Source organism: Vigna unguiculata, chromosome 1 (genome assembly GCF_037176805.1).
Source record: "Vigna unguiculata cultivar grain cowpea cultivar isolate G323 ecotype 2 chromosome 1, ASM3717680v1, whole genome shotgun sequence".
Lineage (NCBI taxonomy): Eukaryota > Viridiplantae > Streptophyta > Magnoliopsida > Fabales > Fabaceae > Vigna > Vigna unguiculata.
Window position 1 is genome coordinate 2,242,420 of NC_140792.1, and position 53,431 is coordinate 2,295,850.

Consider the following 53,431-nt stretch of genomic DNA (forward strand, 5'->3'; position numbering starts at 1 on the left):
TAAAAGGGTTTGGAAAAAAAAAGATATGGAGGGAAATAAAATTTTCTTGGGGTTCATCATAAAACCCCTAGTACTTATCAGAGGTTTAAGAAACATCCCCTGTGTGTATAAATTGCCGGAGGTTTTATAACCTCCTTTAATAAATCTCCATTAATTTTTTTTTGTAGTGATAAAAATAAAATTTTAACATATATCTTGTATCTTTTGAACTTTAATATATGTTGGATGGTGATAAAGAAAATCATGACAATTACACTAAATTTTTATATTGTAGTAAATAAAATTTATATATAGAATTACACTAACAAAATTACAATATGATTGATAATAAGTTAGAAAATAAAAAAATAATTATATAAAATATATCAAAAATAATATTTTACATGATGAAAGTAAACAACAAATAAAAATATTAAAAAATTAACAAATGTGTAACTTAGGAACAATTTGTGAGACTATTGAATGAAATCACACAAAGAGAAAATAAATGTATACTTAAGGATATGATAAGATGAAAAATATTTTAGAGATATAAGAAAACTTTTCAAATATTAACATATATATATATATATATATATATATATATATATATCAATGGTTGAGAAATATTGAAAATTGTTTTAGCGAAACAAAAAAGTCATTCAAATGGAATGAAAATTAATAATAACAAGTAAAAAATAAATTTTTTATATATTACTTAGTAAATGAAATGTTTATGCTATTAAACACTTAAATTGAGAGTTTTAAACTCTCGTGTGAAAGAAAAATATACAATAAATAACAATATTAAAAAATAATAAAAATATTCATATTTAAGACATAAATATTTAATCGACATACATCATTTGAACATAATTATATAAATGTTATGATCAAATGAAAAAACATAATGAAGATACGAATCAATTTCATGACAAACCAAATAATTAGAAGAAATAAATAATAAAAATAATATATATATATATATATATATATATATTACTTAATTAACTGTGATATTTTAATAATTTAAACAGAAAAAAATATAAAAAGAAAATAATATTATGATGAGTGTGGAGACTAAGACAAAATAAATATAAACATTTCATTCTCAACTAAAATAAATAGTCAGAAATTCCTGATATTTATATAGGTCGATATAAAATTTCTTGTCGATACAGAATTTCCTGTTAAAACCGAAACAAATTCGTACAGGATAATTTTATTTGTTATCTCAAAAAATGTTTAGTCCTACAATTAATTTAAATCAATTATTACAGATAATATATTTTGTCATAAAAGTATTGAATGTATAATTTTATTTATTTATTTTTAACTTTTATTGAATTGTCACTTTTGACTTTGGAAGTTTCTAGCAGCACCCATGTCTCTTTTGGACGGTGAATAGGGTCGGAATATGACCAACTTGAGGCGGGCCAACGAAAAAACGACACGTGTTCCATGTGCTTGCTTCCATCAGACTTAGGTCTTATAAAAACTCTACTATGTTATTTCTTGCTCCGTTCAAAGCACGCCGTGTTTCCCTCTCTCATCCTTTCGCATTCTCAATACCCTTTTGATTTGTGAAAGGTAAAATCTTCTCTTTTCCTTCCTCTATACTTTCTTTCGATCGGAAGTGTTTTTGGTTGTTCTTTTCTCGACGTGTTCTTCAGATCTTTTGCTGCATGCTGCATCTGCTGTCTTGTATTCATTTTTTCCCCATGATCTTTCATTTTTCAATTTTTCAACTTTGTACAGTTGGGTGTTTTTTTTTTTTTCTTCTGATGTTCTGTTGTTCGATCTGATCAGTTATTTCTTGTGTTTCGGCCATTGTTGTTTTCTTCATAAAATTGAAGCAGTGAGAGAGAGATCTGTGTTGGTTTGTTTTCACGTGACCTGATCACGAAGGCGCTTGATCTGTAAGCTGGCGCTGTTTGAGTAGGGTTTTAGATTTGTGATTAAGGTTTTAGTACACAGGTCTTTTCTTTTTCCTGTTTGATTGATGGGTCTTTTTTCTTTTCTTTAATGGTGCATGCGAGTTTATTGAATTTAGGACGACTTTTTATGTTTTATGGTCGGATATAAATCTGACGTATTGCATGGATCTACCTTGAACCCGTGATTTTTTCTTTCTTTTTTTCTTTTATCTGTCTTAGTGTCCTTTCTGGTTTTGGAAGTAGAATGTGGATCTGTTCTCAAAGGATATAGCTTTTTGAGATCTATGCCATCTGTACTCCCACAAAGGCAATTTTCTTCTTTTATTTTTTATTTTTTACTGGTTATGATTTTACTAATTTTAAAACATATCATGAATATACTGAAAAATTGTATTCCAAGTCAATTGCAGCGCATGTTTTACTTGACCTTTCCGCCTGAGAACCTCAGTCTGTAAAAATTATTTTTGCATGGCTAATCATTATTAACTAAATATACCGATCATCCCTATGTTTATTCTGATTATCACTGTGGTTGCGTTTTGCATGTCATGTTGGGGATGGACTTCGTCTACTATAGGTAGACTCAGTTGTTCGTTTTTTGATGAACATTTGGGTTTCCTGGTGTCTTCGGTTCTAAACTTTCCGTGTATACTTTTTGACCATCAAACATTCATTAAGTGATTTTTGATTAAATGTGGATTTTCATTAGTTAATGGTAGTGCTTATGGTCAATGCTTTTTCTTTATACCGTCATGTTCAGAGTGCTAAATTTACTAACTTCATTTAACATTGGACACTTATTTTCAGGAAAGCCACCATGGTTGATCAGGTCCAACACCCTTCAATCATGGACAAGGTTGCTGGTCAGCTCCATCTACGTTCGGGTTTTTCATCTGGTATTAAGAGTTATGATGGAGCCTTCCACCACCCTGCCATGTACCAAAGACCCTCTTTTGGGAACTACTCAAATGCTGCATTGCAGTATCCTGTGATGTCCTCATGCAAAACTACTATGGATTTGTCTGCTGCTGCAACAACAACTTCCCCTGTTTTTGCCGCAGCCCCAGCAGAGAAAGGCCATTTTCTTATTGACTTTCTCATGGGAGGTGTTTCTGCAGCTGTCTCAAAAACTGCTGCTGCTCCCATTGAGCGTGTTAAGCTTTTGATCCAGAACCAGGATGAGATGATCAAAACTGGAAGGCTTTCTGAGCCCTACAAGGGTATTGGTGATTGTTTTAAAAGAACAATGGCGGATGAGGGTGCTATTTCTCTATGGAGAGGAAACACTGCAAATGTCATCCGTTATTTCCCCACCCAGGTTAGTTATTTCGTAATTTTCGTTTGGACAAAATAGACACTGTCCTATAGAGATTTGATTGGTGTTGTTCTTCAATCAGCTTAGATCTTTACCATAGAAATTTATGTTGACATTTAACCTTGGATAAGTTTCAATTACGATTGAATAGCTTCAAAGTTGTTATATAATATTGTATGTGATACTGAATTCTCTGTTTGAATTCTATCAGGCTTTGAACTTTGCATTCAAGGACTATTTCAAGAGGCTATTCAACTTCAAGAAGGACAGAGATGGCTACTGGAAGTGGTTTGCTGGCAACTTGGCCTCTGGAGGTGCTGCTGGTGCATCATCCCTCTTTTTCGTTTACTCCCTTGACTATGCCCGTACCCGTCTTGCCAATGATGCTAAGGCTGCAAAGAAGGGAGGAGAGAGACAATTCAAGGGTCTTGTTGATGTCTACAGGAAGACATTGGCATCTGATGGTATTGCCGGTCTCTACCGTGGTTTTAACCTCTCATGTGTTGGAATCATCGTGTATCGTGGTCTGTATTTTGGATTGTACGATTCCGTGAAACCAGTTGTCCTCACTGGATCATTGCAGGTTGGTGTTCTGTCCTTATTACTGCTATTTGTCATATATGGTGTTGTGTTGCGTCGTAGTTACTTAGTGGTGATATGTGTTGTGTTGTGTCGTTAACCATGTTACCTGACATAACTGGATTGGGTGGGTTGTTTCATTTTAAGAGTAAATAAATACTTAACTTTGTTTCGTAATTATTTTTAACATAATTCACTCTGTGTACAATAAAGTTACCAAATAATCCTAGTTATTAAAGTGAAATGCTTTAGTCAGTCTATTTTTTAATTCAATGACTAGAAGGTCCTGTATTTTGAGTAAATATATTTTCTATGAACACCATCAAGTAACTTTAAAATGTCAAAATTCAGAATGAGATCTAATTTTAAGGATGAAAAACAAATATTACCATTTACATTTCAAATAATCAAGTTGTTCATGATCTACTTAATAATGTTCTTTGAAACTTTATTGTAGTGAAGTCTAATTCAATTTCCCTTGTATGGATTTCAGGATAGCTTTTTCGCCAGCTTTGCCCTTGGATGGCTCATCACCAATGGTGCAGGTCTTGCATCATACCCAATTGACACTGTGAGAAGAAGAATGATGATGACCTCTGGTGAAGCAGTGAAGTACAAGAATTCCTTGGATGCATTCCAACAAATCATCAAGAATGAGGGTGCCAAGTCCCTGTTCAAGGGTGCTGGTGCCAACATCCTCCGGGCTGTTGCAGGTGCTGGTGTGCTTGCTGGGTATGACAAGTTGCAGGTTCTTGTCTTCGGCAAGAAGTATGGTTCTGGTGGTGCCTAAGAGTTCCTCGGTGGTGCTCAAAGAGTCTTTTTCTTTTTTAGATGGCGATGAAAAATCTTTCGGTTCTGAGAGTTTAGACTAATTGCAGCCACAAATTTTGTTTAATAAATTTACTAGATGATGGGACATTGTCCCAGAAACCCTTTTTATATTTCATGGTGGAGATTTTACTTCAGAAAAAGAGTATGATTTATTTGAGTGGCGGGGAAAGAGGCTGTCACTTGGAATTCCATTTTCTTTATATGATTTTAAAATTTGTGATACATGTTCAAGGTTCTTTTTCAGAATAAAGTGCAGATGAAAGTTCTGCTTTCATGATTATTGATATTGGTGAAAAGTAAGCTCTTAGTTATACCAGTATTATTTGGATTCTGCATTTTACTTTTGCTTTTGCTATTTTATATTGTCATTTTAGTTACAAAAGTGTGGCAATTCATTACTAAATAAGTAGCATATTGCATCTTTCTTTGGGCAGGCGAATAAAGTAACTATTGGTATAATTGGTAACTTGAAAATTTTCTCAGAACAAACTGTTGAATATATTCTTGTGGGGTATGACTAAGGTGTATAATTGGTCCTTTTTGTTTGGTTCATTCATGTTTAGAAAATTGTAAGTAGAGTAGGCAAAATTAACCATGGTACTTTCTTAGTACCAAATCACGTGGTATCTCTTTAATCATTCTCTTTCCACAGTGCCAAATTTAATGTGATGAAACATTAGCATAGTACATTACAGACAATTAGCCTGCAAATTATCTGTTATACCATATTATATATATATATATATATATATATATATATATATATATATTGTCTATCTCTGTATATATATAAAATGAAATATAATCGGACCAAATAGGCTAAAAAAATATTATTTGATATTATTTTAAAAAATTGTATGCATTGTAACATCTATGGACAAAGATTATACTTGAAGATATCTCTTTTGTTATAACTAGTATACTGACCCGTGCATACGCACGAGACAAGTTATATTGTTATAAACGTTGTTATTAAAGTAATGAAATAGTAAATCTAAGTGATGCAATAATAATTTCTGTTTTAAATATAATAAACAGAATTGATATCACAATATAATATAGTTAATTGAGCGAACATTTTTTTATCTTTTTTATTTTAAATTTTTTTAGAATAATAATATAATTGCTATTATATTTATTTAACCATTAAAAATACTAATAATAATATTAATATAAATTATAAATTATAAAAATTTAAAAGATTAAAACTCTATTTAACAAAAGTATTTAGTATAATAAAATTTTCTATAATTAAGAAAAGCACACTTATAATAATAACACCATTATGAATAATAATAATAATAATAATAATAATAATAATAATAATAATAATAATAATAATAATAATAATAATAATAATAATAATAATAATAATAATAATAATAATAATGATACCAATAATAATAATAATTATTATTATGCTATAAATATTAATATTAATGCTAACACTAAGGCTAATGTCAACTATAATAATTTATAATTATATATAAAGATATACATTAACAACAAAACAAATAAAAATGACAAGTAATTGAAATAAGATCCCGTAGTAAATTAATTTAAGATGTGTGTCTAACTATAATAATAATAATAATAATAATAATAATAATAATAATAATAATAATAATAATAATAGTAATAATAATAACAATAACAATAATACCATTATAATAATATCTTATAGTGATAAAAATAATAATAATACAATAACTACATATATAAAGATATATACATTTGTTGTGTCCTCTTTTGTTTATATAATTTTATCCTCTTAATTATTATTTGTTAAATTAAAATAATTATTCATAATAAAAATTATTTGTCTATTTTATCATTTTATTAATTTTAGTAACTATTTTTATAATTCAAATAATTACACAAATATAAAAATAAAATGAACAACAAAACAAATAAAAAGTGCAAGTAATTGAGATATGATCACGTAGTAAATAAATGTAAAATGTGTATTTAACTATAATAATAATAATAACAATAATAATAATAGATAATAATAATAATACTAAAATAATATCGCGTAGTGAAAAAATAATAATAATACAACTACATATATGAAGAGATAAATAAATAAACAACAAAACAAATAAAAGAGTCAAATAACTAAAAGATGATTCATAGATAGTAAGTAAAAGTAAAATGTGTATGTAAACATAATAATAAAAACAATAATTAATAATAATAATAACTATTATAATAATTATAGTTCTAATTAATAATAATAATCTATAACAATATATAAAGAGATTATCTCTTTTGTGTCCACATTTCAAATACCAATTTTACCCTTTAAAATATAATTATTTATAAAAATTTTGAAAATTGACTCTTACTTTTACAAACTTTTTCATAAAATTGTTTATCCCTGCTCTTTTCTTTTTCTCTGTTTATCAATCGTTATTCTTTTATTTTTTATGATATATTTCTCTTTATTTTTAATAAATATAATTTTATTTTATATATTATAACTTAATAACATTACATTATTATCACTTACTATAATATCACGTATATTTAAAAAATGCGTATACACATGCGCAATAGTAATAATAATAATAATAATAGTAATATAATAATAAAAAAGTTGTAGTTAATAATAATAATAATAATAATAATACTTATAGTTAGTAGTAATACTAATCATAATAATTATAGTTAATAATAATAACAATAATAATTATTATTATAATTAGAGCTGATAATAATAATAATAATAACTATAATTAGAGTTATAATTGATAATAATAACAATAAAATAATAAATATCATGAAAATTAGGTTATATTGTTGTAAATGTTATTATCACAATTAAATGAATTTGTAAATTCAGTTTTAAATATAATAAATAAAATTAATATCACAATTTACAAAATAATTATAATTGTATATGACTCGTGCGTGTATCCACATTTTTTTATTTATTTCAAATACGTTTAGAATAATAATATAATTATAATTATATTTATTTAACCATTAAAATAATAATAATATTAATATAAATTATAAAAATTTTAAAAGATTAAAAATCTATTTAACAAAAGTATTTAGTATAATAACATTTTTTATAATTAAAAAAACACTTATACTAATAACATCACTATGAATAGTAATAATATTAATAATAAAAATAATAATGATACTAATAATAACAAACAAATGATAATGATAATAATAATAATAATAATAATAATAATAATAATAATAATAATAATAATGTTTATCTTATAAATATTAATGTCAATGTAAATACCAAGGCTAATGTTGACATACTAATAATCTATAATTACATATAAAGATATATACAACAACAACAAAACAACTAAGAAGAACAACTAATTGAGATATGATCTCGTAGTAAATAAAATTAAGATGTGTGTCTAACTATAATAATAATAATAATAATAATACCATTATAATAATAATATCTTGTAGTGATAATAACAATAATAATCATTATAATAATATCCCGTAGTGATAATAATAGTAATAATAGTAATAATAATACACTAACTAAATAGGTAAAGAGATACACATTTTTTATGTCCTTTTTTTGTTTTTACTTTTTTATCCTCTTAATTATTTATTAAATTTAAATAATTATTCATAATAAAAAATTATTTGTCAGTTTTATTATTCTACTAATTTTAGTAACTATTTGTTTTCAATTCAAAAAATACCAAGACATAGCGATAAAATGAATAACAAAACAAATATAAAGAGCAAGTAATTGTAATATGATCCCATAGTAAATAAAAATAAAATATGTGTCTAACTATAATAATAATAATAATAATACCACTATAATAATATCGCGTAATGATAAAAAAAAAATATTAATACTACTACTACTACTAATAATAACAATAATAATAATATTAATACAACTACATATATAAAGAGATAAACATCTTTGGTGTCCTTTTTATTTTATCAATTTTATCCTCTTAATTATTATATCCCAAGGGAAGGACTCTAACAGCTGTCGAATGAGACTTTCTTTTTAGTACCGGAGAATCAAGGAACGTAGGAAGTGAGATTTCAAACCTACCTCGCTACGCTTTCTTGCTGCTTTTGAATATTTTAAATTTAAATAATTATTTATAATAAAAAAATTATTTTTCAGTTTTATTTTTTTACTAATTTTAGTAACTATTTTTTTTTTAAATTGAAATAATTGTTCAAATGGAAAGATAAATGAACAACAAAACAAATAAAAATGATAAGTAATTGAAACATGATTCCTACATAGTAAGTAAAAGTAAAATGTCTAGGGATGTCAAAAAAATATGTACCCGCAGGTATCCGCAACCGTAAGAAACGAATATTAAAAATGGATACCCACGGGTACGGATATTTTTGATACTTGCATGTTAACCGGGCGGGTACGAGTATCATAGTATCCGTACCCGTGGATACCCGTACCTACTAAACTTTAATTCATAAAAATACCCATATATATATATATATATATATATATATATATATATATATATATATATATATTAGTAAAAAACATTGTGACCTAATTTTTTATAAGTTGCACATCTTGTCTTTTCTTCTATCTTCATTTTTCCAACTTCAAGTATTGGTACATTGTCTTCTTCTAGGTACACCCCTTGACATTATTCTCTTTCCTTTCTTTGAAATTGGGCATATACATCAAACCTTATATAGACAGTGTATGGTATGTTTGTTGTCAAATGATGGAATCAAAATAAGAATACTTAACACGTGGCAATTGAATTTTATTATTTGGGAGAAAGTGAGTTGATTGATCAAAGCACTAATTAAAGAATTTTCATTGTGTTGAAGGTCACTTTATATTTATTTTTATAATTATTTGGACTTGTATGAACTTGAGTTTATTTGAATTTTATATTTAAAATTTATGACAGTGATGTATTTTATTTTATTTCAATTTATGATTAAATATTTTTTTCTTAAATAATTTTATAAATATCCGCGGATATCCGTGGTTACCCGCGGATATCCGTGGTTACCCGCGGATATGAAAAAAAATAAGTGGGTACCTGACAGATATGGATACGGATACACGACAGATATTTATCCAGCATGTAGGGTATGGGGGAACTACTACCCGTACCCTACCCGACCTGTTGACATCCCTAAAAATGTGTATCTAACAACAATAATAAAAATAATAATAATAATAACTATTATAATAATTATAGTTCTTAATAATAATAATAGTAATATAATAATATTAGTACTATAATAATAGAAATAATTATAATTAATAATAATGATAATAATATTTATAGTTATTAGTAATAATGATTATTAATTATAGTTGATAATAATAACCCGTGATGGATCTTGACCAATAATTTTGGAGGAGTCAAAATAATTTATAGTAAAAGATTTTGAACTCATCAATAATTTATTCGGAATAAAAATCTTCAGTTATTCATTTTTGAATGTAAATAACCATATTGCATTCAAGAAATTCATCTTTCATCTTATTCCGAATTTTGTTTTGATAATCTTCGTTGTAGAAAATGAAACATTAAGAGTTAAATAAAATGAATTAGAAAATCAATCAAGTAAAATATCTTTAATTTGTTTGTTTTTGTCAAAGATTGACATAATTCAATAATGGTTGACAAATCCTTCAAATTTGAATGAGTATGAACATCAACAATGAAATATTAGAGTGAAATTTTAAACTAATCATATATTTATCAATATACCTTCTTTTTAAGTTTAAGACAAAAAAAAATAATTTATCATAATCTAATAAAAATTGAGATGTAATTACTAACAAAAATATATAATAGTAATAATATTATATATTACAAGTAAGAGTAATAACTTTACTACTAATAATGTTAATAATACTAATAGTAATAATATATAATAGTAACATATAATAATAATAACTATTATTATTATTATTATACTAATATTTGTTATAATTTTACTACTATCACTATAAATAATATTTATAATAATATATTATTAATAATTTGAAATATTAATACTTATAAAAATAATACAAATAATAATATATTTATAATTAATATTATAGTTGAAATCATATAGTAAAAAACGTTGAACTCATCAATAATTTATTCGGAATAAAAATCTCCAATTATTCCTTTTTGAATGTAAATAACCATATTGCGTTCAAGAAATTCATCTTTCATCTTATTCCGATTTTTGTTTTGATAATCTTCTTTGTAGAAAATGAAACATAAAAGTTAAATAAAATAAATCAGACAATTAATCAAGTAAAACATCTTTAATTTGTTTGTTTTTGTCAAAGATTGACATAATTCAATAATGACGGACAAATCCTTCAAATTTGAATGAGTATGAACAGCAACAATGAAATATTAGAGTGAAATTTTAAACTAATCATATATTTATCAATATACCTTTTTTTTTAAGTTTAAGACAAAAAAATAATTTATCATAATCTAATAAAAATTGAGATGTAATTACTAACAAAAATATATAATAGTAATAATATTATATATTACAAATAACAATAATAACTTTACTACTAATAATGTTAATAATACTAATAGTAATAATATATAATAGTAACATATAATAATAATAACTATTATTATTATTATTATTATTATAATACTAATAATTGTTATAATTTTACTACTATCACTATAAATAATATTTATAATAATATATTATTAATAATTTGAAATATTAATACTTATAAAAATAATACAAATAATAATATATTTATAATTAATATTATAGTTGAAATCATATAGTAAAAAACTTTGAACTCATCAATAATTTATTCGGAATAAAAATCTCCAATTATTCCTTTTTGAATGTAAATAACCATATTGCGTTCAAGAAATTCATCTTTCATCTTATTCCGATTTTTGTTTTGATAATCTTCGTTGTAGAAAATGAAACATAAAAGTTAAATAAAATAAATCAGACAATTAATCAAGTAAAACATCTTTAATTTGTTTGTTTTTGTCAAAGATTGACATAATTTAATAATGACCGACAAATCCTTCAAATTTGAATGAGTATGAACATCAACAATGAAATATTAGAGTGAAATTTTAAACTAATCATATATTTATCAATATACCTTTTTTTTTAAGTTTAAGACAAAAAAATAATTTATCATAATCTAATAAAAATTGAGATGTAATTACTAACAAAAATATATAATAGTAATAATATTATATATTACAAATAACAGTAATAACTTTACTACTAATAATGTTAATAATAATAATAGTAATAATATATAATAGTAACATATAATAATAATAATAATAATAATAATTATTATTATTATTATTATAATACTAATATTTGTTATAATTTTACTACTATCACTATAAATAATATTTATAATAATATATTATTAATAATTTGAAATATTAATACTTATAAAAATAATACAAATAATAATATATTTATAATTAATATTATAGTTGAAATCATATAGTAAAAAACGTTGAACTCATCAATAATTTATTCGGAATAAAAATCTCCAATTATTCCTTTTTGAATGTAAATAACCATATTGCGTTCAAGAAATTCATCTTTCATTTTATTCCGATTTTTGTTTTGATAATCTTCATTGTAGAAAATGAAACATAAGAGTTAAATAAAATAAATTAGACAATTAATCAAATAAAACATCTTTAATTTGTTTGTTTTTGTCAAAGATTGACATAATTCAATAAAGGTCGACAAATCCTTCAAATTTGAATGGGTATGAATATCAACAATGAAATGTTGGAGTAAAATTTTAAACTAATCATATATTTATCAATATACGTATTTTTTTTTTAAGTTTAAGACAAAAAAAATAATTTATCATAATCTAATAAAAATTGAGATGTAATTACTAACAAAAATATATAATAATAATATTATATATTACCAATAAGAATAACAACTTTACTACTAATAATATAATGTTAATAATACTAATAGGAATAATATATAATAGTAACATATAATAATAATACTAAAATTTTTTATAATTTTACTACTATCACTATAAATAATATTATTAATAATTAGAAATATTAATACTTATAAAAGTAATACAAATAATAATATTATTTATAATTAATATTATAAATGAAATCATAAATAAATGAAAAAAATAAAAACAAATTGACTTTTGTAGGATTTGAACCCGGATCCTTTTGTATCAGAGTTTTAAAATGACGAAAAAACTAATTTTTATGACACGTGTCAATAAAAGAAAATAAATATTATAGTAATTTTGGTAGTATTTTTTTTTTCAATATGTAATAGATTATCTGGTAGCAACTGTCTTTTGAAGACTTGTAAAAGATCCTGCAAGCATGAAAAACATAACTGAGCTAACTATCTGTTTGCTTTCATATTTTTATATTCAATTTTTTAGATATTTTGAGTTATATAAGATCTTTCTAGTTATGTATTGGGAGAGGCTACAAATCTGAAGAGCTCACAGTGTAAAATAATATTTGAGATAAATGATCTGAAAATTAAGTAAACAAATACTTTAGCTTTTAGTCCAAAGTAATTTTCAACAATATTTGCTGTAAAATTATTTTCAGTGGAAGTTTAAGTTCTTCAACAATCCAAGTTAATTTTGTGTTGAAATAAATTAATGTAAGAATTGTTTGTCATTTTCTTTCTTCTGTTACTCTCTCCATTTAAAATTATGTTTAAAAGAATAAAAAAAATTTAAGTGTAAACAATTTTCAAAACTTAATTCAGTATCATTTTTTTAAGCTAACACATTGGATATGATATTTATCTTTGGTTTATATGTTTTTTTTATATATAAATAAGGAAAACAATTTTTTTTCTTTATTTTTTATTATGATGTTGTAGTGAAGTATCTTTCAATAATTACTCTGTACCTAACAAATTAATTGACTGTTTTCAATAAAATTCTTCTTTTCTAATGTATTTTCTTTATGAAAATCCAATTGAAACTTTACCTAAAAAAAGTAAAACTTAGTTTCATCCTAACTCGACCTGATATTGCCTTTTCAATATAGATAATTAACTCACCAAATAAAAATCATATTGAAATTGAAACAAAAACATTTTAAAATATTTTATGAGTTTTCTTATAGTGGGTATATTAATTATCTTGTGACAAATGATTTTGATAACATAATGAGAATATCTTTCTACTAGGATTCTTTTCTGTCTTGTGATCTTATAAAAAAATCATCAATTATTTGTGACAATCATTCTTAAACTTATCAAACCTTATTTGTGACACCTTCATGTTTTTAAGGTTTTTCTTTTAGTTTTATTTTCAATTCCAAAGCTTTAAATTGATTCAATTCCTAATCCTTACCTTCCAAAATTTGTGTTTCAATTTTATATGGAATCATATTAAAGTGAGTGAACAAAAGTGACTTGGATCAACCAGATCACAAGTTTAGAAAAATATTATTCTTTTTGTTAAATATACAATTTTCAAACAATGTTTCTAAGTATCTTTATCATCTTCATTTCAAACTAGGAAACTCCATTGAATCTAAGAAGAAACAAATCACACATTGAAGCCGAACCAGTTTGGAATAGTTAATGCTTTACATAGCTAGCTGCCACTTTAATGATCCACAATTTCTGCTTTTGCTTAACTTTGACCAGCTTTTCAAGCTCTCACCTAAATTTGTGTTTCCAAATACTATTTTCTCAGCAAAAGCAAGAACAATTCCTTGCTTGCAACCAAGGTCTTCTCTGGTTCCTGGATCTTGTAACATTGAGTCAGACATTCTGATATTCAATGTTTGAGATTGTCTGTAATAATGGAAAACTATTTGTTTTAAATATGTCTTTGATAAGATAATATTTTATTATTATTATTTCTCACTCTTCTTTCTCTTTTCTTTTTCTGCGTTTTCTTAACCCTCCAATTCAGTTCTCTTCTGGCTTCTCTAATTCTGTTCCAAGGTCAGTTCTTGCACCCAAACATCTCTTTGCCTCTCAATAATCTCGCCCAAACGCGATTCTAGCTATCGCCATTATCCTTTCTTCTCTCCCTTTATTGAAAGGTTGTGTAAATTTGTGGTGAGAGGTTGTTATTGGTGATGTGTGATTAAGGTGTGTTTGTCAGAGTGAGGTGGTGATTGCATTGAATCTTCAAAATGAATGATGGTAGGCAAATGGGGGTGCAGTATGTAGATACTGGGTTTCCCTATACTGTTTCTGAAAGCTTCATGGATTTCTTCCAATGCCTCACCACGCACTTGCCTGTCAATTATGCTCACGCTGGCTCAGTGCTCGATCAGGTTTTGTTTTCACTGCTTCTGAATTTTTGTTGTTGAACATAACTTTTCTAGAGAAGAATTCATGATATTAGTCTGGTTTGGAGGTTTTAGGTGCATAATATTCAATGAATTGGGAATTGTTTTTGCAAGGATTCATTCATTTTTTTTCTTGTCCCGTATCGCACACTGGTTTTGTTGGGTTGGGAATAACATCTCCCTCTACTAATGATATGTTTGAAACATAGAACATTGAATCAACACTTGAAAATAAGTTAGACCTAAACTCAACTTTTGATATTATTTAAGCTGATACTACTTGTGGCTGTTGGAGTTATTGAGTTGCGTGCTGTGGATTATTATCATAGCAGTGAAAGATGTTCGTTCTTGTAAACTTTACGCTTGGAGTGTGTTGCAGATCACCCACAGATAAATAATATTAACAAAATAAGACTGAGTTTGATTTAAATCCCAATCCTGATACTAATGTAACCATAAGAATGAAACAAAAAGAGTATATTTCTAATGGGGCTATATAGATCAAGTAGTAGTACAATGTTACAGTGAAAGTGTCACAAGAACGCCTCCCTTTAATCCATTTGTACCTTCAATGTGAAATTGGTCTTTTTCTTTTTGACATTAGTCTTATTTGTTAGTATATTGAACCTCTCCTATTTGAATTGTCATCTTTTCCTATTTGGTTAAGGGTCTTATCAATGTACTATAAATAATTGATCAAGAAAATTCTTATTGAAATTGACATTGTAAATATGTTGAAAATTATAATTAAAAACGCATTAATGACATGTTTTTAGGAGAATTTTCTATTTTAAATTCTGGGCTGTACTGGTTAGCATGTGTCTTTACACAATTTTGTATGCCTTTTATCAATTAAACACCGATAATAACATGTCTGGTCCTATAATGTCTGTCCAGGAAAGTATCTACTGGACAATGAACATGAACCCTTACAAGTTTGGATTGTCTGGCCCTGTAACTACATGCTATTATGGTTCTTACGAGATAAATGATCATTTTCCAAGAATGGAGATGGATAGGGGAAAGTGGGAATACCCTTCAACAATAGTCGTGGATGAACCAACTCCAATTGAATCTCCATCTGGAAGAGATGGAGTCACAAGCATGCAGACAATCCCGGAAGAATGTTAGTTGAAACTGTATTTTCTTTTGTAGCCTACGGTAACATACAATTGCAGTTTTTTGTTTTTGGGATCGAAGACACATTTACAACTATTTAATAGTGTCATGTCGGTATCAAATTGTTGCCTGTGTTGTGAAAAGTGTTGGAAAAGCATAGACAAGAGCTCTTTATTTTCTTTGAATACTTAGATATCTTATGGTTATATTTAGGATGGTAGGTTTCTTACAATAATTTGTTAACCTCTTAAGCTTGTTTTTCAGGCAGTCCAAATCATCAAGAATCCAGTAGTAACGAGGTAGGAGGCTTTATTTTTAAGAAGGTCTATTTGAATGTCTCAAACTTAATTCTTGGTTTAACATGTATCCTCCATATTTCTACCAAATAGACTATAGCAGGGTGTGCTTGCATCAAAGTTGTTCTTCTGATTCACTGAAACTAGTTTTCTTTCTTAAAAAATGCAAAATATGATTTCTGAAATGATCATTGAATTGCATGAACTGATTTCATGTAATAACTGCATTATTTTGGTATACGAAGGTGGCAATAAGGTTCCAATCCATTATTTGCGATGTAGGTCATGTGGCAAGACAACATTGATCCAGATAATATGACATATGAGGTGAGATGCACTGCTAAATCTATATACTATATGCTCAAGCGTTATATCGGGTTCAGAAATATCTTACTAAGAAAAGCAGTTAATATTTTGAAATGTTAAGGCAGAAGACGAGACAAATTTGACATGTATCTGTCACAGTAAAAAATGTGTTTCTGTACTTGGTTATTTCTACTTTGTTTTTGGTATAGCTAATTCATTTTCATGCGATCTTTTGATGTGAGGCAATAGGGACAGTGAAGTTATCATCTATTTTATATAGTTGACCTCTGATTGGTTATCTTTTACCATTTTGTATTGATGTCTTAAACATTGGTTGTTGTAAAAAACTCTTCTTTCCCAGTTCAACAAGAAAATGCGATTACAAGAAACATCAAGCAATAAACAAAAAATAGGTATTACCTAATATTTGTAGACAACAACAATCTATTCTTGTGACATTCATCTCTTCTTGTTGTTCATTCATAGAATTCACAATACAATTTATAGACTTATTTTTTATCATTGTACTCAAAACGACTATAAATAACAACGACTAATACATTAACTACCCACAACGACTAATTCATTAACTACTGTTAAGACTCTTACGGCTAATTCATTTAAGTTTATTCTAAATCCAATAATATTTAGAATGTTTGAATTGTAGAAAGAGCCTATTCCAAGTACAGGCATGTTTTCCTTAGTTGAATTGGCAATTATTAACAAATTTTAATATTTTGACCTTCAATTATATTGTGTAATGTTGGGTAGTAGTACTAGAAGACTTTTGAAACCTTAAGGTTTTGTTGGCCAAAAATACTATCTAATGTGGCAGGAACTACTGGACCTGGGTGAGGCAGTGGGAACTCATAATCGTGGTCTTTCCCAAGAACTTATTGACACACTTCCAACCTCAAAGTACAATTTTGGGAGCTTATTTAGAAGAAAAAATTCTGCGAAAAGGTAACATTTTGTTGTGCTTCATACTCTTGTTTTTTTGTTGGAATATTAAACCGTTTAAGAGACTGAGGAGAATATAGGCGGATAATGAAAATTAGAATATTTAACTTAATGTTTAAGCACATCTAATCCATGTTAGATTATGAATCAAACAAGATCAATCACAAAAAGGCAATAAACTCCATTGAGTAGTTCCCAATACCCCTAAGGAATAGAATACAGAAGCGTACTTGATAATTGAGAACAATTGATGAAAGATTGGTACATGATCTTCCAACCGTAAAAGAGCACCTGAAGGTTCTTTCTTGATTTACTCTTCTGATGGGAAGAAAAGAAAAGAACATGAATAATACATCTTGTGCTCACAGATGGGGGACCATAACCCATTATAGAAATTCTATCAGTTACTTAATTTCAATATTTATAATTTGCCCCCTTTATCACATTAGAATATTGTTCGTATCTACATATTTAATATATCAAGATATATATATATATATATATATATATATATATATATATATATATATATATATATATATATATATATATATATGACCCAAATTGCTAACTATCCATGTACCGACTAAGGGAACTAGTAACATTTATTTTCACTGTTTAAGGAATTATAAGAAAAAACATTATGATTCCGTATTATTTTTAATTTATGCAGGACCCAAAACAAGATATATGAAATGCAATTGCTTTTCTTGTTGTGTGTCTATTCTCTCCTTCTTGCGTGTTCAATATTTTGCCTTGATCTAAATGCTTGGAAAATAGGTGTGTGATTTGTCAGATGTCTTATAGAAGAGGTGACCAGCAAATAAAATTGCCATGCAGCCATGTTTACCACAGTGAATGCATAACAAGATGGCTTAACATTAACAAGGTCGGAGTTAATATGTTATTCTGAATTTTATGCCTTGTCTCTTTGTCAGCATCTCATTTTACCTTGTGTTTTTTCAGAAGTGCCCAGTTTGTAACATTGAGGTATTTGGTGAGGATTCATCTAATTAGCATCAACATGGAAAAAAAAAAGATACAGAAGCAAATTCATTTTCCTTCTTGCTCCATTAATATTTTCCCTTATTTCATCCAGCTCTTTTTCCAATCTTAATTGTTTACAGTTTGATACTAGAAACATTGAATGGTAATATATTATATTGGTTAATTTAGTTTCATTTTCGTGCTTCTTCTCTTATTTGAGCTCCTAACTTTGTGATCATAGTATAAGAATGTTGAAAAGAAACCTGTGCATTTGATCAGCATTTGAAAAAAAAAAAGTAAAATCATCTGAATGGTTGTAGTGAAAAATGAATGAGAAGAGGAGGTCATTTGAACGAATATGGTAATGTTGTAAGTTGATTAAAGTGAGAAACAAATGGTGTTTAAATAATTCACACGAATGGTTGACATTAAAATTAATTAAAGCAAATATATGATGCATTATATTTTATGTTACAAATTATATGTATTAAAGTTCCTAAATATAGTTTTGAGTAAATTACAGGGTATTGCTTTGTTTTAGGGAATACCATGTCCGCAATTACTTTATCATTCGGTCTGCAAAATCCCTCCGAAATCTATAATGATGTAACAGTACCCCCTCTTTGTTTCTTTGGGAAAACTTTTTAAGGGAAAGAGTTGTTTGACTTTGACTACCATTTGATAATTTTTTTAGGGATAAAATATAAAATTTAATTTTTATAGTTTTAAAAGAAAGATAAAATAAATAGTAATGAGGGATAATGTCAAATGATAATAAAAAAAAAGAGGCGTAAAAATATTAGTGTCCTTTATGTTAAATCCGTTATTTCATATGCAAATGCTTGTTTAATATTATTTTTTTGTTTCGAGTTTATTTCGTATGCAAATACTTGTTTAATATTATTTTTTGTTTTGAGTCGTAACTAAAATAAATGTGGAAATAGTATCTCCCATGTTTGATTTTAACGAAAACATAGAAGGAACAGCTCATAACGTTCGAAGGAGATATATGTGAATAACTTGACATATTAAAATACATTAAAAAATATTTTAGATATGAAAATGAATTAAATAGGCATGTGAACCTTATGTGGTCATTGGATAATTTATACATATTTTCTTTCATTAATCTACTGAAATATCTATTATCAAAATAATCATTTCATGAAATGTTGAATTTTAAAACAAAAAACAAAAAATAGTTTGTTTGGATTTAAGGATCGAAACAAGTTTCTCTGGTTACTCTTTCGACACGCCTTTATGAATATAGACTTCTCTCTAAGGAAAATACTTCTTAGTCTTCTTTCCTCTAGTTAGAATTTTAAGAGAGATAAAAAAGAATGCATAACTTTATTTACTTTTTATCTCATTTGTCAATCATATCTATCATTGTCATTGTAGTTAATTAGTCTTAAATTTGTCATGGTTTTGTACAATGTATCAAACTTGTACATTATCGATCTTGTCTACTTATTAACGGTGTTGCCAAGAAATTTTGAGCTTGTCATTGTTTTGTAGAATACCAAACTCTCTTGTACATTAGAGATATCTTAAAATTCTTTTTATTAATCCAAAGTGAATTCGACTTAATCTTTGCATGAACCTTGATAGAAGACTTGTAGCATACATAATATATGATCTTGTGCGTGTTAAAAATAGTAAGCTTCCAATTAAGCTTTCGTTGCGTCATATGTCTGCTTTCGATGCTCAATCATTTTTTTTGTAGCTTCTCATTTGTCATTGTCGAATAGCAACAAATTTGCACCTTACATATTGAACTTCTTTAGTAAAATCTCATAGCTTTTTAGAAAGATAAATATTTCCTTTTTTTTTTATTGTCTTATCTTTGTGCTGAAGAAGTAATTCTTCAAGTCAAGGTCAATCATCTTGATGTTTTCGTTATCTTCTTTGGATTCCATCATCGTCATATATATATATATATATATATATATATATATATATATATATATATGTATCTACATATACATATATGTATGTAGATACATATATGTATGTACATACATATATATATATGTATATATACATATATGTATGTACATACATATATGTATACATATATGTATATGTATATATACATATATGTATGTATATATATATATATATATATATATATATATATATATATATATATATATAGAGAGAGAGAGAGAGAGAGAGAGAGAGAGAGTACATATTAATCTTGAGTATTAATGTATAATATTGACTCACTCTTATTTCTTCTGAATCTTAATTCGATATGTACTCATATTTTTGTTATATCCTACTTGAGGAACTTACTTTAAACCTTATTGAGTACATTTTAGTCTTGACACTTTGCTTTCATTACCTTTGACATTACTTGATGTACTCTTCAAAAACACCATTTAGAAAGGCTAATTATATATTCAATTGGTGAATACTTTAACCTTTTCATGTTGTAAGAGTTACTAAAGCTCTAATTTTATCAAGGTAAGTAGTTGGGGCAAATATTTCATTAAGGTTGTTGTAAATATCATGTATCAAGTAATTTTGTTTTTTCTTTTTGTATGGCATTATCAAGAATGAGCTTTATTTTAAAACTTATTTAAGTCCAGTGACATCATTTACACGTAGACGATCTACAAGTTTCTAACAATATATATATATATATATATATATATATATATATATATATATATATATATATATATATATATATATATATATATTTCTTCTTTTATTGTCTAGATCTCTTCTAACTCTTGCTTTGTTATTTTTTTTTTGAGCATTTTGCCTCAAACATTACCATATTTCATGTTTTATATATATTCACCAAGGATCTTACTCATCTAAGAGTAAATTTTGGTGAAAAATATAGTTTTATATAAGTAAATAATTGTTCTTCGATCTTCCATCACTTCTTCCCGAGATTATTATACTATACAAAATATAATAAAATTTTGGTGAAGTTGAGTATTATATTTTTGCCTTATAAATGATGAAACTTAGCTCTAATATCATTATTAAAATTTTAAGAAACATAAAGAAGTTAGACGTTGTTTTATATAAGTTCAGAATACACTAATGTAATAATTATATCTTCTAAAAGATAAATTCAAAGATGTGAGTAATTTGAAAGGAATTTATTGAGTTTTCAACACGTCACAATAAATGACATAGCTTAGTTATAAACTTCACCCTTCTAATAATAATTTTCTACATCACTCTAAATTTTCTTAACTTTTAGAATTACTATAATTTGTGGTTGAAATTTTTAGATTTATCTATTATTTATTTCTACTACAATCTCTTTACTTTTAGACTCTTTTTTTTTTTAATTATTGTACAAATTTATATCATAGTTACTACATCTATTTTATCTTCTTTTGTATCTTTGTAACATGATTTTTTTTTTCTAATTTTTTCTACCATAAAGACTAATTAGTTATGACTCATGATGAAGGGATCAACAAAGACCTCCAACGGTCAAAAGGAATCCAATGTCGGTTCCTAACGTTCATTGTTCCTTTCCCTCTGATCCATAACGGTCACATTTCCACTCTTCACTATCTCACGTGCGTACACACAGACACTCACTCAAAGCTCTCTGGGTCTCTCAACTCACTCATCTCTCTCTCTCTCTCTCTCTCTCTCTCTCTCTCCATGGAACCCGCGAAAATTGACTGGAAGAGACTTGAGTGGAAGTTCGAGGAAGACGAACTCTTCGAGCACATCAACGCACCCAAGTGGGTCGACTTCTTGTCCCTTGACCACTCCGTCAATGATCACGCTGATGAAGCTTGGTTTTGCAAGCCTGGTATCGTTCTTCCGCTTCTTTTCTCTTTCTTTCAACGGAATTTGCATCTGGGTGGGCCGAATTTTCTTCCTTTTCCATGTGGGTGTGGTCAAAGTTTTTATTTTTGCAGTCACAGTTTTCTTGTAATCGTTGATGTTGTGAAACACTGTGGATAAATGTAGATTGCATTGTGACCCCAAAAGGTTTGATATGGTTGCCAAGATGATCCTTGTGTAGCGAATCTCAAAACTTGTCTTACTAATTTTGGTGGGTTTTGCAGATTGCAGACATCCCAAGACCGCAGAGGATTTTCTCAGATCAATAACTCCTCCTTCCAAGGTTTTTCCCTTTCTTTTCTCTACCCTCTTGTTTTGTGTGAGATTATCAATCTTGGGTGTTTCCCTATTTGATAAAAAATTAACCTTGATCTTGTTCTGAGGTTCTTTTAATCTTTTGTCTTTTCCAGAAGGGTTTTAGTCCTGATTATGTTTCCGAGAATCTTCCATCTAGTGACAAAAATAGAAGGTACTTGTAAATATCAATCTTTATTGTTTTAACTTGTAATTCAAGATTGTGTTTGAGGGATTGAAAGTCACCAGTTTTGTGTGGTGGCACAGAGATGTGAAAATCAAGAGAAGGATGCCTGCAGTGTCCTCAGCTTCACCTCAAGCTGATAAATTTAAATTCAACCAAGACAGTGAAAACCAAGATCCGAATGTGTTCATCACTCCTCCTACTTCTAAAACCAACCCAATGAAGGAAGCAATTAAGTCTAGTGAGGAGAAGCAGAATTTGGTTGATGACACCTTGGAGGACCACAAGGTGCCTTCTTTGAGATCAACCTTATCTGCCAAAAATTTGTTTGCGGGAAGGCCAATTCTGAATCAAATCACGGAATTCTGCAATGAATTGAAGAAACTGGCAATAAGAGCTACGGAGAGAGAAAATGCTGAAAATTCAATCCCCAAAGAGAGTGAAGAGGTAGTAGAGAAGACCCCATGTTCTGTTCAACCTTTGGCACAGTCACATAAAAAAGAGACAGAAAGGAAGCCACTGCTTGAAGTAAGTGTAAAAGGGAAGCAACAGAAAAAAAAGTAAGCATATCCTTCTTCCTTGCATTCATATGCAATTATGATGGTTTCTATTGGAAATTCCAAGAACTACACTATGTTTTGCTTTTAGATCTTTGTGTAGGTAACACTTGAAACAACTTTAAAATGTATTCCAACTTGATTATCAAGAACTGCAAGTTACCACCACATTCTAACATTTCCTGTGATAATCAATTGTTATTACTGTATTCTGCAGAAGAACTGATGAGGCAGAGAACATGCCTGTAAGTATTGACCTAGAGAATATAAAGCACAAGAGGGAGGAGAGATTTCAGCAAATTCGAACAAATCCTCCCTCTCCTCAGTGCTTTTCTGAAGCACGTGGATTCAACAAACCTACCCCTTCAAAGGCTTATAATAAATCCCGGCTAATGGTATGTTTGATAAGGTTGAGTTTTTTCAGATTGATAGAAGACATTTGATTGAAAAAAATCAAGCTATGTTGTTTTGTTCTGCATACATTTTGATCCCGATTAGTAAAAATCATTAAGAACTTCTTTTGATATTAAACGACATGTTTGTTACTAAATCATTAAGCACAACAAATTTCTTTCAATCCTACAGTGCTAAGACATGTTTTTGGTTAAAAAGGTAGGCAATTGCTGCATATAAGAGATTGCTGCATGTTTTTTCCTTATAATCTAATATGCTTGAAAAGCTAGTGAAAATATACCAATTCATGCATGAGGTTTTGTTTTGCACACATTCTGATTATGATTTACCAAACCCTATTAAATACTTAAAAAACATCAATTTATATGTTGTTCACTAAATTATTCTTGTTTTGCTGCACACTGGTGCATTTAACTTCAGCACTTCCTTTCCAATCCTACTGTGACTGAGATATGGGTTTGTTTTGTTAAAAAAGTGAAACTTTGAATTATAAATTTGCATAAAAAAGTTTGAATTATCTGGTTGTTTTTTGTAGGAGAGAGGAATACTGGGAGAAATTGAAGTAAACAAGGAAAATGTGAAGGAGTCTCCTGCAGAGAAAATGAGAAGCACTACAATAGTTGATGGAAGAGAAACAAAAGCACTTGACATGTTTTGGTTCCTGAAGCCTTGCACACTGTGAAGCTGAGTTTTTGAAACTGGTTATTATGTCATTCTTTCATTTGTTTTTTCAATATTCCTAATCATAAAACAACACAGTTTTATTTAGGTTCATACTCATTCTTTGTAACTCTAGTTATCCTTTCTTACTTTTTTGTTGTCATATTCTTGTTTGTACCATTATTGATTCAATACATGAACACAAACTGGAACAAACATTTTATTAATAAGCCACTTGTACATTTTGTAACTCTCCTACTTTTACATGATGGTATCATTTATTTACTTCTCTTGTAATTTATAAATATATGAGTTAGAAACTGTGGAAAGTAGATAAGATACAAAAAAGAAAAAAAGGATTGAATCATATTTTCAAAAGTTTTGTCCAATAAATGCTAACACACGAGATTTTATGTTGGTTTGTGGATCAAAATAAATAAATTAATTAAATGAGATTGAGAGAGAACAAAGATCTAATAGAGACAAAAAATATCTGTTTGATAATTTTTTTTTACAATCTGAAGTGATATCATTTACAATCTGAAATGACATCATTTAAGTGTCTTTTATTCTTTTTTTTATTTCTTTATATTCTAAAACTACTTGAAAAATGCTACCGCTGGTTTCAAGAAAAAGTTTTCAAAATATCATTATTTAGTGGAGAATAAACATAATAATGTACTTATATACAAACAAAAGCTTATTAGAGAAGTAGCGTAAATAAAACGCTTGTATATGTTGAGGCACATTACTTGCATAAACAAGAGACTTAATAAGGAGATCTTCTATTTGTAAATATTATATTTTACACTTTATTATTTAAGCATATAATCAAAATTAAAAGAAAAGGGTTGGTTTGAGCTTTCATCTATAGCAAATATTATGTTTTAACTTCATAACTAATATACATTTTAAAAGTTATTCATGTTTTTATTCTGAAGAAATTTAAACATTGCAAAAAATCGAAGTAGTTTTAAGAGGCAAAATGAAAATATTAAGAAAAAGTAAAATAAGAAGTACAAAAATATATTAAGTATTATAAATGTATTATTAAATGTTTATTTTTTATATAAGATTTCATTATTTTTATATTATTTAATTCATTTTCTTTATTTTTTTTATTCTTACATTTAATTTATCTTATTGATTTTCTTTATCAATTTATATTTATGATAATTAATTTATATTCAATTACTAATATTGTTTATTAATTTATACTTAATTTATCTCGAGATACTATTTTTTTATTAATTTATAATTATTTTATTTAATTTATTATCTTCAACGTTAGAAATTATTTTGATAAGAATTGGTGCATGTTTGAGGCAATATATAAATAAATATATAAAAAGAACAGTTGTAACTTAAAAATATTAATTTTATTTTTTAAAATATAATTATTTATTAATTTTTTTTTATAAAATTGTATATGTCTATGTTTTTTTCTTTTTTTCTAATTATTAATAATTATTCTCTATTTTTTTATATATTTTATTTTATTTTGCGTGTGTGTATGCAAGTTGTATTAATACGGTTAGGAAATAAAATAAATAAGACAAGTTGTTTTAACAATTCCCAGTTGGAAACATTGATTAATATTGTTAGGGACTTCGAATAAATATTGTTTAATATAAGAGTGTTAAAAATGAATCAAAACTGAAAATCAATAAAATAACTATTTTTTCTAATGTTTTGATTTAGATTTTAAATTGAAAAAAAAAACGGATCAAATTACTTGTTACATTTATTATATTTAAATATAATATCATATGTTTAAAATTAATTAGCAACGTTATATTTAAATACAGTATACTCTTAAATGTTATTTAATTATTTGATTAAATATTTATACCGATAGCAAATTTGCATTGTGGTTTCTAACTATTATATAGAAAAAGAATAATAGCAAAGACTTGCGAATTTTTCATCATAAAATGTTTAATATTTTTGTCATGAAAAATCGTTTGTTTACTTTGGTTAATAAATATATTAAATTGAATTGAGTCCGAAACAATACAACTAGTTTTTAATATTTATTTAGAATGACATTTTAATCAAAAAAAAAAAAAATGAATTAACTCAAGTTAAAAAAACCGTAATTTGTCCCATGTCTACAATAGTGTCACTTCATAAAACCTCTAATTTATTTCATATCCAAAATGGTATCACTTACTAAACCATCTTTTTAATTAAAAGAAACATATGGTTACAAGTTACAACTTATGTTAACTAAAAAATAAAATAAAATAAGAAAATAAACCAGGGAAGTATTTAAATTAAAAAAAAACAGTATATAATATAAGTTATATATTTTTTATTACCTACAAAACATAAAATAATAGATAAGAATAAACGGTAGAAATTCTAAAGGATCCATAGGAACTCTAATAGAAAAAAAATTAAAAAAGACATTAATAACATTAAATATTTCTTTTTGTACCTAATTAAACCTATTAACTCTAAATGGAAGTAAGTTTATTACATTTTCCAAATATTAATAACATCAAAAATACCCATCTCCCTTTCACACCACCAAATCTCTGAAACTGAACACATATATGGATGAAGATGAAGCAAAAAGCATAATATTTATATCCCTTTCTATTTTTCTCTACCTTTCCAACATCAAATAAAAAAGATAATATTTATAGTTTTTTATTTAATTCACCATAAATTCTTTTTATATTTTAAAATAAAAGTGATATTTTATTGGCGTTGAGTGAAAATTGGGTGAATTAATGTGTATCATACCCCAATTTCACACACTCAAAAACACAAAAGGGGATCACAATTTAGCATCCAAAAACCAAAATATTGCAATAGTGGTAATCAAAAAGATTGAAACAACTCCTCGATGAAGAAATCAAGAGCAACTGAGTGAAGATACACAGGATTGAAAACAAAAATGAAACTTTTACAATTAGATCTGCTTGAAGGCCAAATTAGATTCTCTGCTATGTTTTCTATTACACAAGAGTGATGAGAGGAAGAACACAAAAAACTGTGAGAATCTACCTGCAGAGTATGCAACTGATAAGCCTTGTGCAAGCTACATGCAGAAGAGGGTAAACCCTGTTGGTGTAGATTCTTAACTCTCTTGCCATGTCTTCCATGGTTTCTACAAAGAGGTTTAAGATTCTGATGGGTGGAATAAATAGGATCAGAGGAATAGCTGAGAAACCCACCGAGAAGAACAGAGACGACATACTTCTTCGTTTCTTTCTTCCTTCCAATTCTGCCACACCCTCCACCACTCACACAGGGATAACATCAATCGAAACAAAGCAAAAGTTTAAAACTTTGATCGCAGAATGAAAAAGGGTATTCAAATTTGGGAGATTTATGTAGGAAAAAGAGAGATCAAAGGTGTGAAAAGTTGGAAAAAAAGTGTGAAACTGCTCAGAAACCTAAATCCAGAGTGAAGAGAAATAAGGAATTTATATACTGGCTCGTTAATCGATAGGATCATTTTTATCTGTGTAAATTATTATCTGTTTCGATTTGTTTCACCATTTTATTCTTAAAAATTATTTTTGAAGAATTTATTAACTTAAATAATATGAAAATATAGGTATATCAAAATATTAATTTTTTTTTGTCTCTTAAATGGATGGTCTCTAAATTTAGGTGTAACTTAATATTTTTTCCAGTTTTCATCTTAAGTTGATTTTAGTGATGATGACTTAGATACGTAAATAGGTAGATCGGATTTGGATCAAATTCACGAATCAGCATAATAAAATTTATATTAAATTTGGTTGGAGTTTTAGATACCGAGCTTATATTAAATTAATTTTTTTGAAATTTTAACTAAAGAATATAACATATATAATTTTAATAAAAGTTATTATAATGGACTATGATTTTATATAATTTATTATAAAATTTTAATAAAATAGTGTTATATTACAAATAAAATTTAAAACTTAAAAATAATGGACTATGTGTTTTGCCTTTCTACCACCTGCCATGATGTTGAAAATAAAACTAATATGATATTAATATAAAAGGAAAATAATTAACAATTAGGAAAAATATGTTTTAATATAAGAATGTCAATTATGAATTTGGGTTGATAATCATACACCACGCCAACAAGCATATTATATAAATTCAAGATGTGATTTTATATGCATGACAATCAAATACTTTATGCATACAATTATAAGACAAAAATATTTTTTTTAATATTTGTTAACCCTTTTCCATTTGTAAAAATACAATCAAGTTTTCACTCTCATACCCCTAATGTGTAATCACTTACTCAAACTTCTTTGAATTAGGAAACATCATCTGAGCTCTACTTCATCTAAGCCTTCAATACCAGATACTGGTCTTCCTTATACATTGTAGGGTCTTTACCCTTCTCAACTTTAACCTCAAACCTTCCATATTTTTTCACCTTTGGATCTTACATTATAGGTTATAAAACAACACTTCATTGCACAAAAGAAAATTAAAAACAAAATTAAGCATGAAAGAGCTAAAATTAGCTTCCCTAATCTTAGCCAAAAATATTTCCCTCAAACAAGGATTGTCTATAAGACTAAAACATACAAGATCCTCTAGACAAACGACAAAAACCTTGATTAGAATTTTAAGCCCACCATTAAGATCAGAGAACAACAAAGAGTCATCGAAAACAACCTTGAGTCATATGCATGACTTTAGAACCACATGCAACCTTAGGTCTCAAAACCTAAAAAGATAACAAAACTGTGAGATACTCTAATTGACTCTTTGATTGGGTGGTGGCATAGAACTCTCATAAAGATCACACTTAAGGTTCATGATTGTAAAATAGATGAAAAACAAGAAAAATATCATAGAGAGAGGGGTAAGAAAGTTTAGAGAAAATATTTTTTAGAGGAAGATGATCGATTCTATAAAATTTCTAAGAAAAATACCTATTTGTAGTTTAACCCATTATATTTAGAAGCTTTATTTTAACTAGAATCATAATTTCCGACACGTTAATTAGTACAATCATTTTACTTAAGTTGTTTTTTAAGTACTTACATAAAAAAACTAATTGTGTCTGTACTAACCCAACAAAATGAAGGCGTTAAAGAAAATCAATATAATACTACTCAAAGTCTCATGTTTCAATTCCAAATTTGTACATCAAACCAAACAACTTATAACTTATAATCAAATCAAATTACATATCTAATCAATTGAAATAAAATAATTTTTCAACTTTTACATCCATAAACAATAATTTTTCAGTTTCAATTTTTTTTTTGAATATTTTACTTTTTTCCCCTTCATTTACACTGTTATTTTGATAATATTTTTTTTAATTGATTTCTTTATTGTCTTTTTAGTAAATATTGATTACAACTTCATCATTTCTAAACTTTTGTTTTTCGTCTTACCATAAAGTAGCGACAACATATACTATAAATTTAAATTCATATTCTATGCTTTATTTTTATTTTTTCCCTTGACATTTAATATATGTAAATACATAAATTCTGATATGAAATTATTTAAAAATTAATTAATAAATTATTATAATTAAGCTTTTCAATTACTATTTTAAAAAATATAATTGACACGGTACATTTAAAGAAGGATGCACGCAATATCTTAAAAATACTATTTACAATATTTTTTTTTATATTGTAAACCTATTTTATTTTTCAATATATTTTTTCATTTTTTTGAAATTGTGTTTTTTATATTTAAATATATATATGTGAAACACTTCCAGTTTTCTCTTACACTAAATTTTGCTATTTTGCTTCCCAATCTAAAAACTATAAATGAAACCTAATGCATTTCTTTTAAGGAGTAGTATCTATTCTCAATAGATAAAAATTACAAATTATTAATATAATAAAACAAACTTTCAAGAAATAATATTAACAAAGAAATCTAACAAAGAATCACCAACACCCAAAAATTAACTAACAAGAAAACCTACCCAAACACAAAAACAACACTACTGTAGTTTCTACTGTGATATTTAAATTAATAATAACTATTAATTAATAGACTTTTTACTATTTAAAGTAACCTATATATTGGTTGAAAAACTCAATGTAGTATTTTTAAACAATTACGAAAATTAATGAAATGCATAAATTGATGTAATGTTTTTTGATCCATTAAAAGTAAAACGAAGAAGGTGTAAAAAAGAAAAGAAAGTAGAAAAAAAAAATGGTTAAAATTTACTACTTACTGAGTCTTCATTAGCCCTATTCAGATTCAGTTCCTCTTTGCCTCTGTTTCTCTCCCAAACTACAGAACCAAACTCGCTCACTGAAACTCGACAAAATTAGGGTTTTTTCAGTGATGGCACTCTGCAACCGCGTCAGATCGGGAATCTCCCTCTTCAACAAATCCATCTTCCTCACTTCCCACCGTTCCAATCTCCAACGATCTCTCGTTGCCCCTTCCGTTTCCCTCGTAAGAATGATAAACGGAACAATCTCAAATTTTTCCTCTAGTTTCATTTCCGTGCCCTCAATTCGTTTTGAAATTTTTTGAATCTGCGATTTCTTATTGTTCTGCATTTTTATATTTTGATTCATAACTTGCTCTTGTTTCATCCTGTTCTTGTGCAGGCCTCCAGAAATTATGCTAACGTGCCCGGAGAAAAGGACAATAAAGTTAAGGTAGTAATCGAATTCATTGGTCTTGGATTGTGATTTATTGTATGTGATTCATTGATGAAAAGAATATGCGTGGAAAACTGTGTGCGTCGATGTATTTTCGGCTAAATATAGTTTGTTGAAAGGAGTGGTTATATTTAGTAGAAGGGGATAGTCCTTCACAGTGCCGCGAAACATTTTTTCATCCCTGTTGTGATATTTTATATTTAGTGTGTCGATCGGGATTTCCTTGAAGGAGATACATTTGGGTAGCCAAAATAATCTTCTCTTTTATCATGTATTCAGATAGTGCTGGTTGAATGTATGTACAAAGTTTCTCTCCCCTGTTGGGGTTGTTATTATTGTTTTGCATGGTTTGATCCCGTTTTTCCTTTATTTTTTTCTCCTCTGTTGCTTTTTAGGTTCCTTTGGCCTTGTTTGGAGGTTCAGGAAACTATGCCTCTGCTTTGTACATTGCATCTGTCAAAGCTAATGCAATCGAAAAGGTCGAGTCTGAGCTTCTGCAATTTGTTGAGGCAGTAAAGGGTAGTTCCAAATTTTCACAGTTTATAAAGGATTTGTCTGTGGCTAAGGATGTTAGAGTAAAAGTCATCCAGGAGGTTTGTGGAGAAGCTAAGTTTTCAGACGTGACGAAGAACTTCCTCGGTAAGATAAGTCTTCAAACCTCTAGTTGGCATGAAACGTGTGAATTTCGTTTTGACCGTAGAGCATTAATCCTGAAAGAAGTAATAGTTTTTTCTCTTATATATTGTCTCTTCACATGCACATACCATTGCACATATTTTCTTTTTAATATATTTTAGCTATTCAACGTAAATTTTCTCTCCCGTTGATCTATATATCTATATTTGGACATGTTATGCGAGTGTAAGCTAATTTTTGTGGGCAACTCGGCTCTCTTTGTACTATTGTTACATTAGAAATCATTCTCATGTTACTGTGGCAACTATCTCAGCTTATTGTTAAGCACTCACATCTTTCCGTGGAATTTATATTTGCATCCCTTGATTGGAAATTATACTTAAAATATAGCTCCTTATAACCCAATTGTCTCCAATGTTTATTCCAGTCATATTAAATTTACTGTTAACTGACAGTTTAAGTGTGAATCACCAGAATTCTGAGCTCTCTTTCTACTTAGCTTCGTCTGCATGTGAGTTATAAAACATTGAAACATACTTTCTAGTTTTTGAAATACTAATATTTAATCACTGACAGACGGAATTGGGGAGGATTACTGCAAGACTATAACCTCCTCTCACAGAGCAAGTGCTTCAGAGAATAAATACTCTGCCTAATAAACCCTTAGCTGAAAAAGTATAAAACAACAGGAACGCCCAGATACCCCTCACCTTCATTAGCCCCTCTAGAGCTAGCTGTCACCCTTTTTGGGTCATGGTAATCATGCCAAAACAGTAAGGAAAACATAAAAGAATTTAGTAATGTGCTCCTTTCTTAATTCACACTGTATTTCTCCTAGTATAGATACTAATCTTAGGTCACTTTCCTGACGCTCAAGCTGAACCTGTTCTATTTAGCTGACTTGATGCTAATTATACCAGTTTATCTAGAATAATACTATTAAGACGGACGCCTTTGGGAGTGTTACACAAAAAGAAAAGGTCTGAAATATAACAATTTCTCTCTCCGTCTCTGGTTAAGTATGACAGCCATTACTGTCAAAATATTATGTCAACTTGTTTGATGATACATGATATTCCTCCTGTCAGTGTCAAGATGTGTTGCAGACATAGGTTGAATGATCTGGATTGTTCCTCCAAGGTGCTATATCATTCAAGTGGTGTGCAATAATAGCCCAATTTTTGCATATTTTGTGCTTTAATGTCTCTGCACAACCCTTTCCCAAGTAATAATTGTGTTTCTGCCTCTGGGCACTGGTTCCCTCTCTTATTATGCCCTACCCTTCCTATCTCTGGGCATCTTTTCTTTGGTTGTGATGTGGCTGTGTTATCAGGGTTCTTGCATGTATCAATATTTAAATATAATATAGATAGAGATGGGCAAACAACAGGAATTGAACTCTCGCATGGTCGATTCACCATCCACCGCCTTGATCAATTTGGTCACATCCACCTTTATACTATGTAAAAATGATCTATATCTCAATTTCTTAATAAATCATAAAATAACTAAAAAAAAAGTATGTATAAATCTGAACAATAGATTACTAATAAAATAAAAAACGGTGCAATATTAGAAAAGGTTGTTTGCATTTTGGTTGAAACTTAAAATACATGTTACAATAGTGTTAGTCTTCAATGGTACATGTCATGGTATTTTTTGGAACTCTTGTCTTGGGAGACTACTAGTTACTTTGGTGCCACTTTTGTAGCACTTCAAACTGTCTCATTTATATTGAACTAAATTAGATGCAAGCTACATTTTTTTTTTATATACCATTGTTCATTGATTATTATTTTTTGGTTGTGAAGTTATTGTTGCTGAGAATGGAAGGCTTAAAAACATAGACACCATTGCAAAGAGGTTTAGGGAGTTGGCAATGGCATACAAGGGAGAAGTGAAAGCGACTGTAACCACCGTTGTTGTAAGTAGTGTTATACCTTTTAGAGTACTTTTACATACTAAAATTGTAGCGTATTGAATCTGAACAAGAGCTAGTATATTAGCATGCCCTACACCTACAGATGAATGCTGTTTTATTGGTTAGTAATTCCTGCTGTAAACTGTCTAAAGGCTCATACTAATTTTGGTAGTTGGTATGTTGGTGTTTTGTAAAATTATATTAAGATTGGCTTTTGGATGCTTAGTTGGATATGTGATATGAAGTTATGTCGCTGAACAACAGTGTGATTAGTTATTTCCTTACCTAACTATATTTTTATGCTAGGCTCTTCCCCCTGAAGAGGAAAAGGCTTTGAAGGAGACTCTTCAAGAAATAATAGGTTCTGGAGCAAAGGTTCATCTTGAACAGAAGGTACTAGTATGAAATTTTTTCCACCTGAGATCATGTGCGTGCGTCTCCTGAATTCAAGTTGTTAATTTTGGATTTTTTTTCCTTTTGATTATTCAGATTGATCCAAGCATACTTGGTGGTCTTGTGCTGGAATTTAGCCAGAAGGTCTTTGACATGTCTATTAAGACGAGGGCACAACAGATGGAGAGGATCCTCCGAGAGCCCGTATCCGTTGCCAACATCTAAAAGACAACATTTAGTGTGTTGTCATGCTTTAACTTACATTCTTGTTCATTATAAATTGTGTGGATACAGATTTTTATGCGATGGAATGCCATCATTTTGCAAATAAAAGCTACCTCTTTCCAACTTCTTGTTATTCCTAGTCGCAATCTCAGTGTAACCGAATATATTTTGATTTGGAATTTTTAAGAGGTTTTTATTAGTGGGTGTTGCCTGTCATAATCTGAAGTTGTTGCGTCCTAATAATACAAAAGGAAGTCAAGTCTGTATGTAGATGGGTACTATGAGTAAGTATCAAACTAACATCTAAGATTTCATGATTTTAGTTTTGCATAAATCGAAACATTAAGTATTCATCAATTTGAAATTGTTATGTGCAAAAGTTCGTAGGGTACTATAGTTTTAATTAATGACGGCTTACCTTGTTAAAATTTGCGCAAAGATTAAACCAACCTGATTGCTAAAAAAAGAGAAGACTTGAATATATCATCTGAAACTTTGCTAAATTATAGATTTTAAAATTGTATAAAATATTTTAGATCACATGATTCAGAATAACTTTATTTAGTACTATATATTTAGAATAAGTATGAATCACGTAATTTAGAATAATCATATTGTGATATGTAACTTCAAATTATATTCTAATTTACAGAATCTAAGATTATACAGTTGTATTTTGCATTATAGAATCTAAAATATTGTTCCAAATTATCTAAATTTAAGGGAATTTTATTCTGTTACGGTATATTTTGGATTTTTTGTAACAAGAGTACTTGATATTTTTAAGAGTACGAAAGTGGGAAGAAATAGTACCAAATCTGTTGTGCATTGTTATGGCTATCCTCTGTGCGCGTGGTAACACAGTTAAGTTATAAATAAGAGTTAAGTTTGCTGCAAGATATCACGACCAATCTATCAATATTAATTATTTGAATGCAAAATTCAAGTTTTATGTAATTATTGTAAAGGCAAAACACACTTTTCCTTGGAAAATTAACCTTCTTAAAACTTGTTTACATTTATTTATATGTCTAAATGTAACAGGAAGCTAAAAAAAGTTCAAAATCTAATTCGAAAAACTATTGGTTTCTCATTTTTTTTTCCAATAAAAAGTTACATCTATTATGTTTCACTAAGATTATGTTTGGATATACACAGTGAAAGTGTTAATAAAAGCTTTTATTTTAAAAATAAATACAATTCTGTAGAACAAGTTCATAGGCTCGAGCATTCATCATCTAACCTTTCTAATTTTCATTTGAATATATAGATATTTCTTGTTATAATTTGTACAAGTTGTGTTCCTTGTTTACTCTGCATTGCACAGCAAGCAAGGATGAAAATATAATAGAAACATTGTGTAACTGTACCCAAAAAATGGAAAGAATGAGCATTCCTGAGGCAACTTATAGCCCTATCATGACGGATTAACTCTCACCTGCAAGGAAGGGCATTTTAAAAAGTAACAATTATCAGCATGTAATTTTTTTTTCTTTCCACTTTAAACTTTAGTCACTAATTATGTTGAAAATTTGCTGCCAAAGTGTTCAACTTCGTCTAAATACTAGCAATTTTTTTAAAATGCACATTTTCCATGCAAAAAGATACAAGTTTAGACAAGTTACTCAGTTTTGCAAAATTAATGAAATTTATTTTTGAATAGGGACACCAAGTGTAAAACGTTGCATTATCCCCCAATGCCAGGCTATAGTAGAAGTAGGCTATATTACCTGAGTAAAGGGGAAGATTACTCGAACCAATTTACTGTGGTCAGGTCAAATTGGGTTAGGTTTCTCAATAATATAAACTAAACTAGCTTGAAACAAACCAATAAAATTTAGGCCAGGTTATAATATTGGTTACGTACATATATGTATACATTTATATATTTTTTTAAACTTACACACAAAATTAAATTAAAAAATAAGGAGATTTCAGATTGTGTATTTATGTATTTAAAAGTTTGAAATATTATTCATAGAAGAAAAAAATGAAGTTCCAGACAGGTTGAACTCAACTGGTTCGACTGTGTGAGTATGACCATAATAATGGTTAGTTACATTCTTGTATACCTGATTTAATAAGTTTATCCAAACTAAAGGCGGTGTTTTGATTAGGGTTCATCAATGGAACTTCAAATAAAAAATTTCAACACTGAAGTACTGTAATTATTGAAACTAACCTTTAAGAGCTAATACTTGATCTTCCAAAGCAAAGAGGAGTTTTTGGTATCAATTGCATATTTAAGTTCAGGTGACTCCCTCCCAGACATTGTATGTGATAACAACCTTGACCTCAAAATAGCCAGCAACTCCTTATGACGTGATTCCTTTCTCTTGAGTACTTGTATGAAAGCATGAAATCCAAGCCATTCCACTTCTTCCTTCTCCAACTCCAGAATCGGCTCTACATCTGAATTAAGTCTCACGGTGTGCATCCTTCTCTTTATCAGCACATGCATATATCTGGCAGTTGATCATGAAAGAAAGCATAATTGATTAATGATGTTGTACTTCATAGAGTTTAAGTATTTAGAAAGAAATACAAAATCATTTGATTGAGAACTCCTGTAGAGCATTAGTTTGATGATTGAAAAAAGGTTAGACACTTCAGAAAGAAAACTACATAATATGTTTTATTGATTCTGAAAAGTGAAAAAGTCAATCAAACCAAAATGAGAAAAGGTAGTCAGGTAAGATCATCATATTACTTTCATACCTCAAAGATCTCTGAATAATGTTTGAACAATATCGTTTGGGAAGTTTGCAGACGAATGAAAGATCCCGAATATAACAATGAAATTTCATTGCACACAACAAAAATGCTTGAAAGACATTTAATCTGACAACAGCTGCGGAATTGATTTTCGAATCAAAGAATATCGGGTAGCATTTAGGTCTTAGATAGAGACACAGCTTCTCCTTAAGATTAATGCCTGGTTTACCTTGCCACCGAACAGTAAGTGTAGAGCTTAAATGGTTACCCAAGTACCTGTTAGGCAAACACATGGAACTACTTATTTCAAGGAAAGAACCAAAACATGTTTAACAGTATAAGTAATAAACATCTCAACACATTTCTGTAGAAATAAAAAAGATGTATATAGTTATTTGCTACATGTCTTCTTCCATCAACTGAAAAATTACTTTGGTATCTGTTTATGTAATTTTGTAATAGAACTCAATCTTATCACAATTTGAAACTCCACACACTAACATTAATGATAAATAAACATAGAGGCAGATGTCTATCTATCAAAAATGCTAATTATGACAATAAGATCTATCAAAAAGCTTTGAGTGAATATTAACTTAGTGTAGTCAGCCTGAATTTCCATAGTGGAGCAATTGATAAGAAGACCACTCCATCGAAGAAATGATGTAGCACCATCTTCACCCACATAAACCCTGTTCAATGAGGAACCTGATATCGATTCTACATCAAAGTTCGCACCAAACTTTTTCTCATTCATGTAGCAATTGTAACCACGAAACCCTCTTTGTAGCCTGGAGAAAAAGCTATCTGCCTGCTTTTTAGAGGTTGATATGAAAAGGAAATCATCAAGAAAACGCATTAGCATGTAAGAGGAAGATGAGACTTTATCATGACTGCTGGTTTGCTCATCATTATTCTCCTTGCAGCAACCAGATTCAAGAATCTTTTCAAGAAATGGAAATATTAGACATTTCTCTAAATGTCCATAATACATGGAACAAAGCAAAGATGACAAAACTCCTCCTTGGGGAATACCAACATTTTGCAAGTAAAATTTGCCATCAAACTGCAACACATTGTGCTTCACATACTCCGTAAGATATGAGAGCAGATCTTTCTTTTTCACAAGCTTACATCGTTCCTGATATAACATAGTTTAAATTAGTTATAGTAAAGGAATGTTTTAAGTATTTTGTGGGGCATAAATAATCATGTACTTTGAGAATTTAACACAATTTCTTTAAAAGTAAAGCAATACAAATACATTAAAGCTTGAGCAATATGTACAGTTTGGCAACTAGGCCGGCTTACCCCATATTTATATCAACCATATACGTTTAATATTCCTGAAACACAATTAAATTAACCCACAAACATCTCAATCCCTCTTATTGTTCTGAATGATAGATGAGTAAAAATTAGAACAATAGACACTTAATGATAATGTTTCGCTAGATTTGGACAAGAGTACCAAAGTCTAAAGAAAAGGCAAACTAAAGACATGAAAAAAAATGCATGAGATTGCACTATAATTAAAATCTATGAGAAATTTGAGTTATCATTCTTGGGAGGGAATGAGAATTGTTTGTCTGCTCTCTCCTTTCTAGTAGTTCCAGGTCTTGTTTCTTTTGGTTCTCCCCCTTTAACAATTAGCTTTTTAGTTTGGGTACCCCAAGTGCATTGGTGTTTATAAATTTTTTTCTCCAAAACTGTATTTCCTGCTGAGACTTTGACAAAAGACTGTCAACACTAGTAAAATTTCCTACACTGGGCTAAAGGTCATTAATGTGGGGTATGATATGCAACAGTATTTTGGGGAAATAAGGAACTATTTACTAAGGATGCTTCCATAAATTTGCAGGAAGTACTAGATGACTAAGTTGTGGTATTCTTTGATTTTTAAATATGATTTGAATGGGGAGCATTAAATGATAATAGGGTTATTGCTTATTAGTACGCAATTGGATTAGCTTACTTTTACTTGCAGCATCCTGAGAGAGCATTAAAGAAAAGAATGGTTCCTAGAAAAAGAAGGCAACACCAAACATGCATTCAGTCTAATTAGTTTTAGGCAGGGACCTACAATTCTAGTAATATCATAGCTATCAATCTTGAATAGCGTTACAAAATAGCTGATCTCAAAACAACTTTAATGGAATAGCAAATGGTGAGACGATCACTATTACAAAATTTTATATACAAGTTAAATAATTTATATTTATGTACTAGAAATTTATACAATTTTCTAATGTATAAATAAATAGGCAAATTGACTAATTATGTTAACTAAATAGAAAAGGATGCTTCAAGTTGTCTTGTGTCTAAGCCAATACCTAGACCATGGAATCTAGTATATGAAGTTAATTAAATAAAACAAAATGCCATTTTAAAATAGGAGTAATTTATCTGCCTTTCTCAGCTAAAATATGCGCATACATACAACATGGTATGAAAAACACAGTTTAAATTAATATACATCTCCAATACCAAATCCACATGTTAAATGATATATATGAGGAAGAGAAAGATCATATTTATACAGTTATGCTTGAAACAGAATTATACACACCCTGTTGACTTTCTTCTATGAAAAATAATACCTGGTTAACAAAGACACAATGTCGAGAATGAAAGGATGCAAATGAAGTGAATTGTGTGACACCATTGTTGCTTGTTTCATCCAACATCGTAGATTGCTTTTGAACCCAAAGAGACTTCTTTGTGCAAACAATTTGCTCATATTCCTTAAGAAAATATTCATCTTTCAGGAGAACATCTTTAACTATGCCAAGAAGGTTGTTCTGATCAATAGAATCAAATGCTTGGAACACATCAGATGTAACGATGAATAACTTAGATGAAATTTCTGGTGTTCTCTTTTGGCCAAGCAAATATGGGCATAGTTTTCTATAAACACCATTGTAATCAAACACCGAAGAACCTAGATTGTCAGGCTTCTCAAATAGAATTTTCTTGAGAATAATATGAGCATCACGAAGAACAGAATTTACAGATGGATAACGTTTATAATTGACTTTCTGATGGTTTACCTTTCCTTCAGTTCTGTACTTCCGAACTCCTATATTAGACAAAGGCAATGGCATTGTTGAAAAACCTTTTAAATTTGCCACCATCCTTACACCATTTTCTTTCGGTTGAAGTCTGAGCTTCGAAAACCCAAATGGTCTAGCTCTTAGAATGTTATGTACATCCACATCATTTAGGTGACTATATCTCCCGTCTCCGAAGCGATCAATAGTATTGGTCATAAACTTCTCCCAAATTGGTTTCGGATAATAATAAATATCGTGTTTCCCTTTCCCATTCTCAGTAATATAAAAATTTGCTTGGAGTAAAGGTACAACCAGATAAGAGAAATACCAAAAGATCCACTTCTCCAACAACTTGCGTTTGACAATATGCACAACATCATTCCTATTCTTTAAGAAATATTTATTTGATAAGAAAGGAAATAATGATGTTTTAAGTTTGTGCATACAGAGGTTTAGGGGGAATGTCTCGTATCTTCTTAGGTGTATAAACTTTGAAAGATTTTTCCTAAGTATTCTCCATGTAGGAGGAGCACCTAGCAATTCTGAAGGAATTAAACTTCTCGAGACAGCCCATATAAAAGAAATCACTTGATTTTTTGGGCAATACAACTTGAACCCATCAAATTGTGACATTTCTTCCAAAGAATTAATACATTGTTTATTGTCCTGCAATAAAACTTTGTTTCAAATACATACAAAATTTCTTTGATTATAGAAAAGTAATAGTATTATAACTATTAGGAAAAACCTAGAAACTGCCAAGCACTTTAGAGATTCAGAGTTATGTGTGAATCATCAACTCGAATAAAAAAGTACTCATGCACATCAACTTATAACTCTAGGTAAAGTTATACATAACTTCACCAAGGAAGTGGAAACTTGTTGAATTGACCAACATATCTAAAAGGGAGAGAAACCTAACCTTAAGTCCCGAGCTTGGTCTTCTAATTGTATTTTTGTTCAATAACGGAGAAACACAATGCTTACTTAAGAGTTTTGTATGCTGGCAACACTGAGTCCTACGAATGACATGCTTAAACCACTTAACAAGAGAGTGATACCTGGAAAAGAAGAACTTAAATTTTTTTCAAATAATTACAACTTATAAGAAATTAGACCTTTCATCATTGACTTTGAATTCTAATACAGAGAAACAAGTCATAGGTATAAAATAAGTATGAGAGTAAAAAAGAATATGATTTTAATTGATTTATGTTAAACCAGTACAGGAGGATGTATATGTGTACATGTGTGTGTGTGCGTGTGTGTGTATATAGAGTTGCACTACCCTAGAGTGATGATTACAGTAATTTCTTCAATCTTTATATGGCAGGTGTAATATTTACAATGATTATTATATATTAACTGAGTGCACTATAAAATTACAATCTCATTTTCAAAATGAATGATTAAAAAAGGAAATAACAAACGATAGGGAAACAAAAATCTCATTATATATAAAGGATAGACAAATATCACATAATATCCTAAAGAGAAATAAATATCCCATGATATCCTAAAGATATGTCTAATACCAAAATCTCATCATCAGTGTCATACTTCTTGATGTATCCCTTGGCACTAGCTATGTTTTGTTTCTATAAAGAGTGTTGTCTTACTTTAAAATTCATCTAAACACATCACTAGTCCTTTAACTTTCAGTGTCCCTTAAAAAATGGATTTTAAACTTAATTCAACTTCACAAAACTAGCTTGGTAAGGTTAACACCCCTTCAACACACATACTCGCATATATACATACATACAAACATAAGAGTGACACGATTGACCTAACAAACCTCTTTCGAATAGGATCTAATACCATCTTATGAAAGTGAATTTTAAATTTAACTCAACCTTACAAAACCAACTAAATAAGATGAGCTTTGCACCCTACTTATATATTATAATTTGACCATATATCTAATTGACGTGGTATCTCCAACAAGTCCCCTCACACAAGTCGGTTTTTCCAAAGTTGAGTTAGACTTAAAAACTATTTTCATAAAAACCTCTCAACAATCACCCACATCCCAATTTTATCAAGAGCTTGCATCTAGTCATACATGGTTGAAACCCAATTGTCATATTTAAGTGCATCTTGTACAATGATGGGATTCCAACAAAATCAATAGATGAAATGAAGCCATGGAACTAAAAGGAAATGTGTAGAGGATGACAATTTAGAAATAGGGGCATGAGACCTTTTTGATTTCCTCAAAGCAACTGGTAAGTGATCTAGGTTAATACCACAAGCATCAAAATAGGTTAGAACAAGGTCCTTTTTCCATTCCACTTAAAGCTGAATGACTTATTCCTTTCCTTATCAACTGATGTAGACTTGTTCCTTTATATTAAGTAAACTATTGCAATACACAAACTACGCAAGTTTTACATACATTCTAGAGTTTGACAACCTTTCCCATAACAAATGAACCAAGATATAATTTAAAATTCTTCATCGTCCTATGTCAAACGTTGGATTGCTCTCACTTGAGGCCTTCCCTTCAATGTGATTCAGCCATTTTATGCCCTTCAAGCTTCTCCTAATAAATTGTACCCACTAGTGATAGTTCTGTCCATGCGGTCAATAATAGAATGGTATGGCCACAAAGGCCATGAGAACTCAAAGAGAACAATTGGGCCCAAGTAGGCTGCTGAATGGTTTGAGGTCCCCTCTTTTATAGCCATGAAAACACCCAAATATAACAAAGTGTGGTACAACATTTACACTTTTAGAACCCTTTGATAGAAACTTATCAGGAAAAATGTTGAACCTTGAAATCAAATCATTTCTAAAATAATTGTAGGAATGTTTTAAATCATGCCTGCAGCATCTTGAAGTTCAAGTTGCAAAGTAGAAAGATAATTGGATAGCAGAGTAAAATAAACTTCAAAGATATTATGATCACATATTACATGGCTATAACACAGGACCTTATCAATTATTTAAAGTGTAATAACATTCACATTTAAGAAAGTGGTGAAATAAAAAGGGCCAGCCTGCACTTACAGGCATTCAGAGTCAATGAGACATGAGTCATTGCTGTGCAAACACGACATTGGCTGAGCACTGGCATTTACATCCGAGAAGCCAAAAATATTGCCGATGAGATACTCTGAACTAGCCAAATTTGGCTTTAAGGAATATAAAATATCTGAAGATAATCAGTGAAGGAATAGCATACTAACTTTGAATTAGAAGGAGCAACACAATAGGCTGTTATGATAATATTGTAAGAGGGTAAAATAAGGTCTATAATGCTAGGGTAAAACAATGTCTATAAGGAACTTGAAGAGCAAGTAATTGTGTAAGAATTCATGACACAGTTCACGTTCGAGCTGGTAAATATAGAGCAATTCCATATATAAATTATGAAAGTATCAATGACGAAGGGAACCCAAAAAACCCCATTCCAGGAAGGACAAGAAACATTGAAGGTCTTTGCTTTGGTGTATAGAGAGGAATGCTGGTAATTGTGTGTCTTGTACCCATGAGTACTCTTATTTATAATGAAGAGATATAGTAATAAAAAACAAAAACAATAACTAATAATGAGAAATGTGCTAAGATATTTTCCTATTTAATGTAATCAAATCATATCTCCAACATGGAGGATACTTTTCTTTGGAAGAACTGAACGACAAGACTCCAGACTATAAAAAATAGATTGCCTTTGGATATTGGTTCTCTTAGGAACTGCTGGAAGAGATTGCAAGATTAAACAGCAAGAACATTGCAATGACATCTGCAGCTAAACATGAAAAGAGCATGTGAATATAAGATAAAAAATTATTGGAAGATAAGTTATGCCAAATCAGCATTGAACTAATAGATTACTGTTGGTGAAGATTGAAATAAACTCCATGGTCCTCTTGTAACTCGGCATTAATATTTTTTGTAACGTAGTTGTAACCGACCATCAACATCTCAACACTCCGTCATCAACATATTCCAAAACTATATTCTGCATTCTTCTGAAAAAGGATTTACTGTAGAGTAACTAGAATCTGAAATGAAGATATGTCCATCAACAGTTTTTATCAAGCAGGCTATTTTCCGTTGTTTTTTTGTGAGATTTTGCTCAGTGAATTTTAAAATAGAGAATATGCTAGGAAAAATAGTAGATCTTATGACCGAAGCAAATTCCTTTTCCCCTATATGATGTTACTTTGTAACCTGAGGTAAATTTGTATGCTTCCCTTCTATCTTGATGAACTTTTCTATTTTGAAGAAAAAATACCTTGTGTCTATGGTAGATAATGCTGACTTTGAGGGCATTTATTGCATGTTTTGTCATTGTAATTAATTACTTTTTCTCATGGCTTCAACCACAGTACAAACTGCTACAAGCCAGATTCTAGCTCCAGAGAATTACTGTTTTCAATACCACTTATTGATGCAAATGGTTATTGGAAGCAGACAATTAAAACTATTCTAGCACTTCATAAAAATATCACACGATTCTATGAACAGTAAAGACCAAAGGTTAAAAAGATCAAATATAATTGAAATAGATTAGATTATGTAGCAGACTATGTGAACCATACGTAAAAATATGACGTGATTCCATCAACAAAGACCAAAGATAAAAAAAAATATCAACTATAATTGAAATAGATTAGATTTTATTTCCTCCAGTTAGAAATGAACTGGGCCAACTCAAGTACTCAACTAAAACATTAGCTAAACGAAGGATATTTCCCTAGTCTCATAAGGAGCACTATATTCATATTCCTAGTCAATGTTGAACATCTTAACACCTACAATATCAAATTACGATGAAATGTCTACAGAAGTTTAACTTACTCTAAAGGCTGAATGGTTGCCAAGAGTAAATAATTACTATCACTATTGCACTATGCACTGAATCTAAAAGAAGCAACACAGTATAAAGATTTCCTTCATTCTTATCAATCCATACAATTATAAAAATTATTACAACAAAAATTATCAATATTTTGCACTGATGCTAGTAAAAAAAAGTGTGGGGTACATGAAGAATACAAGTTTTATACAGAAATTAATCAAATACATACCAAAATTTTAGGAAATATATTTGTATGTGGCATTCTACAATATTTCATCAAAACAATTAATCACCTTTGCATGATAACTTAAGCTGCTGGTGTCTGGCTGTATATTTATATTATTTTCTTCAAGGGTTAACTGCTTTTGCATTTTGCAACGCCGCCGCTGCCAGCTATATGGCCTAGAACGCTTTCCAAGCTTAGGTGTAATACAATTTGAACCTTGATTTCCTTCCGACTCCGACTTCCTTATAACAGTTTCAGTTCTTATCAACTTGGGAACTTCAGAGACACTGACATCATAATTCCTGCTCCCATGATGCCTGATCAGTTGCATTGAAGACTTATCAGTCATGCCAGGGTTACTTGAAAAGCCCAGAGGACCATTGGTACTGCAAGAAATATGGCACTTTCGTTTCTCTACTGGTAGGTCATCAGCATCAGCTCTTTTCCTCTTTTCCTCGCCTGTTCAAATAAAAGACAATATTGCAACATCTTACTAACAGTAAAGAGAGAAAAGATATTCACAATATGTCATGTTTCTCTAAACTAACGCTTAAGTTGTTAGGAAAGATGACACAAGATAACAATAATAATACATGGGTTCAAAAACATCGATAGTTAATTGATTTCTCAGTTTACCAGTTACTGATATACATCAAGTACAATGTTTACTGATTTCTCAGATGTGGCAATTTAGATTAAAATCTGCTAAGAATTTAATGACTAGACAATTAATTTTAAGATCATAGTATCAAATATTAATCAACAGTCTGGCATTGTAGCAAATTGATCATAGTACTAGAAGTCTAAATGAATAACAAAACCTAGTATGCTTGAAGAAACACGTGCATTCAAGGGTTAGGATCCATTTATACCAGGTGCTATGTAAGTATGAAGACTTACACCAAATCTCAACCATTAAATTTTATCAAATATGATGACTCAAACCATATCCATGAACTGATCCAAACCATCGAATTTGATAAAATTAATGGTTGGGATTTGGCGTAAGTTTTCCACCTAGTGTAAACGGGTCCCAACTGTGGATTTAAACATGCTAAATGCATACATATTATTGTAATAACAAAAATCATAGGCTAATAGACAGACACTTACGATATGTCTGATAGCCAAACTTCGGTGAGCCCTTGAGCATATCAAAACATAGACGACTGATAGGAGGACCTCCCACCTGGTGGTGGTTTCCAAGGGAAGCTGGCAAGAATATTGATGTATTCCTTAGTAGGTAAATCATAAAATCATCCCCAACCTGCATGGATGAAAGTTTTTATCAAGTTTTGTTAAAAATAAAGAAAAAAAAACTAGGTTAACCTAAACATGATCATTCAAAATCTTGATATCATCAAATACCCTGCTTAAAAGAAGAGACCAAGATGCACTGGACAAAAGCTCCACAATATGGCTTGAACGTTTAATCTGCACATGAACAAAATAATAGAGCACAAGACATGTGTATACACACACTAAAATCCTTATACATGTTTTTTTGTATAATAGCTGAGTTAGAGAGGTAAGAAAGGCATAATAGATATCTGCATAACCAGTAACCACCTTCTAGAATTCCCTTCCATCTCCATTTCTGTCTTGGAAAGTGAGAAAACAATATTCAATGCAGTTCAAACGGGAAAACAAACACCCTAAATCATATTAGTCTTCATAAAGAATTATATTATTGCATGCTTTGATAATCCTCCATTTGACAATTTTCATCATAACACTCAGTATTTAACCAAAATTAGATAACAGACCTAGTGCGCAAACAAAAAACATCAACAAGAGTGCAACCTTAAGACATGCAATAGCACAAAAGCTACTCAACTCGCAATGCAAAATCATAGTTGAAGAACTAAGGATCAACACAGCCTTAGTTAATAAAATAAATCACTTTAGGTAGTACCGAATGAACGCCATAGCATCAATAGTCCATGAAATATCTAATCCATCACTATGAATACCTCACAATGGAGAAAGAGCAACAAAGACAAATTTACATTTTTATCGGCAAAGCAACAAAGACAATAAAAAAACAATGCCCAAGTGTAAAAAATAACACAAATAACCCAAAATATTGTACAATAAAGGAAGAAACTTGTCACCCTATCATAACCAGAGCACAACACATTGGAAACTGCTGGTCCCCTTCGATGCAGCATCTGTTCAATGGTCCTCTTCACAATCTGAAAGCCAAAATGAGCATTTATAAACCATTATCTAGAGGATTCTACACAAAAAAAACAAACCCAACACGCGGGAAAGCATATCGTACATTTTTCAATAAGTAAACTGTTAAAAACAGAAACCAAACACCGATAACAATAATCTATAATATTCAGAATGAAATGGAAAACTGTATTAATCTCACTATGAAATGAAATTAGATATCTGAGTATCAGAAACCTAAATATAGCAGAAATGAATCATGGAAAGCCTCTGTCCTTGCCCAAGCTAGGTCTAATTCTCAAGGACATATTTCCTCCCCCAGACCCCTCTCTCTCTATAACATATACCTACCTCTTTGCCCCAACCATCATAGCCCCCTGCATCCTGCCTCCTCATTTTAACTATATTTTCTTTTTTACCTAATTTAACTCCAAAAAACTGATTTATTAGTAACTCGTGACACTATCTCAAAAGTTTATGTGAGACTTGGGTTCTTTTTTTCAAAACACCATCTCACGCAAAACACTTTTGGAGTTGGAGCAGTAATAATATTATAAGTAGACAATAATGGATTAGATAAACTATGAATTATCAAATAATATGGGTTTTGAACCAAATTCAAAACCATAAAACTAGAGCGAGATTTGCCCCACTTATGTTCATTATTATCTTGGCAGTGTAGCTAGTCTTTTGAAACATGGATTTTCCCAATAATGGTTAAGGATATAAAAGAAAAAGAAAGTATTGTCTAATTGATTGTTGAATTTAATATATTGAGTTCGTTACTAGTATCTTAACTATTAGAACATATTACTATAAGAGGAGGAGTTTTTTAATAGGTAAACTTATTGGTTTTTGTGTTAGTTATTATCTTTTAATTTTCATCCTTCAGTGGACAGACTTGTTGATTCTTTAGAATGTGTACTCTAAGATGCCTATTTAACATGTTAAGGTTATATCATCCTAGATTATATGCAGAAAAGAGAGAAACTTTTCTAAAAAGAAAACTGTTAGGAGTTTTTCACAGGAGAGAGACTGAACAGATTTAACACCAAAAGCTAGAATAAGTTCGCATAAAGGACTATAACATCACTTCCAACTTTCTCATTTCTATTCGACTTGGGACTTTGATCTCATATTCTACTATTTAATACCTCATCCTGAGACAAGCCGGAGCGGGAGACGGAGAACGAGAGCGAAGGTGCGTTTTCGGAGACGACGACGTAGCACTCATTGCGGAGTTCGCGGTAATCGGAAGGATCGTCGGGTCGGAGGAGAAAGGACTTGGCGTCGAGGGTGCAGCCAAGGCAACCGCGTCCGTCGCAGCGGCAAAGCTTCGGTGGAGGAGGGAGCAACGATGTGACGGTGTCTGAGAGGGTTCGCGCACGGTGGCGGAACATGCGCCACAAAACGCCGGGAACCAATCGCTGGTTGCGCTTCCTTGCCATTTTGCCGGGAAAGTTGTGTAGAAAGTGAAAGACAGAAAAATTTTCAAACTAGAGAGAGGGTGAACTTACTGATTATTTTAGATGATAAATAAAATGGAAAGTCAAAAAATTGAAAAAGAAATAATAATAATAATAATAATAATAGAAAGTAAAATTATTCGGTGTGATTTGTTTATATTTATAGTTTATTTACTGTAAAAGTAAAAAAATATTAAGTGAATTTATCTTACTTTTTTGTTTTTTTTTTTTCTAATCTAAATCATTTTATTTCTCTCTTTCTTTTTCTTTTACTTCCTCGTTTTTTCATCGCTATTGAAGCAAAAACTGAGTGACGTTGATGAAATTTACGTAAATGATATAACTTGAATAAAATAAAATATCATTTTGATAGTAAAAAGGACAAAAGAACTAATAAATGAAATAGAGGACAAAAAGGTATAATCGAATAAGAATAAAGTCTAAATCCAATTTATTTATAAGGATAAAATATGTTTTTAACTCTTCGTTAAATTTTAAAATTAGTTTATTTAAAAATTTTAGATTAATTTAATTTTTTATCTTTCGAATTATGTAAATTTAATTTTTTTAATCAAATTTTGTTAAATTTATTTAACATTTCAAACATGTTTTATAATAATATTTGACTTAATATTAAAACAAAAATGTGTCAAACAATATAAACAATTTAGATACTTGAAATGTATACGAAACATCAAATAAATCTAATAAAATCTGATTAAAAAGACTAAATTCACATATTTTAAAAATTAAAAGACTAAATTAGTCTAAAATTTTAAAAATGATTGATTTCAAAATTTTTCAGTTAAGAATAAAAATATATTTAACTATTTTATAAATGTGATTAGATTTGTTTTGCGGGAAAACTATTAAAAGGTCTATTTATTATAATTATTAACGTAAATAAGTTTAACGGTCAGTAAACTTTTATATGATTATCAATATGTAAATATGTTGTGTGTATTTGTTTATACAATTATTTATATATAATATAACAGTAAATTATTTATTTATAAACTTGCTATGTAAAAAGTTGTCTAAACTATATATAAATTTATCTTTTATTAATTTTATAAATTTGAATTCTTTTATTGGGAGAAATAGGTTTAGTAATTGAAAAATATAAATAAATTATAGAAAATTAACATAATAGAAACATTGAAAAAAATATTATTTACATTATTTATTTGAATAGGATCTTAGGCCATCGAAGTTTTTTGAACTACTCAAGACCTAAGTATTTTGTAGCTGAGTCTACTGTTGATCATTTCATAGTAATGATTCTAAATGAAACTGAATTGAATTAATATTTCACTGCTACAAAATAACTGATGTTAAAGATGAGACATTGGGTTTTGTGTTTTGGATTTGACCGTTTAGTATTGAAAAAGCAACCTTTAAGTGTCAGGAGGGTGCTTTCCTTGCAAAGGAAGTTTACTTTAAATAAGGACAATTTAAATATAATTAGTGCTATACTACGCACGGGTGGTGTGTTTTTTTTTTTTACTTAATTTTGTATTTGTAAAATAAAAAATATTAATTATCTTTTGTAATTAATCATTTTTTCATATATATCATTGTATAGTATTATTGTTTATACGAATAATAATAATAATAATAAATATTGTAGTTAGATATTATTATAATTAGTATAGATCAATATTATTTTAATTTTTGTAGTTATACTTTTAATGGAGTAATTCAAATTTGGTTACATACAAATTTAGATATTTTTTAATATAAATATATTTATATTATATTTTTTAATGGATTGCTTTAAAATTGTTTAGAAATAATCATAAATATTTTTTTTTTAGTTAAATAACAAAATATTATGTTTTTTAATTGTTTATTAATAAATAAATTGGTTAAGTTATGATTATTTTGATTATGCTATTTATATATTAAAATGTCATATGATTATCGGTTATTATAATCTTTTGACGGATATATTAATTAAAAGTTTAAATATAGTTGCAAATGTGAGGAATTATTTTTTTTCTTTTAATATTTCGAGTGCAGAATTACAAATATTGAAAGTAATAGATGGAAAAGAATGTTTAAAGACGGAAAAAACTGTTTGGTAGATTTATTTGCATTCTAAGAGAAAGTTTCACCCTAGAAAAAAAAAAGAATTTCATGACTATATCAAGAAGATTGTGTACGAAAGAATACCAAAATTTGTAACCTTGTTTTAATCCTAAAAAAAATAAGTTTGTTTGTATATAATATGAAAATGTGATAGATTAGAAGAGTAATAATAATAACCGTATAAAAATAATTAAATATCTCATACAAGTACTTTTAGTAATATTATTAATAATAATAATAATAATACGATAGTGTAAATATATTATAGATTATGGATTCGTACAAAATAATAATAATAATAAGAAAAAATTTAAATAATTATTCACATGTATTTTTTATAACAAAATAATTAAAAATAATATTATTATTTTATACTAACATTTTAAATAAAAATAATAAAGTGTAATAAATATTTCTAATTTTCAATAAATATAAATTCAACTCCCAAATAGTAATAAAATATTAACATTAATAAATCAATAAATAAAGAAATAGAATATAAAAATTGATTACATTTATAATAACAAATACAAATAATAGTAAAAATAACACTAATAATCAAAGTAAATAAACAAATTATTTTTTGTAATAAATTAAATAAAAAATAATAATAATATTTTACACTAATAATAATTTTAATACCAATCCTAATAATAATAATATTAATATTAGTATATTATGTGTTATACTAATACTACTAATAATAAAAAAAAAGTTTGTTTGATATTATATGAAAATGTGATAGATCAGAAGAGTAATAATAATAACCGTATAAAAATAATTAAATATCTCATACAAGTACGTTTAATAATAATAATAATAATAATAATAATAATAATAATAATAATATAGTATAAATTTATTATAGATTATGGATCTCGTACAAAATAATAATAATAATATGAAAAAATTTAAATAATTATTCACAGGTATCTTTTGCAACAAAATAATTAAAAATAATATTATTATTTTATACTAACAATAGTAATAGTAGTAGTAGAATAATATCAATACTAATAACAATAATAAATATTCATTAATACTAATAATAGTAATATATTATTAGTTATGTGAAGAAAAAAATATTATTGTATGATTAAAGATTATAATTAAACTTTTGAGTTATTCATTACATATGTTTTATTAAAGTAAAATATGTATTCACTTTCATTGTTAAAAAAAAAAGTAAAATGTATATATTTTACATTATGAAACCCGCACAAAGTAAACACATAATCAAGTCGAGATTTATCTTAAAATTTATTAATAGAAATATTTGTAAATAAAATAAAAATAATAATAATAATATTATTATTATTAATTGCAGTATATAAATTAAAAGATTTCAAAATGTATGGAATAAAAAAATATCATTATTATTAACTATAAATAAAAACTTCATTCATAATTAAATAAATTTAAAATAATTAATGAAATAAACTAATTTATAAAAAAAAATAGAAATTAATGATATAATTATTAATTGCAACTGTATATATTTAAAAGATTTCAAAAAATATGGAATTAAAAACAATCCATTCATAATTAGAAAACTAAAAACAATTAATAAAAAAATTGATCAAATATTAAAAAAATTAGAAAAAAATCATATAATTATTGATTATAAAAATAAGATGTAAACATATAATGTATTATGAATCCCGTACAAAATAATAATAATGATAATAATGAATAGTAACATTACTACTAATAATACTAATTATTCATTAAATCAAATCATATTAATATTAATAGTAGTAATGTAACATTAGTTAAGTGAAGTAAAACAATATTTTTGTATAATTAAAATTTGCACCATATAAATGAAATGTCTACACATGATAATGAAATAAACTAATTTATAAAAAAAAATAGAAATTAATGATATAATTATTAATTGCAACTGTATATATTTAAAAGATTTCAAAAAATATGGAATTAAAAACAATCCATTCATAATTAGAAAACTAAAAGCAATTAATAAAATTAATTGATCAAATATTAAAAAAATTAGAAAAAAAATCATATAATTATTGATTATAAAAATAAGATGTAAAACATATCATGTATCATAGATCCCGTACAAATAATAATAATGATAATAATGAATAGTAACATTACTACTAATAATACTAATTATTCATTAAATCAAATCATATTAATATTAATAGTAATAATGTAATATTAGTTAAGTGAAGTAAAACAATATTTTTGTATAATTAAAATTTGCACCATATAAATGAAATGTCTACACATCTCATTATTAATGTAAGATATACGTACATTGTACATTGTGGGTTACGTATAAAATAAATACAAACACAAAATAAAGTTGAAGTGAAGCTTAAAATTTACAAATAAAAATACATGTAGATACAAACAACTTAAAACAATATTTAAAAAAAAAATTACAAAAACAGTTAAACTTAAAATATGATAAACAAAAGTAATATATATTAAAAATGCATATGCACGATCAATTCTAAAATGAAATGTACGATCATTTCTAAAATGAAATGTATTCATTAGGAATATATAAAAACA

General features: G+C 28.3%; 6 protein-coding genes across 7 annotated transcripts; 4 read left to right on the plus strand and 2 right to left on the minus strand.

Moving 5' to 3' along the window:
* Positions 1-1,429: 1,429 nt before the first annotated feature.
* On the plus strand, positions 1,430-4,921 carry AAC2 (ADP/ATP carrier 2). Its single transcript, XM_028081761.2, has 4 exons — positions 1,430-1,569; positions 2,724-3,234; positions 3,443-3,814; positions 4,304-4,921. The coding sequence occupies exons 2-4, from the start codon at positions 2,734-2,736 to the stop codon at positions 4,598-4,600; spliced, it is 1,170 nt and encodes a 389-aa protein (XP_027937562.1). The 5' UTR covers positions 1,430-1,569; positions 2,724-2,733; the 3' UTR covers positions 4,601-4,921.
* A 9,235-nt stretch (positions 4,922-14,156) lies between these two features.
* Positions 14,157-18,801, plus strand: LOC114177597 (E3 ubiquitin-protein ligase BIG BROTHER-like). The gene is made up of 7 exons (XM_028063011.2): positions 14,157-14,924; positions 15,837-16,065; positions 16,323-16,357; positions 16,637-16,681; positions 17,496-17,623; positions 18,401-18,509; positions 18,587-18,801. Exons 1-7 carry the CDS (start codon positions 14,781-14,783, stop codon positions 18,635-18,637), a joined length of 741 nt encoding a protein of 246 aa, XP_027918812.1. The 5' UTR covers positions 14,157-14,780; the 3' UTR covers positions 18,638-18,801.
* A 3,357-nt stretch (positions 18,802-22,158) lies between these two features.
* Positions 22,159-24,797, plus strand: LOC114178969 (interferon-activable protein). Its single transcript, XM_028065135.2, has 6 exons — positions 22,159-22,403; positions 22,663-22,721; positions 22,849-22,907; positions 23,000-23,476; positions 23,691-23,868; positions 24,423-24,797. The coding sequence occupies exons 1-6, from the start codon at positions 22,250-22,252 to the stop codon at positions 24,567-24,569; spliced, it is 1,074 nt and encodes a 357-aa protein (XP_027920936.1). The 5' UTR covers positions 22,159-22,249; the 3' UTR covers positions 24,570-24,797.
* Positions 24,798-27,373: 2,576 nt separating this feature from the next.
* On the minus strand, positions 27,374-27,986 carry LOC146888586 (uncharacterized). The gene has a single exon (XM_085665289.1). It carries the CDS (start codon positions 27,751-27,753, stop codon positions 27,559-27,561), a length of 195 nt encoding a protein of 64 aa, XP_085521415.1. The 5' UTR covers positions 27,754-27,986; the 3' UTR covers positions 27,374-27,558.
* A 2,743-nt stretch (positions 27,987-30,729) lies between these two features.
* Positions 30,730-34,547, plus strand: ATP5 (delta subunit of Mt ATP synthase). The gene is made up of 6 exons (XM_028081551.2): positions 30,730-30,961; positions 31,120-31,170; positions 31,569-31,812; positions 33,621-33,733; positions 34,037-34,123; positions 34,220-34,547. The coding sequence occupies exons 1-6, from the start codon at positions 30,848-30,850 to the stop codon at positions 34,346-34,348; spliced, it is 738 nt and encodes a 245-aa protein (XP_027937352.1). The 5' UTR covers positions 30,730-30,847; the 3' UTR covers positions 34,349-34,547.
* Positions 34,548-35,578: 1,031 nt separating this feature from the next.
* Positions 35,579-48,870, minus strand: TERT (telomerase reverse transcriptase). Of its 2 annotated transcripts, none has more exons than XM_028064870.2 (13): positions 48,485-48,870; positions 47,267-47,347; positions 46,521-46,586; positions 46,266-46,419; positions 45,220-45,611; positions 43,738-43,864; positions 43,129-43,273; positions 41,039-41,177; positions 39,664-40,782; positions 37,660-38,204; positions 37,067-37,339; positions 36,531-36,813; positions 35,579-35,786 (listed from the first exon to the last, which is right to left on the minus strand). In XM_028064870.2, the coding sequence occupies exons 1-12, from the start codon at positions 48,776-48,778 to the stop codon at positions 36,540-36,542; spliced, it is 3,609 nt and encodes a 1,202-aa protein (XP_027920671.2). In that variant the 5' UTR covers positions 48,779-48,870; the 3' UTR covers positions 35,579-35,786; positions 36,531-36,539. The 2 variants fall into 2 exon arrangements, with proteins under 2 accessions (XP_027920671.2, XP_085525883.1); XM_085669757.1 differs by having other exon boundaries at positions 43,738-43,870.
* Between the last annotated feature and the right edge of the window lie 4,561 nt (positions 48,871-53,431).

Bases quoted from the DNA above. Each gene is read 5' to 3' on its own strand.
- LOC114178969 (XM_028065135.2), top strand. From the start codon at position 22,250: ATGGAACCCGCGAAAATTGACTGGAAGAGACTTGAGTGGAAGTTCGAG. The intron at 23,477-23,690 runs GTAAGCATATCC...TGTATTCTGCAG, and splicing joins GGGAAGCAACAGAAAAAAAA to AAGAACTGATGAGGCAGAGA. The intron at 23,869-24,422 runs GTATGTTTGATA...TGTTTTTTGTAG, and splicing joins ATAATAAATCCCGGCTAATG to GAGAGAGGAATACTGGGAGA.
- LOC146888586 (XM_085665289.1), bottom strand. From the start codon at position 27,753: ATGTCGTCTCTGTTCTTCTCGGTGGGTTTCTCAGCTATTCCTCTGATC.
- LOC114177597 (XM_028063011.2), top strand. From the start codon at position 14,781: ATGAATGATGGTAGGCAAATGGGGGTGCAGTATGTAGATACTGGGTTT. The intron at 16,066-16,322 runs GTTAGTTGAAAC...CTTGTTTTTCAG, and splicing joins GCAGACAATCCCGGAAGAAT to GCAGTCCAAATCATCAAGAA. The intron at 16,682-17,495 runs GTGAGATGCACT...CTAATGTGGCAG, and splicing joins CAGATAATATGACATATGAG to GAACTACTGGACCTGGGTGA.
- ATP5 (XM_028081551.2), top strand. From the start codon at position 30,848: ATGGCACTCTGCAACCGCGTCAGATCGGGAATCTCCCTCTTCAACAAA. The intron at 33,734-34,036 runs GTAAGTAGTGTT...TTTTTATGCTAG, and splicing joins CGACTGTAACCACCGTTGTT to GCTCTTCCCCCTGAAGAGGA. The intron at 34,124-34,219 runs GTACTAGTATGA...TTGATTATTCAG, and splicing joins AGGTTCATCTTGAACAGAAG to ATTGATCCAAGCATACTTGG.
- TERT (XM_085669757.1), bottom strand. From the start codon at position 48,778: ATGGCAAGGAAGCGCAACCAGCGATTGGTTCCCGGCGTTTTGTGGCGC. The intron at 46,420-46,520 runs GTATTTGATGAT...TCATCCATGCAG, and splicing joins GGTCTCTTCTTTTAAGCAGG to GTTGGGGATGATTTTATGAT. The intron at 36,814-37,066 runs GTATGAAAGTAA...ATCAACTGCCAG, and splicing joins ATTATTCAGAGATCTTTGAG to ATATATGCATGTGCTGATAA.
- AAC2 (XM_028081761.2), top strand. From the start codon at position 2,734: ATGGTTGATCAGGTCCAACACCCTTCAATCATGGACAAGGTTGCTGGT. The intron at 3,235-3,442 runs GTTAGTTATTTC...GAATTCTATCAG, and splicing joins TCCGTTATTTCCCCACCCAG to GCTTTGAACTTTGCATTCAA. The intron at 3,815-4,303 runs GTTGGTGTTCTG...TATGGATTTCAG, and splicing joins TCCTCACTGGATCATTGCAG to GATAGCTTTTTCGCCAGCTT.